At 36.5% G+C, this 72,089-nt stretch overlaps 1 protein-coding gene across 1 annotated transcript; it reads left to right on the top strand.

Moving 5' to 3' along the window:
* Nucleotides 1-48,871: 48,871 nt before the first annotated feature.
* LOC131055862 (uncharacterized) lies at nt 48,872-51,182 on the top strand. Its single transcript, XM_057990178.2, has 7 exons — nt 48,872-49,531; nt 49,619-49,702; nt 49,814-49,837; nt 50,338-50,448; nt 50,544-50,652; nt 50,754-50,905; nt 51,015-51,182. The coding sequence occupies exons 1-7, from the start codon at nt 48,872-48,874 to the stop codon at nt 51,180-51,182; spliced, it is 1,308 nt and encodes a 435-aa protein (XP_057846161.2).
* Nucleotides 51,183-72,089: the final 20,907 nt, after the last annotated feature.

Raw genomic sequence — 72,089 nt, 5'->3', positions numbered from 1 at the left:
AAGAATTTAAAATTGTTTTTATTTATTCTTGACCCTCAATTATGTTTGAGGGAAGCCATTCCATGATTCTTCCCAAAAAGAATGTTTTTTTCCCATGATGAACTAACCATGTTAAATAAGGGAGAAAAAGAACTCTGCATCTGAGTAAGAAGTTCCACATTTGAGATCCCTGGGGGGGATCTAGAATAGTAAATGATTGATGAAGTTATTTAATTGCAATATTTTATGAAACTGACAAACCAGTTAAGATGTGACTAACTCAATTTTCTTGTGTCCAAGTGTTTTCTGGAACTTGTTGTGATGTATTCACACATCGCCCCATTGGAAATGGGGACCCCTACTTTTTTTCTTCTAGGGTTTGTTTCTAGGTCTTTTAGGATTTTTTCTATTAGCCTTTGCATGTTGACTATTACCAGAGGGATCACTAAGATAGCAGACTCTGTTTTAGCTAAAGGTGAGTCAATGGATGGTCAAGGTTAAGGTCATCTTTGAAAGTCTTCCTTAAGGTGAAGTTTTGCTCTGGTTGCTAATTGTGTCTTGTTTTTGAAGAGGTCAATAAGGCTTGGCGAGTGAATATCATCTTTGAAGGTCTAAGTTAGGTCAAATTAGTGAGTGATGAAGTCTTGAACATTGATTGATGAGTAGTTGACCTATCTGTCCTTTGGAGATGCTTTAGATAAATCTAGACATGATGATTTGATGAAAAGGTCAAGGAATTTGAGCAAATCATGAATTTCGCTCCTAACCCTTCCAAAGGGTCCAGAGCGAAATTTCATAAGGGACCTAAAATTTGACCTAGGTTAGTGAGTGGTTGAGAGAATTAGCAAAGATAGGGAGGGAAATGCATCAACAGGTGAGTCTAAGGCGAAGTCAAGTTGAATCCAAGGTAAACTATGCCTAAAATGTGAATTTCACTCCTGACCCTTCCAAAGGGTCTAGAGCGAAATTCTCTATAAGACACTCCACCTTGACCATGACTATGAGCTAACACATTCCCAGGCTTGAGTGAAGGAAAAACACTTGTTTGAGTGAAGGAATGTGAAAAATGAACTCAGGATTAGAACCTAAGGGTGAATTTTGCTCCTGACCCTTCCAAAGGGTCCAGAGCAAAATTCTTGTAGACCCTATTTCTTCACAAAATCTTGAACTAGATGCCAATTTGAGGAGAAAATTCACTTTATCATGATGGAAGGAAGACTAACAAAGTATGTCCAAGCCATGAGAAGGAGAAAGGAAGTGAGAAATTAGCTCAAAATGAGAATTTCGCTCCTGACCCTTCCAAAGGGTCCAGAGCGAAATCCACTTTTTCTCTATTTTGCTCTTTAACATGACCATATTTGTAACTTCTAAGGCATGTTGGGAAGTCTTTGATGCATATTTTTCCCTTGAGAGGAGGTTTGAGGCAACGAAATGGTGAAAATTCTCTCAAAATGAGAATTTCACTCCTGACCCTTCCAAAGGGTCCAGAGCGAAATCCTCATTTGACCCTCTATCTTGCCTAGGACATTGGAAAGACCTTGTTTTGAACTAAGTAGGTGGAAAATACACTTGAATGTGGCAAGAGGAGGATGAGTTTGATCAATTTTTAAAATGGATTGGATGAAAGAGGTGAAGTCAACCAAGATTGTGAATTTTGCTCCTGACCCTTCCAAAGGGTCTAGAGCGAAATTCTTCATGAGCCTCATTTGCTTCCTTTCTTAGAATACAAACCTTGTATTTGGAAGTGTATTAACATGTCTTTTCCTTTTGAAGTGATGGAATGAGAAGAAGTGAAGGATTTTTAGCCTAAAACTAGAATTTCGCTCCTAACCCTTCCAAAGGGTCCAGAGCAAAATTCTTGAAGAACACATATTTTTCCTTGGAGAGGGTCAAATCCTTGGTTTTTATGGCATGGATGGGAGTGGAGTGATGTGTCCTTTCCTTTTGAGGTGGATTGAAGTATAAAAAATGAAGAAATGAGCTCAAGAACATGGATTTCGCTCTTGATCCTTCCAAAGGGTCCAGAGCGAAAATCCCAAAATCTCTTCTTCCTTCCAAATTCTATGTCAAGATAAACCTTGATCAAGGAGAAATGAGCTTGAAGATACCCCTAGGAATGCTCTTGAATGGATTTTTTCCACCAAAGATGAATATTTAGATCTAAGACATGGATTTCGCTCTCGACCCTTCCAAAGGGTCCAAAGTGAAATCCTAAATAGGTCCTGTCCTTAGCCATGGTTTTGAGAGAAATTATCCTTTAAAGTCATTTTGAGGTCAAGAAGGCGTTGTCTTCATGAGAGGGGAATCCAAAGGTGAGATTCAAGGTAGAACGAAGTGAGAATAATGAAGCTAAGAGAGAGAAAACAAGCAAAGAATGAATTTCGCTCTTGACCCTTCCAAAGGGTCCAAAGCGAAATTCCTCAAACCACCTATTTTCTCCTTGTGTGAAGCCAAAAAATTGATTCCTATGGTGTGGTTGAAGGTGGAGTGATGTATTTTTGCCTTGTAAGATGAATTGAAGTGAAGGAAATGAAGGATCAAGTCTTAAACTTGAATTTCGCTCCTGACCCTTCCAAAGGGTCCACAGCGAAATTCTCAAAATATCCTTTTTCTTCCAAATTTGTGTTAAGACAAGCATTGATGAAGGTGAATTGGACTTAAAGATGGCCATAGGCATGTATTTGAATAAGTTATGAGTCCAAAAAATAAGGATTTTGAGCTAAAGAATGAATTTCACTACTGACCCTTCCAAAGGGTCTAGAGCGAAATTCCCAAAATCACCTAGTTTGCCCATGATGAAGGTCAAGGTATGAATTCCTAAGCTTTTGTGGAGAGAAGGCTAGCATTTTCTTGTCTTGGGAGGCATTTTGGAGTGGAGAAATGATGGAATTTGAGCTTAGTCAAGAATTTCGCTCTTGACCCTTCCAAAGGGTCTAGAACGAAATCCTTAAAAACTCTATTTTGTTCTAATTTTGCATCAAACCTAGTGTTGATTGAGATTAGAAACATCTCTAGGAATGCATTTGAATAGGTTGTGGTCACAAAATGTGAAGATTTGGTCCTAGAATGCAAATTTTGCTCCTGACCCTTCCAAAGGGTCTAGAATGAAATTCCCTATAGGTCTTATCCTTAGCCTAGGTCCAGAGTGAAATTCTAATAGGGCCTATCCCTGGAGAGGATCTTGAGAAAACTTCACTCTAATGCCTTCTTGTTGATGATTTAAGATAGAGAATGCTATGTTGAATGAATTTATTATGTCCTTAATCACCTTTTGGTTTGTTTTGCAGATGGAAGAAGATCAGGACAAGGATGACCTATTCCAGTCCATCATCATCAAGGACATTCCAAAGGCATAAAGGTGGACTCGATGTGTTTTGAAGCCTTGGAAAACTACATGTGTTCAAGGAGTTGCTAGCTATCTCCAAAACCTTCACTTCACCACACAAAGGAACCACAAGATGACAAAGAAAGGCTTTGCAAGCACTTCAAAGAAATATGAATTATCAGAGAAGAAGGAAAGACTTGATAATAAGGAGGCCTCATCAAGCATATGGGAGTCAAGGAGGTATGTATTTCATCAAAGTAAATCAAGGATGAAGGAAGATCAACCAAGGCACAAACGTCAAACAAGGTAGCATCCTAGTCACTGCTCCTCCAGTCGGATTGGTCCACCTCAGCATGTCCAGATTAAATGTACCTGACTCATCGGAGGAGGCACAAACTTTGGTGTACCTACCCCTACTTCTTATTGGTCCTCACTCTTGGAATGTATTTTTTTCATTTCCTAAGGAAGTTTGTTATAACAAACCCTAATTAGGGTTTCTATCTTGTAATCCTAGCCATTGATTCTAAGTCAATCAGAGCCATCAATTTGTAAATGGCTCTCTATATAAAGCCCTGGCTCTTCATTTGTAAAGGTTAATAGTCAGAGAATAGTTAGGAGTTAGCAAAAGAGAGATAGTCAATAATTATTAACTCAATAGTAGATAGTCTTTTAGAGTAGAGTAGAAAGTAAAGGCAAAGATTGTTGTCAAGACATTGTTGCAAAAGACATGTAAACTTCATTGAAGGAATGGTGAATTCTATGTGTTGATTCTACAATTTGCATGGTCTCTATACTTCTCAAGTTTAATTTCATGTTATTAGATGAATGGAAGAAATTTGTATGATCAATGGTGAAATTTATATATCCATACTACTAGCGGTTTGTTGATTGCAAACTTGCCTTGCGTAGTCAACTGGAATCATTCAACTTAAGCTTAACTTCAATTATCGCTTCTTCATTGATATGCATCAACCTGATGGTGTCTATGCTTGTAGCAGTGATCTAAACATCATAAAGCTATCCTTAGAAGATCGCACTAACCTTGTGGAGATGATTATAGCATGTCAAAGCAAGACTCAGTTAGAGTTTCATCATAGGTCATCCATTGCTCCTACATTCTTAGTGTTAGAATTAGATTCCTCTCCAACCCTTATCCTTTTTCCCTTTTTTAAAAATCAAGGATTAGTAAAGACCCAAATTCCAGTGATATCCAAAGTAAAACAGATGCTCAAGCAATCAAACGTAAGTTCCCTTGTGATTCCAGCAAAATCACATCATACCACAAGAGCTTATCCACACGTAGAGAACCTACAATCAGAACCTTGGAGCTACTCTGATTGATCATTCTGCGAGATCATCAACATTCGGGAAGCTTTATTCAAGAGAGGATAAGGTACCTTTAGGTATTTTATTTTGTGTTCACATGTGCATAAAAAACACATCAACAAAACCACAACATCCTCAGGAGGGAGGGAGAGTATCATCAAGGAGAGGGTCGCAAATATTAGAAAATAACATTGCCAATGAGTCCTAGGTCCGATTAATCGTCGGATGTACACTTTGAGAATCTTGGTCTTGGTAGAGTGAGGTCCATATCACCCTACTGAAGTTGACCTAGAGTCAGTTTGTCACCCTTGTATTGTCAGGTAGTTGGGTATCCTTGGTCTAAGTTTATTCTCCTGATGTTGTGGTTATCTTCTTAATGTCTCTCTTTATATATATATATATATGTATATATATATATATATATATGTATATATATATATATACATATGTATATACATACACATATATATGTATATACATATGTATATGTGTGAGATTTTACCAAGATCAAAAGACAATGGAAAGCACAAATAAGAGAGACAAAATATATGATAGGAATAAACTGTATTCTATCAAGATGCAAAATATGATCAACTGGATCATTACAAGATATAGATTGATTGCCCATACAAACAATGTAGATGAGCCTGCTTATATAGGCAAGGGTAGGGATATGTGAGCACACAAACATGACATGTGGCTCAATAAGAAACAAGGGTAGGTAGGAGAAACAATAATATTCCACATGGGGTGGAATGTAACAACAAGATAAGATCAACACCATAAAAGGTGGAAATTCTCCTACACACACTATCCCAATGTGGCACAAACACCCAAGTGTCTCATAACCAAACTACTATTAAATGCATGTACCTAAGTAAACTTAAGTAAGGTGTAATAATATCCATGATGAATAATTATTTAGACCAACAATATGTACATATACATATGTATATATGTGCATATACATATGTATATATATATATATACATATACATATGTATGTATATACATATACATATACATATACATATACATATATATATATACATATATATATATGTATGTATATACATATGTATTTATACACATATATATAAATATACACACATACATATACACACATATATATACTCACACATATATACACATATATATACATACGCGTGTTTATTTATATTCAGTATGAATGGATTAATATATAAATATAAATAAATATGCATATACATATGTATATTGTAATATAAACCTATATATATATAGTTATATTTTTCTAGATTGTCATCGAAGGCATTTTTATGGATTTATGTATATAGAGATATATTCATACCCACACGCATACATAGATAATGCTCATGTATGGATATGAGTATATCTATTTTGTGATGGATGTGTGTATTATGAGATGTATTGCTTTATTATCTTGTACCATTTGTAAGACCACTGACCTTGGTTGAGGTGGCCACCACCTTGATGGAGGAGGCTTTTTTGTAACTGCTGGAGATTATGCTATGCAAAAACTTTTATGCTTTCTGTATCATGCTGCTAGGATATTGGAGATATTTGGTGGCATTATTGTTTCTTGATTGTGTAGAAGTATTGCTTGGTAGCTTGTTGCTTGTATTGTGTCGAGCCGATTGAGTCAAGCTTGATGGGAGTCCTCGAGCTCTCTCTTCTCTTCTCTGTCAATTCTCAGGTAAGAAATACATTACTCTGTCTCTGTTCTTGAATGTTTTGAGAACATTAATATTTGTATTCTGTGGTTGAAGCAAAAGGAATGAGATTGCATGTTTATTTATGCAAACCTATTGTTGGCTTAGATTTGTTTTATATTTCCAATATGCTTGATGTTGTGAGATATTGCCTTATGGTAATCTAATAGCAAGGTTTCCTATCAGTATACTAGTTAATAGTATCACTATTAGGAAGACCTGCATTCTTGATAGCCGAGTTGTGAAGTTTATGAATCTGCCTACCTTGTTAATATTGAGCTGGAAACAGACCATATAACTAGATTTCTTTTGTTTTGTATATCTTGGATGAATTCGATTAAGGTAATCATATTTTATTGTTTGTTCTTGAGCTATGAAATATTTGTTGATAAAAGAATGAGACAGTCCGTGTTCTTTATTGTGGTGTTATGTAATATCCCGGAATTTTTTTTTTTTTTTTTTAAGACCAATAAGAATCATCAACCAACATATAACCTGTTAAGGTTAGAAAGCATAAAATCAAAGCTTGCTGAAAAATGCAACCCTTCCACTTTCTGATCACCAAGTGCCCAATGTGGGAAGGTGAGAGCATACAGTGAATAGGGGATCGTTAGATCACAAATCTACTGAAATGATAAAGTGAATACAATATTGGGCGACAAGCCAACCCCTTCCGCTTATCCAACAGAAAAGAAAGAAACTTGGTGGTGAACTAGCCAAGAGATACATACAGTAGACACAAATCACTCAACTGTGATATTTTAGCAAGAGGACTAAATTACAAAAACTCAACTCGACCGCTTATGCAGCGAGAGGACCATTACAACCAATCATCACTCAACCACTTATGTAGCGGGAGGACTGAATTACAATTTAACTGATATAGGCGGCAAGCCAGCCTCTTCCACTTTTCAGCAGGATGAGAGTTTACAAGCTAGAATGAGTTAGTAGTAGTACTACTTAATCTTACAATAACAAAGAGAGTGAGAGTAGAAGAGTAATGTTGAACATCAAAGATGATAAACATCAAACTCTACTAACATCAAAACTGCAGGGTAGAAATGCATAACCAGCAGCCTATGAACCCACTAAATCACTCATATCTCTCTCAATACTCTCCCAATTCACCCAAAATCAGTCCTAAACCAACACTAGACCAGCAGTGATGAAAATAAACCAAAGGTAAGCTATCAAAACCCCCACATTATTTGGCATGCATCCCAATGCACCTTCAAAACCCCACGCCTAGCTAAGGAATTTTGATTTTCTCTAATAAATTCAATGCTCAATAAAACATGCCACAAACTTACAGAATGAATCGCTAGCAGTAGGAAGGATGAATGAGTCGGTACCCAGAATGAACAAAGACTACGACAGAGAGGTGTGATAAAAAATGTGCTTTAGCCACAGGTAAACCGGGAACACCAAAAATTGCTCCAAACACCAAAAAGACTAAGATACACAATGAAAGTATGGTAGATTACAACACACAACTAGGTACTATATTTCAAGTATGAAACCAGAAATCACTAGGGAGCCGCACTCCGAAGCCTCAAAGTTCTGACACCAATCCGACAGATTAACAATGCAAATTTTCAAGATGTCCAGAATGAGAGCCCAAGGCTCATATTTATAACTCCATGCCTTCCCAAATGCAAATGCGAATGGTGCCAAACTTCTCCCAATTCAATTTCATTTCACTTTATGTCTCCCCACTAACTTGGTGCCCACTTACCTTTGCTAGGTAAGTTCGAACTTCCCCATGGTGGTGTCATTTTTGCAAAATAAACATTATATTAAAGATGCCTTAATCCTCTAAATGTCCACCACAAATTTGCCCTTTGAATTAGAAGATAATCAAGTGAATATTACTTAATCAATTTTCCCTAAGTCATCTCCATAATTAATCAGTAACTGCAAATATTTAAATATTAAACCTTTGACAAGGATATAATATTTAATTAAATTACTTATGACTCCCATACTAATCATTAATAGAAACCAAGATGAAGCAGAGTGAGAAGACCAAAGAACTATTGCAAGACAAGGACCCTATCCACTGCCAAAAATAGAAAAAGTCCATACTGCCACTTACTAAAAATAGTAAGTCATGAACTACTGCTCCGAAAAGCATGATCTTCGCACCTAGTGTCAGAGCATGGAAAGCTTAGTAGGACAATATCATCAAAAAATCCAACCCCTAACTTACTAAAAATAGTAAGTTCTCACCTCATCAATGTTTGAAACCCTAACTTTTCATTCCACATAGCCTACGGGCCTCAGGAATAGGCCAATGGACCACTGCGAGTACATCATCGAGAAGGGGACATTACATGTTATGATATTCTATTGTAAGTGTGGGTTAAGTCAGATTGATTTCCATTGTTGGTTCTATCTTGCTATATCAGTGTTCGATATTTGATTAAAGAAAACCAACTCCATTGGTTAGTTTTGTTATGTTGTTTCAATGTTGTCAATTGTAAATGGAAGTTCAATCTATATTGGTTTAAGCTTTTCCTATAAGATAATGTAATTATTTACAGCTAGTTAAGCTTGTCTTAACCGTAATAAGGGAAGTAAGAGAGAGTTTGTATATTCATGTTGAATGGCTCTACTCTATAATTTTGAGTCTCGGCCTTTGTGTGAAGCTCGTTGTGATTATGTCTGAACCAAGTCTTAGTATGAATAAACCTTGCACCTTGACTTAAATAATCACTTATGTATGATTTCTATGGTCGGATTATACCTTTGTCCACCTTGTAATTTAGTTTCCATGTTTACTAGTGGTTAGTTGGACCCAAGGGTGGGTTTGTAATGTCCCCTTCTCAGTAATAATCAGCTCAGTTGATCGTTAGCCTATTCCGAAGACCCGTAGGCTAGTCAGAAGCAGAAATTAGGATTTCCTACCTCTGGGAGGATGTTTTAGAATATTTGGTGGCTTGCATATGGGAGTTTGTCAGTTTTGGTTATGTATTCCTTATGGGTTTTTAGAAAGCTTCGTAATGATGGTACATGCACTGCAAGCAGTGGAGATTGACAAACTTACTATTTTTAGTAAGTGGAAGTGAGGGCAGCTTATTTCTCTGGGTTTTTTTGAGTTTTCAAAGAGCTTCGTGATGGTGTAACATGCAAATGAATTTGAAGACTTTTTCCAGACTTACTATTTTTAGTAAGTTGCAACAGTTTCTCAAAATGTGGTAAAAATCACCATGGAAACACTTACTATTTTTAGTAGTATGCTATTTATACTAAGTACTATTTCTAGTAGTATTATTTTTGGCAAGTTCTTGTGTTCTAGCTCAAGTGACTATTTTTAGCAATGCAGTTTTGTACTTTGGCCTCAGCTCAATATCGACAGTTGCCAGTAATTGAAGAAGGTATATTTTAATGGTTAAGGTTTATATTTATTTTATTAAGATTTGGGCGACTTGGAGAAGAGAAATAATTTTTATATCCTGTCTATTTGGCAAAATATTTTACCTTCATAGTGGGGCGCCAAGATGCAGTTTAATTTTATGGCAAGATCAATGATATTTTATAAAGCCTAATGTTTATCAAAAGTGGCGACTAGGGGTGGAAAGGAGTTGGACGCCAAATGCCAAGGAGATGAAATGAAAGTCTTTGAATTTGGGCACTATTTGAGTTAGAGTTGAATTTGAATTTGGTATGATGTGAGGCTATAAATGAGGGCCTTAGGCTCTCATTTTCTCATCCATGTTTATTTGCAAGGAAGTGCTCCCAAAATTTAGAGTGATTGCTTCGATGAATGCATGCCTCCTAGCTGGTTCTTGGCTTCTTGTTTGAAAGATAGCAACTAGTTGAGATTGTGAGACAGTTCTTTACACTGAAGAACAAATGGAGCTCATTGATGTAGTAACATTTGATTTTTTCTGATGTGTTTTGGGTGTTTTTTGAGTTTTCAGGTTGTTGGTCGGTGGTAGAACTGAAGTGGTTTTCTTATCATAAGTCCATGGGTGAATCTTTGTGGCTTCTGAGTATTCTCCCTTTATTTTCCTAGTCCTTAGGCAATTCTATATGCCGCTTTTTTAGAGTTTTATTTGGAGATATGAATTTTATAATGCAAATCACCCTCATGCTCAGGTTGTACCATACTGGAGTTGCCTATAAATATGTGCATAAATGTTTTGAGTGAGTTTGATTCTATTTGTCGATCTTAGTTTGGTCGTTTTCTTTGTAGAAATCATTTGCAATCAATTTCAAGTCTTTCCATTGATTTTTGGAGGAGTTGTGTGCATTTTAGTGTGGTTTGAAGTTGCTAGTTTGTGTTATGCAGCTTGCTGGAAAAGTATATCAGATTTTGAAATTTGGAGTGTGAGGTTGTTTTTGGGGATAGTTGGTCTTTGTAGCTTGTGGAGGGCATTAAACAATCATTTTGCAACAGTGGACAGTGATATCTTTAATCTGAAAATTCATTCTATGTAATGTAAATCTGATTAGTAGTACTAATAGCTATCTTATTTTGAATTATATCACAAGACCCACTAAATAAGTGGAAAAGGATGGCTTTGTTTCCTATCTTATCCCATTGTATTTTAGTCCTTTCGTTGCATAAGTGGTTGAGTGATATATTCCCTAGTTGTAATAATTGCCCTCCTACTGAAAAGTGGTTGAGTGATTCTCTATTAGTTGTTCTTGCCCATTGGATAGGTGGAAGGAGCTGGCTTGCTGCCCGATATTGTAATTTTCAATTGATTATTGGAGCTAATGATCCCCTATTCACCATATGCTCTCACCTTCCCACATTGGGCTCTTGGTGATGAGAAAGTGGAAGGGTTCTCTTTCAGCAGTATTGAATTTATATTTCCTAACCTTAACAGGTGTTTATGATATTTGAAAACTGGAAAAATTGAAAACAAAAAGTGAGGGGATATTTCAGTGGTATCAGAGCTAGTTTTCCTGCCAGCCTATGCATTCAGTTGATCAGAGTTCTCCATGAGTGAGAGAAAAGTCCGCTACTACAAAAGAGAGCAGAAGAGACAACAGTATCAGATTCCAGTAGTGCCGGTTGAAGAGACTTTTTTAGAGGTACTTAGAAATAGAGAAACTATAGTTGACAGTATGGTAGAGAGAATGACAAAACAAAATGAGACCCTTGATGCTAGAGCAGAAAGAAAGTTTGAGGCTGGTGGGACTCCTAACCAACCCATTAATGACCATGAAGCTAGTACTTCTAACCCTCCTAGAGGAAATGGAAGCAACCAAGGGAGTAACAAAGGAGGTCCTAATGGCGGAATTCTTGGAGGGTCAGTCTCCAGGTCTTTGCAACCTATGTCCATACCCAAGGAAGCACCACAAGCTGAAATTGAGATACTTACAGCTAATGAAGTGAGGAATAGTTACATGGAGTATTCTTCTCTTCCTATTGAGATCTAAGATATCCTCACCTTGAATTAGTTCATGAACCAAAAGAAGAAGAGAGGTGGAAGATATGATAGTTGTCCTTATTCTCCAAGAGATTATCAGCAAGCCCTTGGAAAGGTGTCTCTAGCCCACTTTGATGGGAGTGATAAGTGTACTACTAGATCGTGGGTTCAGAAGTTGGACAATTATTTGTCCTTGAGACCAATGTTGAAGGAAGATGCAATCAAGTTTGCCACTTTGCATTTGGATGGAACTGCTCACAAGTGGTGGTATTATGGGTTAGTCACCCTTGGCCATAGTTCAATTAAAAACTACAATGAGTTCACCAACAAGCTCATTGAAAGATTTGACACTAAGGATCCTAAGGTGAAATTCCATGAGCTTGAATAGCTGAAACAAGAAGGTTCCTTGGACACCTTCATAATTGATTTTCAAAGACTTTTCATGATGGTTACCAGTATTTGTGAGAAGAGGCTAGTGGTCCTATTTACTGAAGGACTTGAAGAGCCCTTGAGAGGTTGGGTTAAAGCCTTTGACCCACCCACCTTGGCTGAAGCAATAAAAAAGGAAAGAAGTATGGAGTTGGCTGCCCCTAAGTCAAAATTCCTGTGTGAGCCTATCCCTTTTGAAAAGGACAAGAAGAAATTTTGAAATCAGTCCAAGAAGTTTCCCTCTAGGATAAATGATGAGCTGCAAAGAGAGCTTCGGAGGAAGAATATGTGCTAATCTTGCAATGAACCATGGGCCCCAGGTCACAAGTGTTATGGAAAAGGCAATGTGCAGTATATGGAAGCCTATTATGTTGATGGATCAAATTCTGAAAATTCAGTTTAGCAGACTGATATGAGAGAAAGTGAGTATGAGGAGTTCTCAGAAGAGATTGAAGACAACCTCGAAGATAGGGGTGTAGTTGCACAACTATCCAGTCTTCATAAAAATGAGTCATATAGAGTCCGGGGAGTGCTTGGAGAGAACCTAGTTATTGATCTTATTGACATTGGAGCAACTCATAATTTCATAGATGAAAGGATTGTTGCAAAGAGAGGACTTGTAACTAATGAGGTTGAAGGACTTGCAACCGAATAGTCTCTAATATGTCTTTGAAGTTGGGGAACTATGAAGTCAAGGATGACTTCTTTGTGGTTAGCATTGGAGGAACTGATGATGTAGTGCTTGATATACAATGGTTGCAATCTCTTGGTGAGATCACTCTCAATCTGCAAAGAATGGAGTTGAAGTTTATGTCCGAAGGGAAGAGAATGGTGTTAAGAGGGATGCCTAATGGAGGCCCTCAAATTGTGTCATTGAAGAGGATGGAGAGGTTGATCCGTCATGATCAAGTGGAGTGGGTAGCATAATGCATGGTCATGCCATCCAATCCAATTAAAAAAAAGAGACACTATCCTCCTAATATTCAAGAGTTGATCACTAAGAGGAGTAAGTTTTTTGAAAGTCCACCCCCTGGGAGACCCCCTAAGAGAGGGACTGAACACATAATTGAACTTGAAGAGGGAGCAAATCCGGTTATCACTACTCCATACCAGTATCCCAAGAAGTAGAAAGATGAGATAGAGAAATCTATCAAGGAGCTTTTGGACATGGGATACATCTGGCCTAGTAAGAGTCCCTTTGCTTCTATGGTTGTTCTAGTGAAGAAGGATGGGAACATGCACATGTGCATGGATTATCAAGCTCTTAACCAGAAGACTATCAAAAATCGGTACCCCATTCCTAGAATTGATGAGCTACATGGAGTTGTTTTCTTTTCCAAGATTGATCTCAGATCAGGTTACCATCAGATTAGAATGAGGGAATCAGATATGGCAAAGACAACTTTCAAATGCCATTTTGGGCATTTTGAGTTCCTAGTCATGCCCTTTGGGTTTACTAACGCTCCTGCTACCTTCCAATCCTGTATGAATAAGATCTTCCAGAAGCAGTTGAGGAAATTTGTGCTTATCTTCTTTGATGATATCCTCATCTTCAATAAATCTTGGAAAGAGCACTTCAAGTACTTGGATGAAGCGCTTAGCATTTTGGAGTCCGAATCACTATTTGCAAAAGAGTCCAAGTGTGAATTTGGAATGAAGGAGCTTCTCTACCTTGGTCATATCATTAGTGGAGATGGAGTTAAGATTGATCTTGAGAAACTCAAGGCAATAATCGATTGGCCTCCACCTGAGAACTTGACACATCTGAAGGGGTTCTTGGGGTTGTGTGGCTTCTATAGGAGATTTGTAAAGGGCTACTCTCATTTGGCCACTCCCCTCACGATCTCAATAAAAAGGTAGCTTTTGTTTGGTCAAAAAGGGCACAAAGTGTGTTTGACAAGTTCAAGGAGATTATGAGCTCGCGCCATGTTTTGGCTTTACCAGACTTCTCTAAGCCCTTTGAGCTACAATGTGATGCATATGGAGAAGGTATTGGTGTTTTCCTAATGCAAGAGAAACATCCAATTGTGTTTGAGAGTAGAAAACTAAGAGGAGTTGAGAAGACATATTCTATCTATGACAAGGAAATGCTCGTAATCATGCATGCTTTGGCCAAGTTCAGACAATATTTGGTGGGAAGAAAATTTGTTGTCAAGACAAATCACAATAGCCTCAAACACTTAATGCACCAAAAGTATTTGAATGAAAGGTAATAGAAGTGGGTAAGTAAGCTACAAGCTTAGGACTTTGACATTGAGGACATCAAAGGCAAGAACAACACTGTAGCAAATGCACTTTCAAGAAGGCCCCATTTAAGCTCTTTGTGTGAGCTTATTGCTCATTGGACGGACTCGTTGCTTGTTGATATGCCAAAAATCAATTTGCAACCAACATAATTAAGGGTACTTTTCATGATGAAAGGTACAAGGTGGTTGATGGGTTGATACTCTATAAAGGTAGAATCTTTTTGTTGCCCAAATCTAAGCTGAAGAAGAAGATCTTGCAGACTTTCCATGATATTCCTCTTGCTGGTCATTAGGGTTATTTCAAGACCTATAGGCAGATTTGTGAGAAGTTTTCTTGGAAGGGGTTGAAAAATGAGGTGTTGAGCTACATTAAGGAGTGTCACACTTGTCAGATGAACAAAAATGAGTACACTCTTCTAGTTGGCTTGCTGCAGCCTCTACCTATTCCCAACCAAAAGTGGGAAAGTGCTTCAATGGACTTCATCACAGGGTTGCCGAGAGCTAATGGCAAGGATTGTATCTATGTTGTGGTGGATAGATTGACCAATTTTGCTTATTTTTATGTCGTCACTAGCTCATTTACAACAACTCAAGTTGTTGATATGTTATTTTGTGAGGTGTTTAGAGTGCATGGGTTGCCAAAAAACATTGTTAGTGAAAGGGACAATAGGTTCCTAAGCACTTTTTGGCAAGAGGCTTTTAGATTGTGTGGTACAGTGCTCACTCCAAGCACAAGTTATAACCTAGACTAATGGGCAAACGAAGATTGTGAACAAGTGGTTGGAAGGCTATCTCTGAAATTATGTCTCAGAGAAGCAGAAAACATGGGTGAGATAGCTACATTTAGGGGAGTACTGCTACAATTCATCCTACCACATGTCCATCATGATGTCTCCTTTCATGGCACTCTATGGTTATGAGGCCCTTAGCTTTGTTGATTTTATATTTGGTGATAGCAAAGCTCCTCAAACAAAACATATGGTGCAGCAGTGTCAGGATATTTTGAGGGCTTTGAAGAATAACCTCCAGATTGCACAGAATCAATAGAAGTTGTGTGCTAATCAGTAGCGTGTAGAGCACTCATTTGAGGTTGGAGACATAGTCTACCTTAGACTTCAGCCCTTTAGACAGTCTACTCTCAACAAGAGTGGAGTGGAGAAACTCAAGCCACATTTCTATGGGCCATTCAAAGTCATTAGGAAAGTTGGTGCAATGGCTTATGAGTTGGAGCTACTAGCGAGCAACAAAGTTCATAATGTCTTCCATGTGTCTCGCCTCAAGAAATCACTTGGACACAATGTTGTGGTCTCTTCAGATTTACCACCCTTGGATAAGGAAGGATAATTGGTGTTGATTCCAGAGGAGATCATTGATTCCTGAGAATGCTCTTTGTGGAGAAGGACAATCAAAGAGTACTTGGTGAAGTGGAATATTTTGCCTATGGAGGATGCTACTTGGAAAAATGAGGAGATTTTGTAGCATCTAGACTTGCGGTTGCTTGAGGACAAGCAATCTTGGGGAGGGCAGACTGTAATGTCCCCTTCTTAGCAGTAATCAACTCAATTGACTGTTAGCCTATTTTGGAGACCTGTAGGCTAGTCGGAAGCATAAATTAGGGTTTCCTACCTTTGGGAGGATGTTTTAGAATTTTTAGTGGCTTGCATGTGGGATTTTCTCAGTTTTGGTTCTAGTTTCCTTCTGGGTTTTTAGAAAGCTTCGTAATGACAGTACATGCATTGCAAGCAGTGGAGACTAGCAAACTTACTATTTTTAGTAAGTGGAGGCAAGGGCAGCTTATTTCTCTGCATTTTTAGAGAGGTTCGCGATGGTGTAACATGCAAATGAATCTGAAGACTTTTTTCAGACTTACTATTTTTAGTAAGTTGCGATGGCTGCCCAAAATGTGGTAAAAATCACTTTGGAAACACTTACTATTTTTAGCAGTATGTTATTTATAGTAAATACTATTTTGGGGAGTATTATTTTTGGTAGGTTCTTATGCTCCAGCTTAGATGACTATTTTTAGCAATGCAATTTAGTACTTTGGCCTAAGCTCAATATTGGTAGTTGTCAGTAATTGAAGAAGGTATATTTTAATGGTTAAGACTTATATTTATTTTATTTAGATTTGGACGACTTGAAGAGGAGAAATAATATTTTTATCCTAAGTCCATTTGGCAAAATATTTTACCTTCATAGTGGGGAGCCAAAATGCAGTTTAATTTTATGGCAAGATCAATGATATTTTATAAAGCCTAATGTTTATCAAAAGTGGTGACTAGGGGTGGAAAGGCGTTGGATGCCAAATGCCAAGGAGATGAACTCAAAGTCATTTGAATTTGGGCACCATTTGAGTCGGAGTTGAATTTGAATTTGGTATGATGTGAGGCTATAAATAAGGGCCTTAGGCTCTCATTTTCTCATCCATGTTTATTTGCAACAAAGTGCTGCCGAAATTCAAAGTGATTGCTTCGAGGAATGCATACCTCCTAGTTGGTTCTTGGCTTCTTGTTTGAAAGATAGCAACTAGTTGAGAATATGAGACTGTTCTTTACACTAAAGAACAGATGGAGTTCATTGATGTAGTAACATTTGATGTTTTATGATGTGTTTTAGGTGTTTTGTGAGTTATCAAGTTGTTGGTTGGTCATAGAGCTAAAGTGGTTTTCTTATCATAAGTCCATGGGTGAATCTTTGTGGCTTCTAGGTACTCTCCCTTTATTTTTTCCTAGGCCTTAGGAGATTCTATATAGCAGTTTTTAGAGTTTAATTTGGAGATATGAATTTTATAATGCAAATTGCCCTCATGCCCAGGTCGTACCATGCTGGAGTTGACTAGAAATGCATGCATAAATGTTTTTAGTGAGTTTGATGTTGTTTGTTGGTCTTAGTCTAGTCATTTTCTTCCTAGAAATCATTTGCAATGAGTTTCAAGTCTTTTCGTTAAGTTTTGGAGGAGTTGTGTGCATTTTAGTGTGGTTTGAAGTTGCTAGTTTGTGTTATGCAGTTTGCTAGAAAAGTATATCAGATTTTGAAATTTGGAGTGTGAGGTTGTTTTGGGGGATAGTTGGTCTTTGTAGCTTGTGGAGTGCATTAAATAATTATTTTGCAGCAGTGGACAGTGATATCTTTAATCTGAAAATTCAAGCTATGTAATGTAAAGTTGATTAGTAGTACTAACAACTATCTTATCTTGAATTGTATCATAACTACAAGACCCATTGAATAAGTGGAAGAGGCTAGCTTTGCTACTTATCTTATCTCATTGTATTTCAGTCCTCACGCTAAAAAGTGGTTGAGTGATTCTCTATTAGTTTTCCTTGCCTACTGGACAAGCAGAAGGGGTTGGCTTGATGCCCGGCATTGTAATTTTCAGTTGATTATTGGAGCTAACAATCCCCTATTCACCGTATGTTCTCACCTTCCCACATTGGGCTCTTGGTGATCAAAAAGTGGAAGGGTTCTCTATCAGTAGTATTGAGTTTATATTTCCTAACCTTAACTAGTGTTTGTGATGTTTGAAAACTGGAAAAATTGAAAAAAAAAAAAAAGTAAGGGGATATTTCAAGATTGCAAGTACGCAACTCCTTTCCTTATGTCGAGTAAGGGTGGTGGACATTGACTGCACTCCTACATGCTTATTATGAAATCTTGATTAAAGTGGCGGTGCAGTTAGCATGCATCTGTCAGTTCACAAGAGTCAGATACACCACTAGCCAGAGTGTCATGCAAGTTAGGGGATACCTAGAGTGTTTGACTGATTAGATAGTGTGGATTCTAATCACCAGTTTCAGAGGCTTAATAGAAAATGTTTTATCCTCTATCTGCTACCCTCATGAAGGGTCGGGCCCTTCTAGTAGGAAGTGGCACGAGGGACTTATGTTTGGGGTTGGGCAGAAAATCCCTTAATGATGCTCTCTCTCTTCCAGTTGTAATGAGATAAGCATTTGTTCATCGGAAAGTTCTTTACTCTGTAAACTCTTCTCTCTCTTTACCTTAAGATATCAAGTTGTTGGAGGTTATTTAATGTTTCCTTTCTACTGAAATGGTTAGTTAGGTGAAGTTAAGTTACTTATTAATAGTTTCAATTTCAGCTGAACCTTAATGGAATCAATTTCTTTTCCTTGAATTAGTAAAAGTTAATATATTTTTCCATTTTAGAACTTTTGGTTGTTACATCTAGGAGGAAGTTGGATGAGTTGGAAGGCAGATTGAGAGGATGTACAGGCAATTGAAGAAATATAGGACAATTTGACCCTATTTAAGGCAACTGAGAGCATCTAGGAGTCTTCTAAGGGGCATCAACAATTAAAGGGATCAAAGTAACTTAAAAAATTTCATTCAAACAACATCTTCGAGAATTCTAAGGACTTGAAAAATGGAGACAACTCAGATGGACACCAAGGAAGGTTTGACTCGGTAAATGGATGTAAACCAAGCTTCCATGGGGACATGTGCCCACCCCTAGGGCCCACATCCCCATCGCTAATATTGTTTCAGAGACCATGAGAAAGGTAATATTGGACACATTTTGTCACATTTTCCAACTTATTAGCTGCAAATTTGAAACCACAGCCAAGGTATGTCATTTTTTTCAGTTTTCTAAATTTTTAGCTTATTAGTAAGTTTGTAAATTGAAAAATATTTTCATTGATTTGATTTCAAACTTTCAACCATAAAAAAACACCACAAAATGAGCAACAACAATAGTGCCAGTCATGAGGGTACTGAAAGTGAAAATGAAGTCAAGAGAATTTCAATAGATCCTTCTTCTAATTCTGAAAATCCCAACTCAGCTACTATTCCACAAGACCATTTTGCATGCCCTTCATCCTCTCTTCAAAAATTGCAAAATGTTCTTTCAACCCAAGAAACCATCGCTTCAGTTTGCCACAAATTTGATTGCCAACAGTGGTAAAAATTTAGGGGGCAACAGGCATTGGCTTTGTCATGTTCACAACATTGATTACCATGGGAGCTATACTAGAGTTAGAACCCATCTATTGGGTGAGAGTGGAATTCGTGTTAGAGTTTGTGAGGACATACATTGGAACAAGTTGAAATGATAAAGTTGGTTAGAGTGAGTGAGGACAAAATATTTTGTACCACTCACAATAAGAAACAACCATTACTGATTTGCATGCCTATTTCAATGTATCAGTTGGAGAGAGTTGTGATAGAGGGAAGAGGAAGACCACCAGCTACAAGTGAAAAAAATATAGCAGTAGGACTAATGAATATATAAAAACATGAGAAGGACAATGATTCAATGACCAATATTTTTATGCCCAATCTATTCCATTTCATTTGGCAAGGTCACCTTATTTCAAAACTATGTTGAGAGATGCATTGGCAGTTGGACCCTCTTATGCTCCCCCTGGAGAACATAGATTGCATACCTCCCTCCTAGACAAATAATATTAAAAAGTGAACATGTTGATGGAGGAGATGAGACAAACATGGATTTGGATTAGCCATTCCATTGTCATGGATGGGTGGACTGATATTTGACATAGGCCACTCATTACTATTATTGTTACATGCCTTGTTGGTGTTGAAGTTATAGCCGTGATAGAGATCTAAAATGGTATCTATTCTCCTCTCCAACGTCTCTTATTTAATTTGTGGCTTCAGTTACAGATTTTTATCTTGCTTCGCCTTGACTGTTGTTGGTGAGATATCTATGTGGATGTCAGTGGAATATTTATGTGGATGTCGGTGACTCTTCCCCTTCCATCATGGAGCCTCTTCACTTGTGTGGTTGTGGGTGACTCTTCCCTTTATATTGTGGAGCCTCTTCACTTGCTTTGCGATTCTTTATGTATATCGCTCTTCTATTTTCATGGCCTACTTCTTCTTTGGCATATTGATAGTCATATTGTTGGTTTCCAATTTTGTCTCGTAGCAAGTTGAGAATAATGTGTATGAAGTATGTCAGATCAGTAATATTTTATGTGTTCTGTGTTCAGAGTTTTTCAAACTTATGAAGGTTTATAGAATGTATATGTGATGTATCATTTGATTCCATTGTCATGATTGATTTGTAGAGAATAAATCTTATCTTGTCTTATTGTGATTGATAGTAATATGAAACTATCAATAGTTGTACTCATTTTCAGAGATACAATAAAGTTTTTTTTTAGTGGACTGGGTTTTTCACCCTCAAGTGGAGGGTTTTCCTAGGATAATTTTTGTGTATCTTGTTTCATATTTATGTGTTACTAAAACATTAACATGGTGTCAGAGCTAGGTTCCTCCTATAGAACCTAACCGCTTGAAGGTAGATCTTGTGCTTTTGTCCTAGGATGGGCATTGTAGCTTAGCATTCTGGCACACCCTGCTACAGGTGGATTTTTGTCGCATTTATGTGGTTGGTCCATCACTTTGTTGTGGATGGTATTAAAGACAGTTCTTCGGATGATGCTTAAACTATGCATGGGGCAGATATTATGGACAAATGATGAGTGATGGTGAGGGCCAAAGGCCACACAGCCATCAGATCATCACTAGGTTCTTCGATGTGATCAATCCATGTGAATGGAAATTTCATTGCTGAGAAAAATTATTAAAAGGATGAATCAAAGATTGCATTCAAGGAAGGAAGATTGCTTGCATTTCTTTGTAGAGGAAGAATCAACATTCAGAGGGAGTCTGACATATTGTCAAAAGTAACCTTGGACAAGGAGGTCAGAAGATTGATTTCAGCTTCAAAGGAAGAATGACATTTAGCTTCAGAGGGAGCTACATCGTCATGAAGATTTGGTTAAAGAATTTTTCTCTGTAAGGGAGAAGTTCGAGGTGCAATCCCTTGTTAATGAGTTCTTCTCTATGAGGGAGAAGTTCAAGGTGCAATCCCTTGTTAATGAGTTCTTCTCTGCGAGAGAAGTTCAAGGTGAAATCCCTTGATTAATGAGTTCTTCTCTACTAGAGAAGTTCGAGGTGAAATCCCTTGATTAATGAGTTCTTCTCTACGAGAGAAGTTCAATGTGAAATCCCTTGTTTCCACTCTCTAGGAGTAGCTATGGTGGATCCACCCTCTAGGAGTAGCCATGGTGGAAGCCATGCGTGTGACTTTATGACTTTATTTTTTGTTTTCTGATTCACCTACAAGTAGCTATGGTGAATATTGTTATGCTTAACAATTTTATTGAATAAAATTTGTGATGAGACTCTATTAACTTTCTCTAGTTGTAGCTGTATGTACCTATCATGAGATGACGAAATGAATATCTCTCTCTTGCTAAGAGGGAGTGTTGAAGTTATAGTTGCGATAGATATCTAAAATGATATCTATTCTCCTCTCCAACATCTCTTATTTAATTCGTGGTTTCAGTTACTATTTTCTATCTTGCTTCGCCTTGACTGTTGTCAGTGAGATGTCTATGTGGATGTCGGTGGAATATTTATGTGGTTGTCGGTGACTCTTCCCCTTCCATCATGGAGCCTCTTCACTTGTGTGGTTGTCAGTGACTCCTCCCCTTCTATCATGGAGCCTCTTCACTTGCTTTGCAATTCTTTATGTATATCACTCTTCTATTTCCGTGGCCTACTTCTTCTTTGGCATATTGATAGTCCTATTGTTGGCTTCCAGTTTTGTCTCATAGCAAGTTGAGAATAACGTGTATGAATTCTGTCAGATCAATACTATTTTATGTGTTCTGTGTTCAGAGTTTTTCAGACTTATGAAGGTTTATAGAATGTATATGTGATGTATCATTTAACTTCATTGTCATGATTGATTTGTAGAGAATCAAACTTATCTTATTTTATTGTGATTGATAGTAATATGAAACTATTAACAATTGTATTCATTTTCAGAGATATAATAAAGTTCATTTTTGAGTGGGTTGCATTTTTCACCCTCAAGTGGAGGGTTTTCCTAGGATAAATTATGTGTATCTTGTTTCACATTTCTGTGTTACTAAAACATTAACAGTTGGTTCATACTTTTTTAGAGCTATTGATTGTTCTAGGAAACTTAAAAGGATCTTGATTACCAATTTGCCATTTTGAAGAAGACCATAGAGGAGGTTGGGTCTTCTAATGTTGTGCAGGTTGAGACATTCAACTTGTGTTTGTAAGTTAGTTTTTTTGATGGTTGAGAGCACTTACAACATATTTTTTGGACTCAATGTTGTATGCATGCTTTGAATAATGCTTTGAAAGATGTGAAAAATAGATTGGGTGAAGGTAGTAGTGACAAAGGCTACAGACATACAAATGTTTGTAGGTAACCATCACACTTCACTTGCACTATTCCAGTATTGTTCAAAGAAAGAATTCCTCAAGCTAGTTGAGACTAGATATGCTAGCTATTCTATTTTGTTGGAGAGGATGTTGGAGGTGTAGGATTCTCTACAATCCATGGTTGTTTGGGAGACTAGAAAAAATGGGCTCAATCAAAGACAAAAGAAGGGAAAGTAATAAAAAAAAAACTGCTTAATGACACTTGGTCGTCCAATAACAGGTAAGAAATTATTTTTAAGTTTGTACTTTGTTTTACTTTTTATTTTAAAATCTAACTTTGAAACTTTCGTTATTTATAGTGTTAATGCAGTAATTTTTAATTTTAAAAGTTTTAAATGTTTCTCGTAGATATATTTGCTCTATTATATCACTTGTTGTGGGGATAATTAGGTATGCAGATATAGACTCTCCTACCCTTGGAGAGATCTATGAAAATTTTTATAGAATGCTTGATCAAATGAAGCAAGCAATTCGTAACAAGGATCTTGAACTACAATTCTATGAGGAGCATATTAGGCCTATTGTCACAAAGAGGTGGAGCACAGTGAACACCCCTTTTCATATGGCTTCCTATGTTCTTAATCTGAAGTGGTATGCACCTAGACCTAGCAGAATGCTTCCTTCTGAGGATGATGAGGTGATGAAGGGGCTTGCATGGCAGCACTTTGTAAAATGTATAGCACTAAGGAGGCAACCATTCTTCAAGAGAAGTGGCTTCGGTTTTCCAATCTTAAGGGTCCTACATTCGACAAACCAAAGGATAGGACGGATAGGGCCACTATTGCACAAAAAAAACCCATTGGATGATGGAAATTTCATGGCAAGGACACATCGGAGTTGAAACAACTTGCCATTTGTTTCCTCTCACAAATTGCTAGTTCCTCTATTGTAGAGAGGAATTGGTCCACTTGTGGCTTTGTCCACTCCATAAGAGAAATAGGCTTACCTCAAAATGAGCTAAAAATCTATTTTGAGACTTTAGGACTGATAGACTATTGAGTATTGATAGACTCCAATAGTGCGTTGGGATGTTGATCTTGAAGATGTTAGGCAAATTGACGAGGAGGTGCAACCAAGATTGGTCAAGCTACCATTTGATGATCCAATTCAGGTAGAGACTGGTCGTGACATAGATGGTTCTGAGTCTTTGGATATTGATAGCCAAAATGAAGCTTAGTCTCACAAATTGTTGTATTTTGTTGCCAGAGACTTTTATATTGATAGCCCATGGTATTTTGATGTTTGAGACTTATGTTATGTTAAGGATGTAGCCTCATTCGGATTGAAGCAAGCTATATATTATGATACATATGTATATATATGTTTGAATAGAAATACATATATATACATATCTATATATTTAATGGAAGAAACATTAACATATTATTATTGCATCTGATGACTTTCAAAATAACATTAACATTGCACCCGATGACTTTCAAATCGTATTCGGTATTACTATCGAACAGTTAGTAAGCATGATAGTATCTAATACAAATGCAAAAGCATATGGATTTCAAAGAATCAATGTTGTTCAATTAATCAAGGAGACAAAGCTCCTTTAAATAGAGTTACAAAGATGATGTTTCTAAAAGAAACAATCATTAACTAGAGGCAAAATTAGAAACAACTTAAATGACCATTAATAACACAAAGAAAAAGATATTATTCTAATACCCTCCCTTAATGGTCATTATTCTAACTATCAAGAGAAATAATAGAGAAGGTTGCCCCCTTCTTCTCAAAACACACTGCAACAGAAGACAAGAGCCTACCACTAACTCTGCCACTTGAGATGAGTCTGCCACCGACCCTCCTAGAAAATGCAAAACTTTTGGAGATACCCAAAACAATAGCAACCGTCCAACCTGATGTTGGAGAACTGTCCCTCCCTGTAACCAGAGACACACCAAGAACAACTGTCATAATTTTGAGGAAAAAATTGACAAACCCTCCAAACTATTGCAAATAGCAAGAGGCCCGAAAATAGACTACAAATAAGAGACTAGTGTAGATGTTCACACAACAACTCTAGGTGTGACTAAAAACAGACTACAACAAAGTACAATTTTTGAGGAAAAAATCATAAACCCTCCCATGATTTTTTTTCAAGGACAAAAAATATTTAAAAACCCAAAGACTTTTTTTTAAGGGAAAAAAATATTAAAACCCATCAGAATTTTTTTCAGGTAAAAAAATATTAAAAACCGAAACAAACATCGATGCCCATAAGCCATCTTCATGCTTTTCGAGGAACGAAAAATGAGGTACTGCGAAGATGCTAAGTGCACAAAACTTGACTTCCTTCCAACATCAAGTTGGTCAATGACGCCATCTTGCATGTTTCCCAATGCATAGAAAACAAAAAAACTGAGAAGAGGCGCTAGCACAGAATTCAAACAATTCGAATCCCAATGCAAAAACAGAGGCAGATGTAGGTACAAACTTCAAAAAATGAAGTACAATAGGCACAAATCTCAAGAAAAAAATGTCGACTGACCCAGAAAAATCTGAAGACAACCTAGAAATCCTTGTGAAAAACAAAAAAAAACTCTATTGTCAGAATCTGGATCTGCTAGCTCAAAAATTGAGGCATGAAAATCAAGGCACCCAGAAAATTCTAACTATGACCCAGTTGAGATCTCAAAAAACCCACCAAGAATCTGCAACCGGGAAAAAAAATTGAGTTGATCTGAAGGGAAAAACCCTAGTCAAAAATGCAGATTTCCGTCCAAAAAATGGCTGAAAAATTTTGCAAGAAGGAAAAAAATCGCGTTGCGTGGTTGCGCAAAATGCAAGAGACAGGTTGTAGGAGAGGGCAGAAAATAGCTGAAAACCCTAGTAGTGCAGCCAAAACGAACTGCCAAAGTAGCAATTTCGAATAAACAAAGAAATTTTCAAAAAAAAACTATTAAAAATAACCAAGGCTCTAATACCATAATACAAATGCAAAAGCATATGGATTTCAAAGAATCGATGTTGTTCAATTAATCAAGGAGACAAAGCTCCTTTAAATAGAGTTACAAAGACGATGTTTCTAAAAGAAACAATCGTTAACTAGAGGCGAAATTAGAAACAACTTAAATGACCATTAATAACACAAAGAGAAAGATATTATTCTAATAGTATCAAGGGCCATAAGTAAACTCGGTGCATAACTAACAATGGATAACAATGTATAAGTGAAGCACTATGGCTACATAGGGGCATGACCCTACATGGCATGATGCCACGTAAGGGTCATGCCTCTACGTAGACATAACCCTTCACCAATATGCATATGATATCGATGCTTGCAGAAAACAATATCAATAAAAGTGGCAATTACGTATACAACAAGCAGTCGATAATAAATCAGTTATTATTTGACAGAATCAAATATATATATCAGATATACATTTAAAGAAAAGACTATTGTTTTCTCTATCACTGATCTATATTCCTTAACATGGTATTAGAGCCAGGTCCAGGCTAGGAGCCCCAAGCACACAAGAGGTGTGGCTTAAGGGGGGTGTTGGTGTTGGAAATAAGCCACACCTGGACCAACAATGGACTGGTCCAAGAGGGGCCAGTAGCTCAGTGGTAGAGCACTCCAACAACATATGGAAGGTCCTAGATTCGAATCCTAGCTGGTCCGTGTCTCAATGATAGAGAAAACAATAGTCTTTTCTTTAAATATATATCTAATATATATATATATTTGATTATGTCAAATAATAACTGATAGGGGAACTCATTGTATTGCCATACCTTCCATATAGATCAGTGATAGAGAAAACAATAGTCTTTTCTTTAAATGTATATCTGATATATATATATTTGATTATGTCAAATAATAACTGATAGGGGAACTCATTGTATTGCCATACCTTCCATATAGATCAGTGATAGAGAAAACAATAGTCTTTTCTTTAAATGTATATCTGATATATATATATATATTTGATTATGTCAAATAATAACCAATTCATTATCGACTGCTTGCTGTAAACGTAATTGCCACTTTTATTGATATTGTTTTCTACAAGCATCGATATCATATGTATATTGGTGAAGGGTTATGTCTACGTAGAGGCATGACCCTTACGTGGCATCATGCCACATAGGGTCATGACCCTACGTAGCCATAGCGCTTCACTTATACGTTGTTATCCATTGTTAGTTATGCACTGAGTTTACTTATAGTGCTCGATACTATCGTGCTTACTAACCGTTTGATAGCAATACCGAATATGATTTGAAAGTCATCGGGTACAATGTTAATGTTATTTTGAAAGTCATCAAATGCAATAATAATATGTTAATGTATGTATATATATGTATATATACATATATATATATATGTATATACATATATATGTATATATATGTATATACAGATATATGTATATATATGTATATACATATATATATATATGTATATATATATGTGTGTGTGTGTGTGTGTGTGTATTTCTATTCAAACACATATATACATATGTATCATAATATATTACTCCCTCTTAGAAAAAGAGGATTGAATTTCATAATTATGTTTTAAAGAACAACATTCTAAATATATATTCATTTGGCATGAGCATATAAATTCACTCAATAATGCTTGCCAGTGAAATACTTCATATCTCAGGGAGATATGAATTATCTGATATCCAGCACTCTGGGACAACAATTACATGAAGTCTACCAGATAACAACCTTGATCTTAGTGACAACTGTAAAATTGCCATTATCACAGGTGCAATAATTTTGGTATCATGACATCTGGCACATTCCAGGATAGCAAATTAATGTAGTCAATCATGATATGATTGTTATCATAATTTCCGACACATTCGGAACAACACTTAATGATAACAAATCAATAACTCAACATAACAAATTTAGTATCAAGATTGTTGGCACATTCCAGGACAACAACTTAATGTAGTCAATCTTGATATCTAATCAAGCTATTGTTGAGGTCGTCACCTTACAATAGTGATCTTACACATACATAAAATATTGTCACCTTTCATGACATAACACATAATTGCAATGTTGCATCAAAAAATATTCATGAATATATCAAGTTACATATGACTAAGATTCAATATCAGAAATTTTAATTATAATTTAGTCATCCAATTTTACCTCTAAAGTACTCCACTTTCAACTTTGCAAGAGGTTTGGTGAATATGTCGACACTTTGCTCTTCAGTGCTGATGTAGGTCAATTTGATAACATCTCTGTCTATCCTATCTGTTATGTAATGGTAAGGGATTTCTATATGCTTGGATCGATTATGAAAAATGGGATTTACATAAATTTTGATGCAGGTTTGATTATCATAGTGAATCACAGTGGGGTTCCGGGGCTTCCCAAATAGTCCAACTAGCAATTTCCTTAACCACACTGCTTCACGAGCTCCCATGGAGGTAGCTATATATTCGGCTATAGTGGAACTCTGAGCGACTGATGACTGTTAATTGCTAAACCAGGATATCATAGCCGATCCAAGACTAAAACAACACCCCATTGTACTTTTACGATCAATGGAACTGCCTGCCCAATCGGAATCAGAATACCCTTGGAGTTGTATCTCAACATTTTCATACTTCAGGTCAAGTCCAATAGTACCATGCAAATATTTCAGAATATGCTTAGCAGCCATTAGGTGAATCTTCTTGGGTTCACACATGAAACGACTTAACACATTAGTAGCATAACAAAAATCAAGGCAAGTGTTTACCAGGTACATAAGAGATCCAATAATCTATCTATAGTATGTAGGATCTATAGGTTCTGAATCTACTGCTTCTCTTTTGAGCTTGTGAATATTTGTTTCCATTGGGGTGGATAGAGGTTTACAATCCATCATACCAAATTTGGTCCAGATATCAGTGGTGTATTTTCCTTGATTTAGGAAAAATTAATTCTATTTTTTCCATACTTCTAGACCCAGAAAATAGTGCAGAAGACCTATATCCTTCATATCAAATTCAGCCACAAGGTCTTGTTTGCATTTTGCAATAAGATGATTTTCTCCTGTTATCAATAATTCATCAACATAGAGAACAAGTATTAACATGTCACCATCTGATATTTTGAAGTATATGTTAGGATCTGCTTCATTTTTGGAATATCCTAGCTTGGAGAGATAACTATCTATCCTTTCATGCCATGCTCTAGAATCTTGCTTAAGGCCATAGAGAGCTTTTTTTAGTTTACACACATAGAGGTTTCTATCATGTGTAGCAAAGCCTTTAGGTTGTTCTATATATACTTCTTCCTCAATAACACCATTCAAAATTGTGGTCTTTACGTCTATTTGATGTATCTTCCACCCTGTAGACGCTGCAATGGCAATACTAGTTCTTACAGAAGTGTATTGGGAAGCTGGAGCAAATGTCTCTTCGTAGTCAATTCTAGCCTTTTGAGAAAACCCCCTGGCAAGGAATCTGGCTTTGTGTTTTTCAATACTACCATCTGGTGCATATTTGATTTTGAATAACCACTTTGAGGAGACAACTGATTTGTCTTTTGGTCTAGGTACAATGTCCCAAACATCATTTTTTAAGATAGATTGGTATTCCTCAATCATTGCATCTTTCCAAGCTTGACATGTTAAAGCCTCTTCGACATTTGATGGTTCAGATTTTGTAAGCTCGGTCAGGAGTGCAACATAACATGATTGACTTCTTGTTTTCTTATTCTCTTTGAAGATTTCATCAGGTTCCACATTATTTTCTTTAATCATCTTTCTTGCCCATAGTGGTCTTTTCTTCTTGTTAGGATTTTCAGCATTCTCAAAATTAGATGATTGAGGTTCATGATATTCTATGCTATTCTCCCTCTGATTCTTAATTGTAGGATTTTCATCTGATTCTGTGGTTTGCTCATCTTGTGCACTTAGAGAGAGTTTATAAGCAGAATCTTCTTCAAATTTGACATCTCTACTGATTTCAATAGATCTTCGTCCTGGAATATAGACTTTGTATCCTTTAGTAGTTTCACTATAGCCAACAAATATGCCTTTCTTCCCGGAGGGTTCTAGTTTGGTCCTCTTTTCTTTAGGAACATGAATATAACGTGACAACCAAAGATTCTTAGATGGCTTAAATCTGGTTTATTCCCTATAAAGGCTTCTTCAGGTGTTATATTATCTAAGATTGAATGAGGGCATCTGTTTTGAATGTACATAGTTGTATTTGAGGCTTTGGCCTAGAATGAGATATGTAGATTTTGATCATGCATCATGGTTTTAGCGGCTTCGATGATAGTTATGTTTTTCCTCTCTGCGATTCCATTCTATTGAGGATTATAAGGTAATGTATACTCCCTCTTAATCCCAACAGAAATGCAGAATTCTAAAAAAAATTCAGAGATATATTCACCCCCATTATCTGATCTTAGAGTCTTTATTTTCTTCCCAGTTTGATTTTCCACTAAGGCTTTAAATTCTTTGAATTTCAATAACACCTCATTCGATTCTTTGAGTTTTATGAAATAGATCCAAGTTTTCCTAGAGTAGTCATCAACAAATATCACATAATACAAAAATCCCCCTAGTGATGGTAATGGCATTGGTCCACACAAATCAGTGTGGACAAGTTCTAGTACAACTTTTGATTTGTGTTCACTTGAAGGAAAGGACCCTTTTGAGTTCTTCCCTAGAGCACATCCTTTACAAGTTCCAACATGATCAGTTTTTAGATTGGGTAAACCTGTGGCGATCTTTCCTATAGAAGGTAGGGCACTAAATCGAAGATGTCCTAATCTTCTATGCCAAATTTCATTAGAATTTGATACTTCAAGATTTAGTGCTTGTTTTTTAGCATTACATAGTTTATATAAACTACCATCTCTAGATCCTATAGAAATAGCATCCTTCATGTTGGAATTTTTTGGCCAGAGTAGAACTTCATGGAAGGTGATGCGATATCCTTGATCAGCTAGTCCTGAAATAGAGACCAAATCCTTTTGATACTCGGTACAAAAAGAACATCTTTCAATTGTAATGCAACTCTTGATCTTAATTGAATTGAGAAGGTCCCAATTCGTTTCACTGGATAGGTAGAATTGTCTCCTATTGTAACTTCTTTAGTTGAGTGCCCTTCAAAGGTTTCAAATTGATCTCTAAATTCGGTTGTGTGGTGATGCTCCACTATCGATTATCCACATATGTTTGTTTGAGTTTAGTTCACTTGATAAGGCTAAGAATAATAGAGGATTCTCTACTTCCTTGACTTCAGCTATGGTTGCTTGGGCTTTCTTTCTTTCCAGGCAAAACCTATGAGTGTGTCCAAATTTATCACACCTGTAGCATTGAATCTTGGAGAAGTCTCTGCTTTTGTGATTATTTCCTCTCTTCCGTTTGAGCTTCCTTTTCTTCCCTTTGTTGCTTGTGTTAGCATGTAGTGCTTGAATTTCTCCCTCTTTGTTTGGACCCATCCCTCTTGTAATTAGTCGAGATTCTTCTCGAGTGCAATTGTTCTTGAGTTAATTAAATTTCGATAGCATTGGTCGAGCACTAATGCCATGAATAAAGGATTCTCAACTGGATGGTGATCCCTTAAGTTCTATTAGAGATAGCTCCATATCATCTACATTATTTCCAATAGTTGACAATTGGTCTTTCAACTCTGAAATCCTCATGAAATAGGATGTGATTGTTTCTCCTTTGTTCATGTAGATATGCATTAATTATTGTTTTAAAGTGAGCAATTTGCTTGCATTATTTATTTCATATGAATTTTGAATGGTCTTGAACATTTCATAAGCTGTAGTTAGTTTTGATATGGTTGGAAGAATGCGATCTTTAACAACATGAATTATTATTTTCTTAGCCTTGTTGTTGTGTCTATTCTTCCTTTGATTCTGAATGCAAGTTTGAATTTTAATTAAAAAATGTCACTATCTTTTATTTATCTCTACCAACCTGGCTCTGATACCATGTTGAGACATGGACCAGCTAGGACTCGAACCTAGCACCTTCCATACGCTGTTGGAGTGCTCTACCACTAAGCTACTTGCCCCTCTTGGACCAATCCATTGTCGGTCCAGGTGTGGCTTATTTCCAACACCAACATGTTACACTACTATATTGAAATTTATTATGAAGTTATACTACGGTTGTCATGATTAGTTATTGGCATATCTCTCTCTCTCTCTCTCTGTGTATATATATATATATATATATATATATATATATATATATATATATATATATATATATATATATATATATATATATATATATATAGGACTATCATCCCCAAAATGTGTCCCCTGCCATCCCCCCATCCCCATCCCCAAAATGTCGTGGAACACAAATGTAAACACTTGTGTTTCTTTCTTCAACACATGTTCCTAATGTTTAGAAAGTTGTTAGACAACATATTAGGAGGCCTAATGGTAGTTTTCTAGAATTTCTTGTTGTTTAGACTAAGGATTGTAACCTAAAACAATAGTCTTTCTAGTTTAATTTTGTATGGTAACTCATTATAACTCAGTTTCAGACTGAGAAGCAAGAATTTTCAGTCTTGTACACAACTATATACCTTTTCAATCAGTAAAAGACAAGTTACTTTTCCTTTTTAGAAGTTGTTTATTGTGTGTTATCAGATGATTGATGTAGCCTTTTGTGATATGCAAAAAAATCCTTGATATGATGTCTCATTATCAACACACATTTAAGCAGAGAATATATATTTTTATAGGTATGTTGTGTAAATGATACTAACAATCAAAAGTTGTGAAGAAATGCTACATTTTCCTTCTGAGATGGTGAATATCATAACCTTCCTATCTCAGAGTATTGTAACCTTCCTACAAAGCATTGATGCATGGGCATGTAAAACCTTTGAGTTGTGCATAAACCATCCTTATCACTCATTAGTTGTGTGTCTAAAACAATGTATAGATCTTGAAATTGGTTTGGTGCATCATCTTTTAGGTCTTGGGTTTCATTTCAATATTTTCTCCACCCCTTTTCTTAGCAACAACAATAGGTAAGTTAAATTAGGTGAACTCCAAGGGAACCAGCCCGCTTTGGAGGTTGACTTCAATTTATGAAAAAGCCCACACTTTGAGAAGTCATCCCATGTTACAAGAGGTTGTTGAGTTGATAACTCAACAAGGGTGCAAACTTTTCTGACAACACCACCAATTTGCAAGAGGTTTGAAACAAAGAAATGGGACTCAGATTCGGCTCAGACTTGGCAAGGCCGACTCAGACTCGAACTCGAAACTCGGCATCAAACCCTGCTCCAGACTCGGCTGGACTCGAAAAAGTGAAAAACTTAAGAAATTTAGAGATTTTTTAAGATTTAAAACTTGTTTCAGACACCCTTTATTGAATACACCTTAAAGACACAAAAACATCATCAAACTCAACTCATTTGATTACATACACAAGTATACATCAATCACATAAGCATAAATGCAAATTGTAGCTGAAGAAAATAACAAACATAGATATATAAATATTGTCAAATGTATACAATATTACAAAACTCATGGAATAAAAAATCCATGTCATCATATGATCATCATCAAATGTTTCATACAAATACAAAAGGTAAATAGTAAATACTAAATACAAATACAAGTGTACAAGCCTATGGCTTAGAGGGTCGTGCACCCTCTCGCCCTGGCCCCCTGCGAAGGCATTTAAAGTAGGTCCTAGATGATTCAACAGCCATAGTCGCTCCCCGTGACACCATGCCATGCTCACCAACATCAGGAACAACTATGTCACTCTAAGTTTCAGTATTTCCTGTCTCTACTCGTGGTCTCTGCTCCTCCTCTACCATGGCTACAGCCTCAGCCTTTATATTTACTTGGTCGATCCAATCAATGTCATCATCACTAAAGACAACTGTAGGAGTCCTAGGAGCTGTCTAATTCTCATTGGCCCACTCTGCTTCAAGATCAACCTCATCTAGAATGATAGGAGAGATGTCAACTAATGCATTCTTTCTCATTCTCAGGCGAAAGTTGTAGTGAACAAAGGCGAGATCATTCATCTTCTCTACAGATAATCTATTGTGCCTCTTGGAGTGTATGTTCTCAAACATGCTCCAATTGCACTCACAACCTAATGCACTGCATGGTTGGCTAAAGATGTGAATGGCCAACTTCTGAATATTTGGTGTTGTTGGGCCAAAAAAGCTCCACCAATGATCTGAATTTGAAATGAGAAAAATAAATAAAATCAGTCTCACTCATGAACTCATTTAACAAGTTACAATATAGTATTGAATAAAACTAAAATTAAGCCTTACAATTTATTTTTCCCTGGAATCATAGTTGTCCTACCGTCTTTAGCGACAGGATGAGAGAAGGTCTCCCTTTGTGCATATGAGAACAACTATAGCTCTCGAAAAAGGTCTATCTGAGAAGTACCAGTGGGTCCCATCTTCTCCATGATTGTGTATAGCCCATTCAGGACCTCCACATCAGCCTTGAAAGAAGGGATAAAACGGAATGTCGGATTTAGATAATAGGCTGCCGCATGGATGGGCCTATGAAGCTGATGATGCCATCTCCTATTAATGATCTCCCAAATGGGACCATACTTGCTCTCATCTCCTCCATAGATGAATCTGATGGCCTCCTTCACCCTATCCATGCCCTCATATATATAGCCCATTGCAGACTTATCTCCATCCGCAACTCGCAACAAAACCACCAAGGGCTTAACAAACTACAAAATTGAAAATATTGTATAATTTAGAAAAATGAGCAAATAAGAGAATACCTATAATAAGTTATAAAACATGAAGTTAAATTGTAGAATTTATAAAAAAATTACCTACACTATCTCATCACAAGGGACCCAAAAATCTTGCCCATCAAAAATGCAGTCTGTCATATCTTTCCCTACAGGGGTGGTAGCATAGGATGAGGAAGACCACTCCTCACCAACAATCATACGTCTCAAGGCAGACTTAGACCTAAGCATGGATTTCAATGCGAGGAAGTTTGTGGCAAATCTTGTGATTCCTGGACGAGCTAACTCCTTCTGCTCTGTGTATTCTCTCATAAGAGCCAACACCCATGAATGATTATATACAAATTTGCAGACATTTCTTGCCCTTTCTACACATCTCTTGACCCATGGGATTTTTCCAATATCCTCCAACATGAGGTCAATGCAATGAGCAGCACATGGAGTCCAAACTATAGATGGGTGCCTCTCCATCAATAGTCTACCTGCAGAAACATAATTTGTTGCATTGTAAATTGTAATTAATGGAGGTACAAACTACAAGATAGTAATTAATTTGCAAACAAAATTAGTTTGTAATCAAAAGTTTACCTACAACAACATAATTTGCTGCATTGTCGGTCACCACCTGTACCACATTCTCCTCACCCACATCTTCAATCACCTCCTCTATCTGCTCACATAGGTAGGTGGTATTCTTGCAATGGGCGGAGGCATCAATGGACTTGATGAAAACGGTGCCCCTTGAAATAAAAAAATAAAGCTAGGTCAATGATCATTCAATAAACCATTAGATAAAAAATAAAAAATTAAAGACTATATGAAACTAAAATTAATCAATCACCTGCGGAAGAAACAAGAAAATTAAGGAGAATTCTATTTCTCCTATCCGTTCAACCATCAGTCATGATGGTGCAACCTTTAGTGCTCCATATCTGGCATTGTTCATCTAAATCCTTCTTCACATCATCCACCATTTGAGACAAAATGGGTCCCCTCAAATCACTCTCACTAGGGGCTTTGAACTCCGCCCCACATATGGTAAGGGCATCAACCATTTCTTGCCAATAAGGAGACCTGTCGCAAAGAAACTCAATGAGATAAGTTAAGTATAAAAATTCAATGAGATAAGTTAAGTATAAAAATTAAAACAATCAAAGTTATCAAACATAAAAGTTAGTAAAACATTCACCTGGCTACAAAGAATGGAATACAACTGTAGCTCCAAAACCTACCAACTGCCATTTTAGCAGCATCATGGACCTCCTTGTTCCAACCCATGCCCTCAAGTGACGGTTGGGACGCAGAAGTAGTACGAGGCACAAAGAAGGAATCCAACCTAGATTTACGAATCCTAGGTCCAATGCTAACACTCCCACTACAACTGCTAGTGCTAGGAGCATGAGAAATGGCGGTGGCACTGCCACTTATAGAAGCAGAAGTAGAAGCGGAAGCACCAGCAGTAGCAAACTGAGTGGGACGATATGGAGGTAAGGAAGAAGGGCCTCCAACACAACCTAATTGTGTCCCTCTTCCTAAAATTGTCTCTCTCCCAATGGCCGCTCGATCCTCCTTTTGTTTCTTTTTTCCTTTCAATTTCCTCAACCATTCCATAACATTCACATACGGCCTCAGAGACTACTTTTAGGCATGGTTCGACATCATGTCCACGCACACCAGCAATATGGTATTTCAGCCTATATATACCTCCATGGAATATTGTTTTGCAAAACATACATTTTGTTTGCCCATTTCTTTGCCCTGGAAAACCCTCATGATATTTCCAAGCAGGGTCCTTTCTAATGGGGGGTCTAGAAGCTGAAGTAGACATTTTAGGATAGTTTTGTGAAACTTGAAGTTGAGGCAAATAATAAAGTGAAGTTTGCTGCAATAAAACATTACAAATACAAAATAAAATTAATACATTCAAAAAAACTAAAGTAGGGTTTGTCAAACCTTACTTTAAAAAAAAAAGAAATTTACAAACCCTGCATAGTACAACACTACAACTACATACTACATGCTACATACAAACATACAAAAGATTTTGAAAGAAAATGTAAAACTTTCAAAATAAATGAATAGAAAATGGAATTTTTGCACACAAGAAACAAACTAATCTTCAAAAAACAATCTTATCTCTTACAACAAGCTTGAAATGAGCTGCAAAGTCTTCCTATCGAACTCTTGATGCACCAAATCCAAACACAATGCAGCTCCAATGTGACAAATTGAAGAAAACTTGAGCTTCCTCCTTGCTGGTTTTCCTTCTATGCACCCTTGTTTTTCTTCCCAACTCACTTTACTCCTCTTTTTTTTGCAAGTGAATGAAATGAAAGTAACTTTTAGGGATAGAAGATAATTAACAAAAAAAAACGGAATTAAAAAAATATTGCAAAGTAATTTTTTTTTTGTCTTTTACTTTTGGCCCACGCCGGCCGAGTCTGGGGCTCGGGACTCGCCGAGTTTGGCAAGTTTGAGCCAAACTTGCCAAGTCGGCGAGTCTGAGTCCGAGTCCCTAGGACTCGCCAAGCATGACTTGTACTCGGACTCGCTGAGTCCGGGCGAGTCCAAGCGAGTCCCGTTTCTATGGTTTGAAAGGAATAAATGGTCTTCTCTAACCACCCTACTAGGGATTGGTTTTTGATTGTATGTTTCCTTATCCTACACCTTGGACTCTTTTGAATATGGTGATTTCATTCATCAAAGCCTTCAAAAGATTCTTGATATCATCATCTTGTGAAGATTAATTTTACCAATTTCTTTCCTCATTTTCCCAGATTGATTCATACCATACTCGATGCTTATAGCTAGATCTTGAGCAATGTCAAGGCCACTGGGACATCCTAACTCATATTTCGATTCTGGATTGTGAGAATTCATGAAGAAGAGAGTTTGCAGTTGTAGGCCTTGCAAGTGTTGGAATTTTGTTAATCAATTTGTGGCCTAGTTATCTTTCTTCTTTATATTTGACAGTTTTGGAAATAATTCATGGTCATCCTCTCAAATTTGAACTGAGCAATGAACCTTGTCCTCGAGCCATCCCAACTGGTGATACATTTGACCAAAAGGTGCCAAAACCAATCAGAGGCTATGCCAATGAGACTTTCTGACATTCTGCAAATAACCTTACCACTACATCTTCATGTGCTACACCAAGAATCCTGCATGCAGCAGTAAGGGCTGTCAAATGCTATTCTCGAAGAAGGGAACCATCACCTATAAATGTTTGGAAGTTCTTCGATAAACCAGATGGCAAGTCATGAAGATGAGCCAAATATGACAGTCCACTTTTCTTTTCCCATGGCACAAGTGCTGTGGTTGGATGTGCAATCTGAATAAGAGTAATCTGAATTCCATAAAGTAGAAGAAATTGACTGAGATTAGAGATGCTATGTGAGATCTTTGCCAACTTCTCAAGGCTTGATGAAAGGTTCCTATACTGTTTTGTGCATCTTTTCCTCTCAAGGATTGCTTTGCTGAGTTTGAAATTGAAGCTTTGCTGGAAATCAAAGAATTGATTTGTGCTTCTGCGTGCTTGACTTCAAGATCTAATGAATCTTTTCTCTACCAGTTTGAAGAAAGATTGATTTATCGTTGAGGGACCAAATGAGGTATTACTCTTTGTCAAAGACAACAAATAACTCTTCCTGCAAGAGATGGTGGAGGAATGCATGGGTTTATGTGGCGCTGTCTTCTTCCTCATCAAGTACAACTGCTGCTTGTCTCCAATGTTGTGTAACTTGTTCTATTATCAAAGACAAGACTTCATGGATTGCTTGAGACGTGTTCATGATCAGCTTCAATCGAGTTGTTGTGTGGTTGTACTACAGGACCATCATCTCAAATTGTCATGGGCTCCTTCTAGTGTGGATGTGGGGTTTCTCGTAATCTTTGCTTCATGCCCCATAGCAGTGCCAAAAAATGTTATCCCTAACATTTGTCTAAGTCAAAATCGTAAGGAACAGTACACAGGACTGAATCATTCCTCTATTTTCAAGGGAGGTTCCCTTTATAACGTTCATCTATCAGGACCATAACATACACATAACAAAATTAAATTGACACAAAAATGCGGGAAACCAAGACAAAGGACATTAAACTCAAGCAATTTTTTCTTCCGAGCAATATATGGAATAATTGTTATTGACCAATCAATGGGAAACTTGACTGCATGTATGTTAACCTTTGAAGCATAAAATGCCATGTTTTAAAAACTGATTATCACACATGAATTGAGAAGTTGGGTTACACAAGTTTTGAAATTGATGATTAACAAAGCTCAATGTTTGTTTATAATTGTTCACCTTATTCACTTTCATTTCATACAGTGCTGTAGCAATTTGTCACAACAGTTTTTGGTGCCAGTGAAAAGGGATTGACATATGTTATTACAATCTATAGAACTCGGATATATGTCATTATGCTATAACATGCATATCACAACACTCAAAATATGGATAAATTTTACAGGTGAAGTTTAATTTTGGCTTTGACCAAGCATCCAGTCACTACTGTCCACAGGGTTAAAAAGTGCAGTTCTAACAACTCTGGAAAAATATTCTTCATTTACTGAATTCTTGGAGACACAATTTGTCACTCACGAAGAATCTGATAGAGTGGAATTTGATTGAAAAGAAATCAAAAAATTATTATCTGGTAGAGATTGTATATTCTGTTATGAATTCATACTGGTTAAAGTCAAACCCAGTTCTCAATCAGATTTGAGACAAATTTTAAGTTATCAAAAAAGATTTGAGACAAATTTGAAGCTCTTATGGTCATCTGCCTTTATGACTGTTATCAATATTAATCCAAGATTGTTCATAGTAATCTTCCTTTGAGCAAGAATTTCTAATTTGCAACCCAGATATTTTTAACTCAAGATGTACATTTTCTCACTAAGTTTGAAGTCGAAGCTAGTTGCAAGTATAGATTCCTTCAACTCCCATTTTAATTGTGAAATATGAGCACAGAGAATTCAAGAATGGTTCAACAAATTATGTCCTGTACAATTTTATTGTCAAATCGAAGCGGCTTTGATTTATTTACCATCTCAGGAGCATAAATGTTAAAGATAGATTCCGACTTGTGGTTGGGAATCTCAGAACAATTCATTCTTCGTCCCAAAGCTTTAGGCTTAAAGAGTAGAAGTCTGAAAGAGCCCTTAAAGACTTAAAACAATGGAAAAAGATGATGAGATGAAAAAGGCTAGAGCGAATACTATACCATTGAACTTCACACAGCTCATATAGCTGTTGAATTTATTAAAAGCTGGATAAATACTTTTTTTATATGCTACTTTTTTTAATTTGTTGGTATCAAAATTTAGAGATAATAGGAAGCATATTTTCACTATAAGAAGCTACAGTACTGAAGTGAACATCTATCAACTCTTATGCAATTGGACCCTTAACTTGCCTTAAGCATTAAGCAATTTCTTTTTAATTCTAGTCTAAAAGTTCAAGGATAAATTCCAAAAAATCAGTGGGTACTGTGTTTCCGAGCTTGGTCATAAACCACTTGCATGTTTGGTATATGGTTGAGCAGCTTCCCAATCATTCAAAGAATAATTTGAATTCTATTGCCATCACTATTTGTTCAAGTTTTCGACATATTTAGGCATTGAGGCTTAACACCTGCTCAGGGGCAGGGCAAGGCAAATTACTCATTGCCCTCAAAACAATGACAAAAAGAGTCATCAACCATGTGGCAAATATTCAGAACGAACATAACCCTGCTGGTCCATTTTCACTACGCTGTTACAGTACAACGAAGAGGGAGGATAAAACCATGGTATCCTGTAGAAATAGAGAGCCATTGCCCTTCTTGTTCGTAGAAAATTTGGGAAAAAAAATGGAGGATAAAACCATAATCAAGCCGTTCAAATTCTTTTTACAAATAAACTTGTATTTGCATGTTATGCTAATTTTGCTGGAAGAAATTTCATGTGAATAAATTAGAGGAAGACGAGAACCACCAGAAGAAGGAAAATATAAACTATTTAAGCGAAGGACTGGTGTAATTGTTACCTGCAATCTCCAAAAAAGAAACTAGTGAGGTGCAATTGTTTTCATATTGGTGAGCAACCCAAGTTCAAATTTGAAGAATATGGACGTTGCCCCTAATATTCAACAGAAACTCTGAAGCTATATTTAGTGATCAGGTGCGCGGATATCCGGGTATAGTTTTTTTTAATTGGAGTGAGTATTTGTGTTTTAGTTTTTTATTCTCACAAGGCACAACAATGTTCATTCAATTTTATTTTTCATTTTTAACTAGTTCAACCCATCAGTATTTAGAAATGAAAAAAATTTATAGTAAAAATTTATTTTATATTTTATAAAATTATAAAAATATATTCTATTAAAATGTTCTTGTTAATATTTGAAATGTCAATATTAAAATTAAAGTACGTAAATTATTAATAAAAAATTAAAAGTATTAAAATTAATTTTATTACATGGAGAGGCGTAACCCACAATGGCAGCACAGGATGGAGTGTAATGACATGGCCATGTTAAAGAAAAGAATGTTAACTTTCAATAAATAAAAATCCAACAACAAAAATATCTAATTAAAATAGAACCATCATGTTTCATTCAAAATAAATATATAAGTGTGTAGGGGAAAAAGCGAGACTAGGCTAACATGCCCTAATCCTACCTTTTGACAAACATTGTGGAATACGAAAGAGCCTAGAGGTATCACACAATTGGCTACTTCTTTTTGTGGAAGAGAGAGCCACGGGCTACCTATTAGGGTTTCTATTCCTTTGTTGTAATTGAAAGATAAAATGATGCAAGTTCAATTCCTAACCCTAAAGTGCAAGTGTGAACAAGATTGCAGAATTGAGATTAAACAATGGAAAGCTGTAAACACAAGGACAAGGCAAGAATGCAGATGTGTACCCGGAGTTAAAATCTGAGTGAAAATGTTCGGGATGGGGGCGCAGGCGCCACTGTCCTGATTCTGCTCCTGAGACTGTTGTTTTGCAACCTGAAAAGCTGTTAGAAATGCTGAAACTTGTTGTCTGACAAAAGGACCAGGGCGCCCAGCGCCCCTGTCCCAGGGACTAAGGCGCCCAGCACCCCTGTCCTGGCAGGACCAGGGTGCCCCACGCCCCTGTCCTGGTCTTTTGCCCTGAAATTTGGTGTGTAGCTCAGTTTCTGTCTGCTTCTGTTGGATTTGCAACTTGCGGCGTTGTCTGAATCCTGAAATCTGCACTTATATCTGAAAAGGTATGGTGGGCGGCTATATAGGGTTTTGCCTTAGTCAAACCCCCACTTTGGTGATTTCCACCTCCACGAATAGCCAAGTTGTATTGTAAAAGTAGTGTGTGTGCAGACCTTGTGTGTGTGCAAGATCCTAAAATGCAAATAAGCAAGCTAGAGCAACCTAGAAAGTAAACCCTAATTGCTTGTAAATGATAATGTAAATGCTCCAAATCAAGATGCAAAGTGATCTAAAGCATGAATACAAATGATATAATGAGGCTTATGCAAAGACATGAAAACAACATGAAATCATACCCAACCCCAAGGGAGGGGTACAAGCCAATCTTCAGTCGGTGATCCCCTATTGCTCTTCAATGTCTTCAAAGCCCTAAATGGATGAATGAAATTGATGAATGCTTGATGGGTGGATGTTGAATGTTGTTGAAGTCTTCAAAGATCTGCTCTTTCGCTGCGTAGAAGGCCCCTGAAACCAAAATTCTAATCCTTTCAAATGAAGAAAGAGAGCTCTTATATATGAAACCCTAGGTCTTAATTTCAACTTTTGGCTGACCTAGAGATTGAATCTCCCACCAATTTCTTGGGGTTAAGCTTTATTTTATGATTGGATTGCACTCCTAAAATTTCGAGAAAAATGTCCGGGACCGTGTGCACTCCGGGTGCCATGGTCCTGACAACTTTTCACCAAATTTTTAGGGCCGTCGGATATGATGATTTTAGAGAAAATCCCGAAGTTACAGATGATTTCAAGATGTTTTGACCCCCGAAATCAAGCCCCCAAGTTCAAAATAGGACCTAATTAGGGTTTTTGATTAAATGATGTATTGGAGGAATAAAATAAAAGGGGCACACTTTAATGAAAAGGGCCCAACTTTATGATATGGGAGATGATAAAAATAGAACCTTAGACCTAATTAAGTGCCAAAGGGGAAATGCAATGCAAAATGCAAAATGCGCTAAGGCAGGTGCTAAACCAAGTGTGAAATTGTACCACCCTAGCAAGTGCATACAATTTACGACGCTACAATAAGTAGCAACTGAAAAATAATGGTAAATGCATAAATTTCAAAAGAATTATTTTGAATAGCAAAATAAAGGTGCCAAGAGTAGAGATAAATTACCGAAGGCCACGTCAAATTAAATAAAAAGGAGAAATCTGTGAAAATGACAAATAAATTACCCAGCACAAGTAATTAAGTTATTGAAAGGAAAGAAAAGGAGCATAAACAGACTTCCTAATGTAAACCCCCAAGGAGACGGAATGCAAATTTCTTTGCAAACCCCTTAACAACATTACAGATAAAGAAAAACACACACAAGATAAATTTCAGATTTAGCATAAACACGTGACACAAAAGATTTCACATGGGAAAACCCTTTCAGGAAAAAACCCACCACACCAAAGCACAAATCAATTGTATTATAGTAAAAAGCTTTTACAAACAATATGCAGAGTTTATGCTCTTTCAAGTGTTTTCAACTGTGATATCAAAATCTAGAATAATTTCTGTAGCATAGCATCGTCTTTCAAAAATACTTCACTATACTTCTCTTCTACAACACATTGTATTTGTAGAGTTTACAATGCAAAAGGAAACAGCTTCTCAAAAGCTTCCACATTCAATGTATCTTTACAAAAATTAGAAACTTCCTTTGTGCACAACTCTTACATAAACTAGACAACAATCTCAATGCAGTCAACTTAGTGCAAACATCAGACACCAAGGACTTGCAGACATCCACAAGTTCCATCTACAATAGATATCCATTTGTTCCTCTCATCAACCTCTTCATAGTAGTTAAGTAAATCATGAAAACTACATATAAGCAATAGCCATGACAAATAATAACCAATGCAGTCTCACCATCACATCCTCAATGATCTACTCAACCATGATCTATTCAACCAATCACATAGTTACTCATGTCAATTACATCACTATTGGCAATGAACACTTCCTCAACAACTACAACAATCATTGCTTTCTAGTAGACTAATCAAGAATCATTCATCCGTATACCATTTCATATTTGATAGTATAAGAAAATATCTTCATCAACTCTCTCCATAGAGCAATAGCCAAATATTAGTACTATCAACCATGTCACCAAAGTAAGTTAGACATCAAGACCAAGATGGTAGGCATTGAACACAAAGTATATGCTCAACACATCCTTGAGATCCTTCAAAAACTATAACAATCCTCAATACAAGAACATTTTACACACACTATGTCCTATCCATTGTCTTCCTCCAACAATTCCTTATTTAGTTGCACTAAGTGACGACACTTAACCAAGAGTGTCAACAACAAGAAGGCAAACAACTGCCATAGAGCACAATAAAAAAATCTCAGTATAGACACCATACAACTTCACTGTTATAGTAGCAAGCAATCTAACAAGTAGGAAACCACAATTACCATATCCACAAAGACACCTTAACCTTTGTCATTAGTCAAGAGCCACATCATCATTGACACCTCAACATCTATCACCTACAAATCTTGCTAATGACATGTATGTTTCCTTCCTTGGATGTGGTTGTGTGAGTTAAGATCCTTAGCTCGCAGGCTTGTTCTCTCAAACTTAGTGTCATCTTCTATCTTATTAATCTTGCTCTTGATTTCTCAAATCTATCACCAACAAAGCTTTCTAATGACATATATGTTTCCTTCCTTGGATGTAGTTGTGTGAGTTAAGATCCTCAACTTGCAGACCTGCTCTCTCAAACTTAGTGTCATCTTACATCTTATTAATCTTTCTCCCGATTGCTAAAATCTATCCCCCTATCTTCCTTCTACTTTACCATGAGTATGAGCATAATTTCATGGTCCCGATAAAGTGAGAGCTAATGTAGTGTCATAAAATATAACCCCTTACAATTTTACATCCCCTTTTGGCCACTTTTCTTAGTGTGCTTCTCCATGGCTCTTTCCAAGCCTATTTGTGGTCAATTTACTATCAAACTATTGTTATATGTTAATATGGTACTTAGATTATGTTCTCTAAGTCTATGCATGCCACATTTTCCCTTGTTCCACCCCTTTTTAGGTGGACTATGGCACTAGGCACCATAGTTATGATGGACTAGGGCAGTAGGCACCATTGTCCCCCTAGATTGGGCCCAAATTTGAACTTGACAGTGTGTCAATTCCAACTAGTTGTTACTTGATCCCGATATTTGATTTGACCATTGGATGTCAACCTAATTTATGAAATATCTTGGGAACTCTATATAAGAAAATCTTTCCTAATTCATTTTCATACCTACACATTCTAATCAACTCCTTGAGCAAGTATTATGAGTGAATTTATAAAGATGTTAGCATTATGGAGCAACAAGTTACATGAAATCTTCATGCAAGTGGTGTTTCATAATTGATCTTGCCTTGTCATGTCATTTTTATTGCATCAAAACTTGAGGGTCTTATTTAAGGAGCATTGCATCATCAACATTACCAAGTTTGAGGTATAATTTTTTCAATTCAATTTTTTCACTTTCGATGCAACATTTTCCTCTACAAGGGTAAGCTTTCATTTCCTAATCATCATTGTTGTAGTGGAGGTTAATACCTACCCAGGGTTTGACTAAGGTAAGCCCCTATACAACCCAACATATTTTCTCTCTTTTATGTGAATAGGATTTGGATCTGATAGTGAAGGATTGCATATTCATAAAGTGCAGATTGGGACAAAGAGATTCAAAATTTGAAGCAAAAACTGCTGGAGTTATGGCTTAGGCCCCTAGTCAAACACTTTTATAGCAGAATTTTAGGGAGATAGTTTGTACAACATCTTGATCTAGAATGTGTGTATGATATTTGCATCATACAATTAGAAATGACACCTATCCCCATAGTTCGGTACTTTTAGGCCACTTTTAGGCTCAAATTATAGACACAAGTTCATTTCTAAATCATATTTCCAAATCTATTCTTAGAGTTTGCATGTTTATTTTGTAGCTTATTGTTCATGTTGATTATTTTTAATTTTACACCTTTATACCTAGTTCTTGCATTTTCTCATTTCATCTTACCCAATCATACCAAAACACAAGAGAAGAATAGTCAATCATTGCGCTTAACTCTCCCAAGGGTTTGAAGTTGGGCATGTTGATTATTATTTAGTGTTTATTGATGTGAATGGGTTTGGTTCCTACTTTGCTTCAACTAGACTAGTGAACCTCATTCCACTACACTATAATTGAAATTATTACTTGTATATGGTGAAAGTGGATAACAACAATATTGAAAGACTAAATGAATTCAACCACAAAACCCTAGCCTAACAACAACAAAGATCCACCATGACATATGAAGATTACCTAAGACAATGCAAATCAAATGAAATCACAAATATTATACCATCACATGTCCAATAGGGTTTGGATCTCCATTCTTCCTATCTCCATTGATCTTGCTTGATATATTTTCTCTCAGATTTTATTTGTGCACAAGAGCTCAACAAAGAATGGAAATGTGGTTGCAAGTAGGCTTGATTTCATATGCAAGTTCGAAAGCATAGTTGGGGGGTTAAAATGCATAGTGAGTGAGGGTTTGATAATGAAGGAAGCATCTCCTTATATAGAAGACACTATATGAAATGGAGGGATAAGATTGAGAAGTGTAAAAGAGGTCGGCTATGATTAAAGGGTAGGTAAAAGAAATAATAAAATAATGAAAGGGTAGGTAGTGTATGAATTAAGAGATGAATGACATGTGTCATGGGTAGAAAAGGCTAATGAATTAATTAAATAAATAAAGATATATTTAATTAATAGAAGAAGTGGGATCAATTAAATAAATAAGATATTTATTTAATTTAGGAAAAGGATAATTTAAATAAATAAATGTATTTATTTAAATGAGAAATAAGGCTAGAAGAGGATAAATGAATTAATTAAATAAATAAAGATTTATTTAATTAATAGAAGAATTAGGCTAAAGTAATTAAATAAATTAAGATATTTATTTAATTAGACATGACAATTTTAGGTGTCTACATTACTAAATTATCATACGTTATATTTTAATAACATAATTACATGTTATAAGTTATCTTGATTCTAGTATCTAACTCATTAAATCCATTGCTAGTATTTAAATAGCTTTGGGAGAAAAGTGACATTATAATCTATTTTTTATTTTTCTTACATGTATGTTCTTTAATTAAACGAATTGCTACATACCTTCTTATGTAGCTTCCCTATCTACACTACAAATGGGAAGGTTACTTGGGAAATAAGTTGAATGGTCAAAAACCCCTCTTCACTATGATGAGGTCTTTAATTTTACAAACAAAAGAGTGCTTCCTTAGTTTTCTTTCTTTCATTATTTATTATATTTATAAGAATGGGTTCTTTTAATCTTCCAACGAAAGTATTTTGTGTAGATAAAAAGTAAGTGTGGTGGTGAGGGGATGATGCTCAATAGAGATGTTTTCATTCTACGTATTAATCTTGACTTCAAGTAGGCCTTCTTGATGGATTTTCTTATCATGGTCCAAAACAAATCTCCTTAGTGATTAACCTTCCTTGAGTGAGAGTATCACACAAAGGACACAATAACCACACGACCCTTCTCTACTACCCAATGTCAAAAAGAACTAGTAACTTTTCTTTAAATTTTCTATATTTGTGCATGGCCTATTGATTGCTCACCGATAAAAATATTCACTAAATATTTTGATTGATGTTTTATTAATTTCATTCTCATCTTTAAAATTATTTGGTGTTGTTGTAATTTTATTCTCAAATTTATTATTTTAAAAAATATATTGAATATGATTATTTTATTTTATTTTTTGTCAATCTATGGCCTTGAGACTAAAATACTATTCTTTGAGATATTTATTTTATTTATCTAGTTCATCTTAGTGTACTAATGATGACAAAAAATAGGAGATTATGTAGAGAGGTTTTACACCCAACTTAAACTTCACACTCTTTGAGAGTCAAATAGTCAACAAGAATTGTATACTTCATCTCTACCAAAAAGTGTTAATTAATGTATTCCATATATTTTTTAGATACTGAATTAATTAACATTCGTTGAAGGAGCTCAAATTACTAAAGAATGTATAGGTGTAGATTCATTCCCAAGAATTTGGAGTGTATGTACATTATCACATACAATAGTTTTTTAAGCCATTTTGAGATTTTTTATACATATTTTAATTTTAATGATACTTTGCAATAAGGATTATCTATTTCTAGAAGGATTTATACGTACATTAAGGAGAATATTGGATAGACTAACATTCAAACTTATAGCCCACGTGTGACTAGTGACAATTCCCAACATTCAATCACTTTCCCTTTCATTATAAAAACTTTCAAATTCTATCAAGAAGTATATTTCAAATCCAACACACCCTCTAAGGTACGTTTATGTTGAGATTAGCTTGATACAAAATTTAAAATTTAAAACATGATATAATTTAACTTCAGTAAATTTGAGAGAGAAAAATTATTCCACTAATTTTTATATCATATGTGTTTTGTATCATTTTTTCATATAATTGAAGATTTGATTATAAAAAAATTCTCCTTGACAAAATTTTATTCTAATATTTTTTTTATTAGCATGCCCAATTTATATTTAATTAAATTGAGAAGGGGACCTCGCCAGCTCTAATAAAAAAGAATATCACAAAATGAGTAATGATAATAGGGGAGACTTGCCCTTTAAAGAGCTAAACTCCAAATCGCTAGACTAAACTTCATACTACTATACTAAATTTCATATTCCTCTCAATGAAAAAGAAAAGAAAATCAATGGACACTTGATTTGGTGGTAAAGTTGAGAGATTCTTAGTGAGCCCATCACAAATCAAATCTTGCTCAGTGCAAAATTTTGACATTATAAGAAATGAGGTGGACAAATTTGGCTCTTAATTGAAAAATATATAATCTAAAAAAAAAAGAGAGAGAAAGTAATGTTAACATTGCTCCATAGAAGATATTATCCTCCATATTAAAAAAATGAAAAGAAAATAATGATAATCCTCCATAAAACAAATCAATGAAACAAAGGGAGAGAGAAAGTAATTGTAATCGAACAATCTTTCTAAGTATGTTAGGACGAGACGCTTCTTTTCATTCTAAGCGGGTCGGCCTATGGGGTATCCTCTATGCCCTATATTTTTCATTATATATATCTACAGCTATGAACGCTCTCTCATCGCTTTTATCAGTTTTATCATCTCATAAAGGAAATCCCACACCATCAACTTCACAGTGACCAATACTATTTTGCCCTAGACTGTTGTATAGAAATGGGGAGACACGGCAGAAGGGTAGGAGACGCTTCTATCAACCGTTCATTATCTTCATCCTCCACCCAAAATGAGTATGAAGATGTTTACAGATGGAAAAGGCAGAGGAATCTCAATGGGAATCCTCACAACACTTATTCCACCCACCACCCACAACAATGGCAATTACAGGCACCCACTTATATGAACTATGGCGCTCCGCCTCCTGGTTTTCCTGGAAATTTCAGCTTCTCTCAACAACAAATGCCCTGTGAATTTCAAGGCCCTTTAATGGATTTTCATGGTCCCAAGAGTGCTTTTAGTAGAAAACTTCCTCCCACAAGGGCCTCCCAAAACGATTATGCTCAGCATTATGTGGACACTGGAATCCGACCCCAAAATTTTATCAGAGATCCTGACATGTCTGTTGTTCCTGACGAGTATCCGCATCTGAAGGAGCTCATGAAGCTGAAAGACCAACAGATTTTGAAACGGTCTTTCAATCCGGTATACTTGAAATGCGATCTGCGAGAGACAAGGCTTTCCAAGGAACTGTTTGGGACAACTTTTGATGCAATTTTAATCGACCCACCCATGGAAGAATATGTTCGCAGGGCTCCTGGTGTCTTGGATGCCACTGACTTCTGGACATGGGAAGACATTAGGAGCCTTGAAATAGAGGTAGTACCTGAAGTTTTAATTCATAGTAATACTCACTTTTTTTTTACTGCTGATGGGATTGTATTGAATTAGTTCCTTTTCTCGCAGGCAATTGCAGATAATCCGTGCTTCATTTTCCTTTGGGTTGGCTCTAACGAAGGCCTTGCAGAGGGACGTCTGTGTTTTAAAAAGGTAGGCTTTTTATGATTTATGTGTATGGTTTGGATTACAAATTAATGGTTGTTCAATTTCTGTGTGAGATATTATGTTTCTTGATTATATTATGTTTCTTGGTTATATCAGTTATCAAAATTTAAGTTTGTGAAAGTATGATATAAAAGATGTATGATTTCATTAAAAGTCTCTTAAGAGATATCAGAAAGTTTCTATCTATTCTCAATAACAATTTCAATATAAAAGTATCAGAAAGTATATCTGTTAGCATCTTTTAAATAGATTTATTTAATATATCTATGTTAGTTTATGTATATGACCTATGCTAGTTTATATATGATGTGAAGGAGAGATTATAATCAAAATAAAAGTAAGATCAAGAAATTGTTCAATTGATAATATGCTTTTTGATTGCACTATCCATCATAATTCAAATTCATAGATATAAAAGATGAGATCAAGATCATATCTGACACCATTTCAATAAAATGACTACTCTTCTATTTTTAATTCTCACCTGAAAACAATATATCATATAACAAAACAAACTCTCCAAACTGAACTCATTCTCATATGACCACATTCATGCAATCTTTTTCATTTTAATGGAAGAAAAACTAAAGTCAAGAACTGTGCTTTATTCAAAATTTCAGTGGGGTTTTAAGAGAATCGACGATATCTGCTGGCTGAAGACAAATCACGAAAGCAGAAGCATGTCAGACTTCGTCAATCGGGACTCAAATTCTATATTCAAACGTACCAAGGTGATTATAACCATTGATTTGCTAAAAAAATTATATCATTTTTAAACATTTTTCTGTGTGGGCATGACCATTGTTGCAAGTTTTTGATTTTGCAGGAACATTGTCTGGTGGGTTTGAAGGGTATGATATCTGCAGACATGCAGGATCATCTCATGCATCCCAATATTGACGCCGACATTGTAATAAGCGAAGAGCCTCCATATGGTTTCTACTCTTCCACAAAACAATAGTTTTTTTACACAGTATCAGATTCATCAAAATCTCACAGGACTGATTTTCTTTTGTTTTGGTGAATTTCTGTGCAGGCTCAACGCAAAAGCCAGATTATGTGTACAACATAATTGAACACCTTGTCCAAGGCCGGAGGCGGATTGAGATTTTTGGTGCTGATCATAACCTTCGGCATGGCTGGTTGACAATCGGGAATGCTCTATCATCTTCAAATTTTAACTTAGAGGTACCTGTTAATCTTATAGAACTGTTGTTTTGACCATTCAAAATGTATTTACAGTTGATATGGAATGCACAAAAATCCTAAAAAATTTGTGTTTGTGATTGATTTGCAGTCATATGTGAGGAATTTTGTGAATTTGGAAGGAAAAGTGTGGGAAAGAGTCGATGCTCCTCATCTTACAGGCACAACATCTGCCATTGAAGATCTTCGACCTAAAAGTCCTTCCTCAAGGAAAAGACAAAACAAAAATCGTTTGCCAAACCAAGAAGTTCATTCTTAAAATTACTTTTCTGTGTACATTTCAACAGTCTGTTATTTTTGGAATTAATTTTATTTTTTAATACCATACAATTTAACAATTAAAAGTCACAATGACTAACAAAAAAAATATAAATAATATTTATCAAATTATAATAAATATATTATAGACATTGATACATAATACATAATATATAATATATTCAAATATGTTAAACCTATTGTTGCTTGGGGGGCACAAAACTCAGAAAGCAATATTTCTAATTTTTTTAATGGGTATTTAATTTATTCGTTATCATTTTAAGGATTTTAAGTAATCTATAATATTAAATGTATAAGAAAAAAAAAAAACTAAAATTTTGTATAATTTTTTTAAAATTTGTAAAATTAGAATGCATAATTATAATGATGATTTTTTTTTTGTGTATATTTCTATTGTTTTAGATATATTATTATTTGGTTTGTTACTAATGAAAAGATTAATATGTACAATGGTGTATTCAAATGTGTTTTTGAAGTTCAAATTTGATCTTCAATTTATCCATCTATTATCTAAATTCAAATTCACGGTTGTAAATCGATTTGTAGTAATGATCCTACATTATTCAAAATTAAAATTAAAAATTTGCCTCATGTTCCCCCTTTTACATAGTCATTGTGAGTTGACTAAAATACAAAAATGTTTGAATCATGTGATCAAATTTTAGCAAACAAAACTTGGGTGTTTCAAACTGACTCAACAACCACCTGAAACACACTTCTAGAACTATGCAAATCTGATTTGAAACAACAAATATTAAGAAACAAACACCAAATTTGAGCAAACAAAAACTTGATATTTTCTATAAAAATTTTAATCAACTTTTCATTACATAAACTTGAGTCTATTGGCTTCACATTTCATTATCCCAATTTGATATGGGTATGCACATAGACCTGCAACAAAATGTATTAACAACAACAATGACTTCTTGAAAGCATTCCTAATAGTTTGTCTCCACAATCTCACATACCACAAACTAATAATTAATTTTCCACACCAAAACTATACCCAACTCTCTAACCTTCTTCCTAAAATTTGAAGTTTTCCTTGTTTAAGAAAACCTTGCCTAAAACCAACCAAAACAAAAACTCCCAATACTGTTGTCCTCCTCCCCCCAAATGCCTTGCACAACCTTTATTTAAAAACACCACAAAAACACCCAGAAAAAGAAAACTGACCCACTACACACCACCGAAGAATTAAATTAATTCATTCTTGCTAAATTTAGAGTCTGCAGGGACTCAACTACTATGAGCATGACAAGCAATAAACTCCCCTCTTCTGTGTACACAAAAATGTCGGACAAAGGTTGCCACACAAGGTGAGGTTGAATCAAATCTTATTGATTTCTTTCATGTGCATAAGAGTAAAAAGGTAGAGGACATAATTGTAACAGTTGATGACTTTGTTGAAGTCAAATTTGAGAAGCTTGATGGGGAGGTAAATTAGGAGTTGTATTTGCATCATGGATATCATTTTCACTCATTTCCTCATCAAGATTTATAGAAAGAGGAGCTCTCACATGAATAGAAGTAAAACCATCATATGTTTTGTGCAGCTTATGATTTGGAGATGTAGGTTGAACATCTTGCTTAGGAGAAAAGGGAATCATGTCAACTATTGGAGTTATAGGAGATTGAATAGTTTGAGGGATAACTTCACGAGCTCGAACACGACGTCTTCATCAGTGTTCTCTCGCACGACGATTTTGTCAAGTCCTAGTGGAAGGCTGGGAATAAGGAGGATCATTTGGTGAAGGAGGAATATTATCGTCTTTGATAGTTGAAGGTTTAGGTTGATGTCTTTTAGGTTGAATAAGCGGAGAAGCAGGCCTCTTCTCTCTATGAGAGGAAGGAGGTAGAACTATGCCATACAAAGGAGGAATATTAGGTGTAGGAAGGAGACCAGGTCCATCATGAGGAGGAGGTCCGAGTCTAAGCTTAGGAGGAATATTGTTTTGTTCCTTAGGAGAAGGCATAGACACATCCATAGGAACAGGTTGACAATCTTCCTTGGGAAGAAGATTAGTTCTATCTATTAGGGGGAGAACTTCATCTTCAATAATGATAGGAATGTGAAGTGTTGGGGATATAGATTGACTTAAGGATAATATCATGGGTATGTGCAGGATCATTATGTGCCAAAACAAGCCCTTAAGTGGCAATAAAATTTCAGAAAATCAGAGTTATGCAACTTGACATGAAAGTTTGAATAAGTTGTGAACATTATTTTTAAAATATGTAAGAAGAGAATCTATAGAAAATTGAATGTAGTTTCTAAGCTACTAGTTGTTTTTTGGAAAAAAAAATCCTATTTAATGAAAATTTTAAATTTCAATGCAGTGGTACTAAAATTTCAGGAAAAAGATAAGAAGTAGACGTATGTCTGACCACCTTAATCACAATAAAATCATAATATTTTTTTATAATATTTATAATATAAGTATTAGACTTGTTTGGATGTGACACATATTTTTTTATAATTTTTTATAAAGTAAATAATTATTTATGAATTTTTTACTATAGCTTTTCAGAATTTCAGAAACTCCTATGTCTGACCACCTTAACTTGGTCAAAACCTTATGAAATTTAATTTTTTTTAATTTTTCCCTATAGTAGACAAAGCATAGGATGTGATTCATGTTTCGGATTCAAAAAATGTTATACTGTTTGAAAGTTATGAGTGTTTTTCAATCAGTCTATCAATCAAGACTATTGTCAGAATTCAATTAGAAAATAAATAATTATTATTTATTAAAGTCAAAATAAGACAAGCCTTATATTGTTGGAAAGCTGAGAACGTCCTTAAAAAACCCTTTTCATTTTATCAATTTTGGCTACAAAAAAAGTTGCCAGCCACCAGTGTAAAGTCTAGAAAATTAAGTAATACTGAAAAACACATTTTTTCAGTTGACTTTCCAGGCTTGTCAATTCCAAGCCAAATCGCAAAGCATTCCCAAGCCGAAATTTGAAATTTGAAAATTTTACAACACAAATTGGATATCCAATTTTAATAAGTAAATTCACTAATTAAATTTGCACATAATTAATCTAATGTTTATTAATATATTAATATAATATTTTTATATATTAATTTGTAAATAAATTAGTATATGATATTAGGGAGAGGGAGAGGGAGAGGGAGAGGGAGAGGGGGGAGTGGGGACAGAGAGAGAGAGAGAGGGGGGGGGAGGTGAAGGGAGAGAGAGAGAAGGGGGAAGGGAGAGAGAGATAAAGAGATTAGTGGAGAGAGAGATTAGGAGAGAGAGAGAGAGGGGGAGGGAGAGAGAGAGGGGGGAAGGGAGAGAGAGATAAAGAGATTAGTGGAGAGAGAGAGAGAGAGAAGGAGAGGGAGAGAGATTAGGGGAGAGAAAGAGATTAGGGGAGAGGGGGAGAGAGAGAGAGAGATTAAGACACCAAATTGTGTCTTTATGGGTCATATGGTGTCCTAAGGGGTTGTAGGACACAATATGACCCCTTAGGACACCATAGGACCCATAGCGACCCAATATGGTGTCATAAGGGGTCATATTGTGTCCTAAGGGGTCATATGACACAATATGACCCATTAGGACACAATATGACTCATAACGACACAATTTGGTGTCTTAAGGGATCATATGGTGTCCTATGGGGTCGTAGGAAACAATATGACCCCTTAGGACACCATAGGACTTGTAACAACCCAATATGGTGTCTTAAGGGGTCATATGGTGTCCTAAAGGGTTGTAGGACACCATATGACCCCTATCGACACCATAGGACCCCTTCTGACACCATATAGTGTCGTTAGGGGTCATATGGTGTCATATGGTGTCCTAAGGGGTCGTAGGACACAATATGACCCCTTAGGACACCATAGGACCCATAACGACCCAATATGGTGCGTTAAGGGGTTATATGGTGTCCTAAGGGGTCGTAGGACACCATATGACCCCTATGGACACCATAGGACCCCTATGGACACCATAGGACCCCTTATGACACCATATGGTGTCGTTAGGGGTCATATGGTGTGTAAGGAAAGAAAGTGCAGAAATTCGCTTCCTAATGTCAATTTACAGGGGAAGACAGACTAGTGTTTACAAATTTTCAACTTTTACAGAATATGACACAAGCATGAGCATACACAATTAAACAACATAGAGATAGAACACACAGAGTTAATGTGGGAAAACACTTTCGCGAGAAAAACCAACCACCAACAGAAAATAACTTTATTATCAATATGTTAAAATACAATAAAGTTCAATCTGCAGACTTCCTTTCACTCTGTCAATCAATTGTTCCATATGTAACATACGACACTTGGATCATACTATAATTACAAATCGCTCAAAGGCTATCATAACTCATAACCATACATTTGGTTCACATTTGGCTTCTAATACCAAACTGGTCGACCGTTAGAACTGCGCGAGACGGTTGGGAAGTTGAACTGTCTCTGTTGGTCTACAATCATGGAAAGCCAATTATCCCACATGCATTAGGGAGTCGAGTTGGTTCATATTCATATACACCAGCAGTTTCATCCTTAGTGTCTGAGTGTTCACCTTTTTGGATCTCGATTCGATCTCACATCCACAGTCGGTCTCTACTCCATCAGCCATTGGTATAGCTTTCAACTGGTAGAGTCAATCGCCCGATGATACCTGATCACCGAAGGTGACTCCATCGGCTCATTGGAAAAACACATGAAATGTTACCCCGATCTCTAATAACCAAGAGCGGACCTTATCAGCTCATCGGAACCAACACTGTGATGTTACCCCGATCTGCATTGTTATCTTGATCTGCATTGTTATCCCGATAACCTAAGGTGGTCTCATCGGGTCATCGGCACAATGCCCAAAACTTCTATCCCGATAAGCGAAGCACTTCGAGATAAAACATAACTAACTCATCGGGACTTTGATGTAGCCTTCATCACTTCAACCCGATTGCCGATATCAACCCAGAGTGCTTAAGATAGCTCCATCGGGTCATCGGCTCAACTCTGATGTAGTCTTCCTGATAGCCAAAGTTATCCTGATGACCAAAGTCAACTTCATCAGGTCATCGGGATAACATCAAACCTGCTTCTCTAAGCTCCAATTAAAGAGGATACATCGGCAATAGTCATACCGATTGAGTTCACAGATTTCCTTCACACGGTTTCATCGACAAGAATTAACTCGATCAATATGAACAAAGGTCAAGTGAATTAGAAGCACATTTCCAATAAACTCCCACTTGACGAGGAATTCACTAGATCGATTACCATTTCAGACGTTACTGAGGAACATGGGTATCAAGATCCAGAATTTGAACACCGCATGAACTTGTGCGTGCTCACTGGTTTCGTCAAGGCATCTGCAACATTTTCCAGAGTGTCTACCTTGTTAAGATAAAAATTTTCATCTTCCACCATGTCACAAATGAAGTGATACTAAACATCAACATGCTTTGATCTAGCATGGAAAGTAGGATTCTTTGCCAAACATATGGCACTCTGACTGTCACTCCAGATTTCAACTTGCCCTGCATCAAAACCAATATATGAACTCAAACGCCTAATCCAGACTGCTTCTTTACAAGCATGTGTGGCCACCATGTATTCTGCCTCTGTAGTGGACAAAGTGAGTACAACTTGTCACTTGCTCATCCAACTAATTGCTCCACGATTCAGGACAAAAACATATCCACTAGTGGATCTCCTGTTGTCAATATCCCCTGCCCAATCAGAATCTGTATAACGACAAACGCTGAGAGTTCTCTTTGAATCCTTCAGATTACCATGATAACACAATGCAAAGTCTAAAGTACCCTTCAGATATCTAAACACTCTCTTTACAACATCCCAATGCAGTTTCCCTGGACTCGACATAAATATGCTAAGTACTCCCACTAGTTGGGCAATGTTTGGTCTTGTACAGACCATAGCACACATCAAACTACCTATAGCACTTGCATAAGGTACACTTTTCATGTATTCAATCTCTTTTGGAGATTTCGGACTATCAAGCACGAACAACTTAGTTTCCTACAAGATGGGAACAACCTGTGGTTTACAGTCAGACATATGAAACCTATCAAGAACATTGGTTATATACTTTCTTTGGCTGAGCCAAATTTTCCTCTTAGATCTATCCCTTTTGATCTCCATTCCCAGAATGTAATTTGCTGGTCCTAAGTCCTTCATTTCAAATTTCATAGAAAGCTGAGATTTTAAATCTGAGATCGTACCTTTTATGTTTCCTATGAACAACATATCATCTACATACAAAGCTATGATAAGAATCCTATCACCATCAGTTTTGTAGTAAACACAATGATCAAACTTTGATCTCACAAATCCCAAGGACAAAACAAATGTATCATACTTTTGATACCACTTTTAGGGAGACTGTTTCAAACCATACAGAGACTTCTTGAGTTTGCATACTAGATGTTCTTTACCTTTTTCCACAAAGCGCTCAGGCTTGGACATATAAATTTCTTCTTCAAGATCACCATGAAGAAATGTTGTCTTCGCATCCATCTTATTCTATAGATTCCAATGGCCAACATTCTGGGTCCTATGTTTTCTGTTGAGGATCACGGGGTTTCAAATAGCTAGAGACAAATTTGTGCTTTTGGGAGATTATTAAAGTGAAAACTTACATTGTCAATCATGAAGGAGCATATGTGTGGAGGGAAATGGGGAGTAGTAGTCATCGGAAGCCTAAATGCAAAAGAAAACTTTCAAATGACCAAGTTGAAGTGTATAGAGAAAGAGATAGAGAATGTCATAGGAGGAGAAGACAAGGTATGTTAAATATTGCCAATGTTACTTCAACTGGAGAGGAAATTGAAATTGAAAATGTGCCACAAGTTATTGAAAATAAAAATGTAAATTTTGAAAGTGAAAATGTTGAAAGTGATAATGAAAATGCTCAACATGTGGAAAATTTTGACATAGGAGGTGAAAATGTGGAAAACTTTAACATTGAAGGTGGAATTGCCTCACCAAGTGAACCATATGTAACACCTAATTACTTTAGAAATGAAGACCCTTTCATGGTTGAAAGACAAATTCCAAATCCAAGACCTTCAAGAACCCCAAAATGGTTATTTGAAATCGATGAGAACATTATTGCGAATCTTGAAGGCAAGAGGTCAACAAGAACCGTTTGGTTGTGGGCTACAGAACTTTTCAACCAAAATTTTAGCAATAAGACATTGACCGAGCAATGCCAATGCTTTATTCAATTGCTAAAGATGATAAAGATGAGACCATTGCTAAACAAATTGAAGATTCGTATGAACAAGAAGACGAAGAGAAATTCTATTATTGCAAAAAATCTATTTGACGCTCTCAATTCTAATGGAAAGAATACCAAAGAAAGAGATAAGAGAGCCGCTCGAAGAGTGATTACAACCTCCTTAGTAAGCCATCAATTGAGGAAGGCTCGTCAAATGAGACAAACTTGTGTTGATTTTAACATAAACCGTAAAACTTTGGATAGAGCACTTGCATGAAGACAAAGGCTTGATGATCCACTTCAACAACATACATGGGCATTTGGTGGGAGGCTTCCACATGTTGATAGAAAGTTGACTGACAATGTGAAGGAAGAGATTCAACAATTTTGGCACTCTAATTCTAGAGTGTCACCCAATGTAAAGGACGTTTTGAAATTAAGAATTGGCAACCGAGACCGCACACCGCATCCCAAACATTTCTTGGAATCAAGCCAAACAATGTTGTACAAATTTTTTTGTGAATTACATCCAACTTTGCAAATATCACAAAGGGCCTTTGAATCTTTGAAACCATTTTATTGTGTTTCCCTTAAGATTTGCAATACCTATTGTTGCAAGTACCATGTGGAGTTTTCAATGTACCATGAACTTTTATGTCATATTCGTTCTACGATGCATACTAATGAGATGTTGCAGAAGTGTGGTGCAATGCTATTTCCGAGATCATCAAGAGACTTGCAAGATCTATTTTTATGCCCTAGAGATGATGGCTGCTATTTCTATAGAAATGATTGTTTGAATGAGAAGTGCTCATAATGCGGTTGGTTGTCAAAGTTTGTTTCATGTTTTCATGAGGGAAGCGAACATGAGTTTGGAAATAATTATGTTGAGAAAAAAAGATACGAGACAGTGAAATATAATTTGAAGAGTGGAGGTGAAGGTTTTAGATGTGAATTAGTTTCAAGAGAAGTGAGTATTGCTGATTTTATTTTGGATTTTAAGGAAAATATTTTCTACAAGTATGCAAGGCACACCCATAGGTCTCAGTGGTTGGATCAATGATTCAAGATGTGTAAGAACTCTTTCCCAATTGGCACTATTGTATCGATGGTTGATTTTGCAGAGAACTATACATTGCAACCACAGAATGAAGTACAGTCTCAGTACTACAATTCAGTCCAGAATGCTATTTTTGTTCACATTACATATAGACATGCTCCTAATAGTACAGAAGAGGATAGGAAGATAATCAGGGAGTATCATTTTTATATGAGTGATGATGGATCACACTCCTCTGAGTATGTGCAACATTCTTTTGAGAATTTTTTTGAGTTCTTGCATGAGAAAGATATTGCAATTGACCAACATATAATATGGTTAGATAACTGTACGGGTCAATTCAGGAATGCCCGTATGTTTTATTGGTTGAGTAGAATGCATGTGGAGAGGCGTATACCTCATATTTGGTGTTTTTTTGAGGCAGGGCATGGGAAGGGAGAGTATGATGGAGCAGGTGCATGTTTGAAGAGAGCTCTAGTTAAGGAGCAATTGAGGATTTCAGGTGCAAATTTCTTTGATGCACATTCTATTATTGATTGGTGTAGTTCAACATTGTCACATGGAGGTACTCTTGATTCAGCAGTGAGCAGATTCTTTTGGTTGGTTGAGGAGGGAACAGTGGGAGATAGATTGGATTGTCAAACAATTAAAGATTCTTCAAAGATGCATTCATTTCTTAGCTCAAATGCAAGTACATGGACCATTTGGACACGAGCGTTGGCTTGTTTTTGTCAGAGTTGTCTTCGGTGTGATTGGGATTAGTGCAAGTCAAGTGAGTGGGTTGATACGTGGGTTCCCCACTATCTAACTCCTTTATCTCAAACAATATCCTTGTCAAACGATGACATGGAAAGTTCACTTGAGTATGATCGTCTATCAGATCTTGTACAGCCAAGACATGTTTTTGTAGTTGTTGCACCACAAGGGAATGAAGAGAGATCAGAATATTGGTTGGCATGATGTGTACAGGGAAAACAAAAGATAACACAACCAGTGAAAAATGATGATGGGTTCACATATCCTATAGGTTCAGTTGTTGTTGTGGGAACTTGGTTGCGAACATACATGATTAGAAAGAATGACATGCCTACATTTGAAGACTATGAGAGACACAAAACCATTATAATGTATTCACACCTTATTATAGCTACAAATGTCAAGTTGTTGAAGCATCAAGCAAAACTAAAGACCGAAGAGCTATGGACAGTGACTACTACTGATCATGAAGCAATACTGGATACTCTTAAACAAAGAGATGACCCTTCAGGCACACTTGAGTAGTAGGTCTTTAATGGTGCCTTATTTTTTTATCATGCATTTCATTTCAAACAATGATCATTAAACCTTAATGTTCAAGTTTGTTACGTGTATATTAAGGATGTGTTCAAAATGCAGGTCTATTGATGAATGTTTTTTTGGGCAACACGGTTTTTGCATGCACATAGCAAGTACACTCGATATAATTGGTGTAGACGTATAAAAATGACTATATTCCTAAATGAATATTTTATGTTCATTTCTCTATTTAATTAAATCCAATTTAATTAAATTATCCACATTCCTCTATTTAATTAAGTAAATTACTCAAGTTATTTAAATTAAATTCACTATACCCATTTAATGAATAAACCATTTTATTCAATTAAATTCCCCCTATCCACTTTTAATTAAATTCAAATTTAATTAAATAATTATCCTAAATTGAATAAATCTAATTTATTTAATTGCAACCAAATTAAATGAAATTCTTTATTTCAATTAAATCCTATTATCCCTCCATCCACTTGCATTTTCCTACATCTCCCACTTGCCTTTCTAAACCCCTTTCTAATCCCTTCTAGACTCTTCTAATTGCTTCTAATTAGCCTAACCCATCTTCCAAACTTTGTCACATCCCTAAGCAAGGGGAGGTCACTTCTCAAAATCCTCAAAGTCTTTGATAACCATTAAAGGCTTCCAACCTTCAACCACTTAATTCCTCAAAGTCTTTGATAACCATTAAAGGCTTCCAACCTTCAACCACTTAAATCCCCAAAGTCTTCATAACCATTAATGGTTAACTCAAACCCTATTACATGGTTAAAGAATTTGTTTTAACTCAACCTTCACCCAACCCAAAGGTCTCATCAGGCCTTTAATGCTTTGACCATGTTTATCTCTTAATCATTTGCACAAAGGTTTATCCTTGGATTAAGTCTTAATCCATTGGGTAAACCTAACTTAAGCTTGACCCTTACCCTCTAGATAACCATGAGGCCTTCTCAGGCATTTAATGTCTCCAACCCCTTCTCTCAACCCAACCCTATGTTGACACTTGTCACCATTTCATTGGTGCGAATTGCAAACATGGATCCCCAACTTTCAAACTCAACCCTTTATTAAATCTTTTAATCCTGACCATCCATTGCCCTATTTTTGCTATAAATAGAGCTCTCATTCCTCCATTTTTAACAATGAATCCTCCAAATTTGTAGTATCATACTTATGCTCAAATACATTCAAGCTTTCATTTCATATATGCTCATCATTTTAGCCTCTCTTTTAAATAGGAATTAGTCTAAATATGCATGTTTAGAATATTTTCTTTATCATTTAGCTCAATCGTAGACTAATATATCTTGTTAGGATAGTATTTATACTAACCTTGTCATCTTATAATCTAGTTTATTGCATTTCTAAAATCATGCATAGCTTAGAATGCATCTCATACTAAAATCTATCAAAGCATCCCTCGTTCTTGCATTTGCAATCCCTAAACCATTTTGCTCAATGATCTGAGAGCAAAAACATTGGTTTGAGGGGCATTGTAAGATAGAGAACCGTGGGACCCACCTTGGGAAGCTAAGTAATACTTTGTTACTCCATAGCTTGCACCAAGAAGTCCTGTGTGTGTGTGTGGACAAGTCTTTTACAATATTTTCACATATTGAGTTTTATCAACCCAATTTTTCCGCATACATTTCTAGCACCCACCGTGGGGCCTGACCCCAAATATCAAATCGGTTTTTGAAACTAACTACTTTTACAGGCACACAAGAAAAATGAATTAGCACATTCAAATCACTATTTAGCGCATCCAGTAAATAGCGTAGCGCATCCAATCAACTATTCAGCGCGTGGGGTCTCTACTTTAGCGTGTAAAGTCTTTTCTTTAGCGCATAACCTTCACTAAAATTTTCCTGTAGGTCTCAGTGCGGAAGAAAAATAGAGTAGCGCATCTGCAAAATAGATTGGCGCTTCGGGTCTGTTAGATAGCGCATCTAGTTTACCATCTAACGCTTTAAGTCCAACATCCAGCGCTTGAAAACCATCTTTTAGCGCATAAAATCATCACTTTCCTGTAGGTCTCAGCGTGGGAGAAAACAGAGCAATGCTTCTGACGCACAGAGTAGCACATGCAGAACATAGTGCAATGTATTCAAACATTGTTTTAGCACATAACGATATTGTTTTAGCACATACAATCCTTTCTGTAGTGCATCACAGACAGTGAGCAAGAAAATTACAAATTGTAACCAAAATAAAATCTAGACTTGTAGAAGTCCACCAAAATCTAGATTTTCTAACTATTCAATTGACTTTTGGCAGGACTCTAACAATTTTCTTGCAGGGGGAGCGGGCCATTTTCTTTTAAGCGATTTCTTTTGTTGACCAAAACATCGAATTTACTTTGTTGACCAAAATTCCTTTTCATAGATCAGAAAATCATTGCCTTGAGAGGATAAAAAGAACACCATGTTTTCGTGGAGCAATATCTCCATATAGATTTTAAACAAATCATTGTCTTGAAGGATAAAATGAATCTTGCTTGCCTTGTCTCGAAAGTGGAAGGAATATGCTCTCCCCTTAATTGGGTGACCAAAAATCCAGACCACTCTTAGAAAACTTTATTTATTTCAAGCAGTAAAACCTTTAGTAGGCCTGCCTTCCCGAGGAGTTGGAATCAACTCTTAAAGCCGTTTATGGCCAGTGTGAAGGGAACGACCTAAGTGGAGAATGACTTTGATGCCAAGAATTCCAACCCACTATAATCAAATGTGGAAAGTGACGAAAGTCCTTTTCAATGGTTGCGCGCAGCGATTAGCCTTCCCCCAGTATCCTTGAGATATGTAAAGCCTTTGTTCTAAAGGTTGGGAAGCCTCCTGAGGGAGTTTATCACTGACAGCCGAACGAGAAGCCTGATTACGAACCATAGAAATAGAAACTTTGAACTGAGTCAGTAACCAGACATTTATAACATCATAGTGCAAGGGTGGGGAAGAATCCACCCCCAAGATTACTCACCATATATCTCCCAAGATAACTATTCAACTATGAAGCAATTCACTTTGAGTTAATTTCTAGCAAAAGGCAGAAAAATGGGCGCCCTCTAGGGGGTGACACGGCTGTTTGAGCTGACAGAGTATCGAGACTAGTGGGCTATGATGTTATTTATGACCCTTGACTAAAGAGTCTTTCTGAAGTGTATTATTTGTATCCAAACCTGTTAAAACATTGAGGATTTGAACACATCCTTGCTGAACATACACTTTTTGTTAGATTAAGAAAAATGGTTGTACTTTTTGTGCTGTGTTTGCATTTATTACTTCAGAAAATCATCCATCAAACTTGAAAAATTCGCAACAAAAATTCAAAATTCACAAAACCCAAACCAAAGAAAAAAATCAGGGCAGTTTAGCGCATAAGAGCAACTTCTTAGCACGTAGAGTACTTTTGTTAGCGCATCCAAACCTCAAGTTAGCACGTCAGTTCCAAACAATAGTGTTTTATCCCAAGACAAAACAGTGTTGAAACGTTTTAGCGCATCAGAAAAACAGTCTAGCACGTGGAAGCAACAGCTTAGCGCGTGGAAACCAAACATTAGCGCATAAAGTCCAAAAGATAGCGCATGACAGACCCATAATAGCGCATAGGTTTTTCAACTGCTAGACAACAATTTTTTAAACAGTCAAAACTTTAGTGCATGTCTAGGGGCAGCCTAGCGCGTGTGGTTATTATTTTAGCGCATAGAGGAATTTGAGTAGCGCATGTAGACTCTGTTCTAGTGCATGATCCAAAATAGAAAAACAGAGAGCCAAACCGGGAAAAATTTTGAAATTTTCAAAAACATTTTTGTAAAGCCTTTTTCCATCAACATCATCTTTCATCAAAACGGAGTGATAAACAAACCATTAAAACCATTTCTCAAGCTAAATTTGAGTCAAAACAAAAGTTGTCAGAATCCTAAACGAATCGCGCGATAAAGGATGTATCTCCTATCATAATCCGGAAATTTCATCATCAGTATCAACAGAATCCTTTACCATCTTACGGAATTTTATCTCAAAACACTTGTTTAAAATTTTCAAATTGTCAAATCGAGTTTCCAGATCGGGAAGCTTTTATCCATATCATTTGACACGCTTTGTCATGAAGGGGCATCTAAACCTTCACTCTGATAGAGTAAGATTTGAAATTTTCAAAAACAAGAATCAACTGAATCCAAACCAATCAAAGGAAACCATTGATCACTCATGCATGACTAATCCCCTTATTCTGAGAAGAAATAACCTTTATCGTAACATCACGTTGAAGAAACAACAACCTAGTTTTTCCAAATTCATCAAGAGAAATAAGTTTTTATACATCAATCGTCAACTCTTCAAATCTCATCGGGTATTCCTTCATCACGTCAAATACTATATCCAAAACAAATCCAACGAATTTGACAAAGAACCTTTGAAGACAAGAGCATACTCTCAAAAGTCTGCTTTTAATCAAACCATAAACCGTAGCGGAAAAATCAATCCAGCATTCTTGCCCGATGAGTGTATCACCTATAACACATCTCGACCAGAACCACCCACCCCTGAACAACATATCAACGAGGCTTTTTTCCCTTTCATCACTGAGAGTTTCTACTAAAATTCCTTCTACTCGCTCTCAAAGAGACAAACAAAGCAAGGCACACACTGAGTCTAGTATGAATCGAAGATTATCAAATCCTTTTGAAGTTCCACCCATAGAAGAACCTGAAATTACTGAAGCACTTCTTCAGGAATGTCAAGAAAACCCTTCATTCCAAAAACTTGTAGAAAAGCTCATGGAAAATGACAGAAAAATATCTGCTCATGCTTACAAGTAAAGGCGTTAAACTTCCTGAAGATTTAGACCTAAACATCTTTCAAACTGGATCTCGACAATATACATATCAAGAACAACAAAGAGAAGAAGAAACCCATAACTTTGAACAACATATACCTGAGCAACACATTCCCGAACAATGCATACTAGAAATGCATATACCTAAGCTAGAAACACCTGAGCAAAATATCCCATTTACCACACCTTTTCAACTAAGAACCAATACAAGGCAAGAACTTTTCCCTCGACAAGACAATATACCTTTGGCAGCCCTTACTCAACAAATGCAAATGTTGTAAAGGCAAATACAGGATATGCAACAAGGGACAACAGTGCGGTACTCTTTAAACGAAATCTGTCCTTACCCATTTGACAGAAGATTGAACATGGTGCCTTTTCCTCCAAACTCAGACGTTCCCAAATTTGATAAATATGATGGGAAAAGTGATCCCCGAGATCATGTTCGGGAATTTTGCACACTAAGCCTTGAATTTGCTCATGATGACACCTATTTGATGAGGTTATTCCCTAGAAGCTTGGGAGGGCAAACCATGGAATGGTTATCCAAAATTACACCGCCTGTTAGATTATTTGATGAGTTGGTTAACAAATTCATAACCCACTATTCCTACAACATCCAACATGCCATAACCATGCTAGATGTTTGCAACACCAAACAAAAGAACAACGAAACATTCATGGTGTTCCTCCAATGCTGGTGACGCATGGTATCACGATATCCTCGAGATATTCCCAAAAAGGAGAAAATGGAAATCTTCATCGATAATTTGAATGGCGAAATGAGTTACAGACTAAAACTTCAATGCATACCATCTTTTGCTAAATTGATTGAAAATGGCATTCAAGTAGAAGAAGCATGTGTCAAAAAGGGCACACTCAAATTTTACAAAGAGGGAACAAACTCATCAAACTACAATAACCAGAACAACACCAACCTTGACAAATCTCGATTTTGGACTCGAAACAAAAACAAAGGCAACAATGAAACACATGATCCCAAATCTAAACAACCAGTACTCACATTGTCTGGAAATCCTCAAAACACAAAAAATCCTAAAAATGCTAATACAAATGCTAACACATATGCGCAAAACACCGATCACGAACAACTCAACACAAAAAACACCAACGATACTCAAAACAAAAACATGAATCCAGGACCTAACAACAATTCACGCAACAACACGAACAATTTCCAAAAGCGTATCTTCACACCACTGGGACAATCATAAGAATCCGCATTCAGAGAACTTTTGGCAAACAAGATTCTTTCTTTACCTCCAATCAGCAACTATGAACCCCCAATCAAACCACCTTGGTGGAATGATTCACACTATTGTGATTTCCATCGCAACAAGGGTCATAGAACAAACGAGTGCATGAGATTGAAACACATAGTACAGGACATGATTGATCGAGGTGACTTAACGGTGGATGGTCTCAAAACAAATGGTGATCACGGGGCCTTCAAAAATCCTCTCCCAAATTACAACAAAGATGGAGCATCAACTTTGGATGATACACGCGGAGCTCGTATTAATCACATCTACAACAACACCATCAACCACATATCAGCTGAAGATCATCAAGTCAATGTCATCACCATTCGAGATCGGCATGATCATGAATTTGTCAATGTAACAACCCGAACTCAGAAATATGTCTTGAAGGGACATACTGCACCTACAACTACCACACCAAAAATCCAATATGACTTGGTTAGCCAACTACGCAAGACTCCAGCTCAGATATCTATCCGGGAATTATTGAAACTATCACCAAAGCACAAAGACATATTGGAGCAAGCGCTATTGGAAACAAATGTACCTCAAAATCTAGATACAGACAGATTTCAAGCTATGGTCGCCCATATGACAGGACCTCATAACCTCACCTTCTCAGAGCATGACAATACTTCCTTGAGTCATCTGCATAATACTCCTCTCCATATTGAAGTCATTGTTTGCAAACACCGAGTAAAAAGAGTCCTAATAGATGGAGGAGCCGGACTTAATATATGTACTTTAAATCTTATCCGTGCATTAGGCTTCTCAAAAGAATCTATTGATCCTTGCAAAAAGATTACCATAAAAGCATATGATGATGAGGAAAGGTCCTCTAAAGGAACAGTGATATTACCTATTCAAGTAGGACTAGTACAAAAGGATACTATATGTCAGGTCTTAGATATTGATCTCACCTACAATATCTTGTTAGGATGACCCTGGATACATGAAATGCAAGCAGTACCTTCCACATACCACCAGTGTGTAAAATTTCCTTATGATGGACAAGAAATGTCCATATTAGCTGATCATAATCCATTTCAACATTGCAACGCAATGGGGGCAGCTCAAGATAGTTTGGTTCCTCATAATAGAGAAAAGCAGTGATCTTTAACATTAGATCCACAAATAGCAAAGCTCGACTCCTTATGGGGAGACTTCAAGCAGAAGATGCAAATCAAAGACCAAGGCATGGGAGAATACTCTTTGGAACCTTTATGTTTGGCCAAATTGCCAACATCACCTAGATCACATGGTTTGCCTACTACATCAACACATCTGACCACTCAGCCCATCACTAAATTTGATGGTACCTTCGTCCAATTGGGTACTCTAGCACATGAATCAGAAGACAAGGACATTCTTAGCTGGTTATACAAAGATGAGGAAGAAGATCATAGAGCAATCGCTCTGGACATTGTTCTACCAACACACCTGTATGGAAAAGGCTACTTAATCATGAAGCAAATGGGATATGGTGGTAAAGGACCTATTGGAAAACGCAAAGATGGAGTCACTGAACCTATAGATCTTCCTTCACAACCTAATAGAAACAAAGAAGGATTAGGTTCTAAACTCACATTCCTATTAAAACGGCCACCACACACGACTACAAAGCCTCAATGGAAGGTAAAGAAGAAGTATAAAGAAAAATCCTAGCAAGAAGCACTCTTTGAATCAGCCGAAACAATCTGCAAGGCACAGGAACGTCAAGATCAGAAGTTGCATTAGGGAAAGCTTCTAAGTCATAAGAAGGCCCTATCTGTAGCAGTAGCTCATATTCAAACACCAATGTCTCAAAAACAAATCATGTTATCTCCAGATACCGTTATTCCTCCACAAGGAAGCATACTCTATGAACAAATCCAGAAAGTAGAAGACAGATCTGATACAGAATCAACAAAAACCATCAAAATGGTATCCATCATCAAAGATTTGTTCTCACCATACAACATACCAGTTTGCAGCACAGATAGAATCTGGGATGATGCCTATGAGACAGATTCCAATGAATATGAATGGGGTACCTGCTCCAATGCTACTACAAATGTCCTAGATGATACTGATTCTATATCCCTTTCTCAAGAAGAACATAACGCAGAAGATAGACCTTTTGAATTTGGACCGCAGAATATCTATGACGCCACGGAAAGCGAACAGGAACATTATGAACAAGTCTATGAAGAAGATAATACCATCGAAGACCTCGACAAAATCCTAAACTTCTTTAAAAACAAAAACAATCACGATGAAAACTCTGTCCTAACACTTACAGTAGCAGATCTTGATCCACCCAACGATTCCTTACCGCTTGTCTTTCCTGACCTCATCGACTGGGATGAACCTGAAATCCATGATATACCAATTTTTCTAGATGATGAATCTATTATCTATTGCCTATGTACCGTAAATCTAGAAACAAGCTCTACCAGTGAACAAAATAACAATGTCTATCAATCAGGGAGTGCCAAGTCTTTCGGTCACAAAAATGAACTAAATAAAGGATTTGATGCTGAAAACCAGTCAATGGCAGCTCTAGATCACAAAAAAGTAAAAATAAAGGATGCATCTGAGGGTGAAAACCTTTTTAAGGCAACTAATGATGGGAGACTTGACACTCTTCCTGAGCACTTTCATGAGTGATCACCCATATTGATTGAACCCACTCAATCAATCAACATTGGCACCATAGAAGCAGTTAGGAACCTACACCTTACAGAATCTCTAACAGAGATAGAAAGATCAGCCTTCATCATCTTCTTTAAAGCACAACAAGTTAACTTTGCTTGGTCATATGCTGATATGCCTGGAGTGGATCCACACTTAATCATGCATCACTTGTCCATTTCTACAGGAATTAAGCTAGTCAAGCAAAAGCTACGAAAGATGAATCCACAGGTGGCACTCGTGGTCAAAGCTGAACTAAAGAAATTATTAGACGTCAGATTCATCTGACCCATTAACTATGCAGAATGGATTTCCAACATCGTTCCAGTATCAAAACTAGATGGTAGTATCAGAATCTGCACTGATTTCAGAGACGTCAACAAAGCTTTTCCAAAGGACAACTTTCCTCTGCCCAGTATCGACATAATTGTTGATCTCACAGCAGGCCATGCAATGCTCTCACTAATGGACGGTTTCTTGAGCTATAATCAAATCAAAATAGCCCCAGAAGATCAAGATAAAACCGTATTCACCTGTCCTTGGGGAACGTACTATTGGAATGTTATACCTTTTGGCTTAAAGAATGCAGGGGCCACTTATCAAAGAGCAATGACAACAATCTTCCATGACATGATGCACACATTTATGGAAGACTATGTGGATGATTTACTCGCTAATTCCTTCACCAGAGCCGAACATCTCAGCATCCTAACAAAGATCTTTGATCGATTGGAGAAATTCCAAGTCAGGCTCAACCTTAAGAAGTGTGTCTTCAGGGTTACATCAGGCAAGTTACTAGGCTACATAGTCTCAGCTAAAGGTATTGAAGCAGATCCAGCAAAGGTACAAGCCATTATGGACATGCCACCACCAAAGAATATCAGTGAACTCAGATCTCTACAGGGACGACTTCAATCAATCAGGCGATTCATCACTCAGCTAGCAGATAAAAGTCTACCATTTAACCATTTACTACACAAAAATGTACCATTCAAATGGGAGGCCAAGTGTGCAGAATCTTTTTACCAAATCAAGCAGTGCCTAATGAATCCACCAGTTTTGGTACCACCAGTCGCAGGAAAGCCTCTTATCTTATATATCTCAACAATAGATATATCACTGGGGGCACTATTAGCACAAGAAGATCAACAAGGGAAGGAACGCGCCATATATTATATCAGTAGGACATTGAATGGCTATGAACTCAACTATACATTCATTGAAAAGGCTTGCCTAACAGTGGTCTTCGCATCTTAGAAGTTCCGACATTATATGCAAGCATACACCATCAAGCTAGTCGCAAAAATTGATCCTCTCAAATATCTACTCAATAAGGTAGCTCTTACAAGCCGATTGGCTAAATGGGTCATGATTCTCAATGAATTTGACATCCAATACACAGAAAGACGAGCCATCAAGGGACAAGCAATTGCAGATCAGTTGGCTGAAGCACCACTACCAGGCAAACACACCATGGAGATTGAATTTCCAGATAGGGACGTTCTTTCTCTTTCTCCTAAACAATGGATCCTATACTTTGACGGATCCTATACACAACATGGTTCAGGTGCTGGCATTTTGTTCATCACTCATGAAGGACACACTATACCAAAATCATATAGGCTTATATTTTCATGCACAAATAATGTGGCTGAATATGAGGCACTGGTCATAGGCATCAAAATGGTCGTAGAATGGAAAATCATAGAGTTGAAAGTCTATGGAGACTCACAACTAGTCATCCATCAAATCAACAACAACTATCAGACAAAGGATGACAAGCTACTACCCTACAAGTGAATGGTGGATGACTTCAAACAGTATTTTGTGCACATCACCTTCGAACAAATACCAAGATTAAACAAAAAAGCAGCCAATGCAATGGCTACTATCGCTTCACTACTACAAATTCCAGAGCAACAGAGTCATTACGAGTTCCTGGTAGAGCAACTGTTCTCCCTTGCCTATGATCACTTTGAATCCCAGGTTATCTATGCCTTGACTAGTTCAGATTCTCCGTTATATGGACCAATATATGACTACCTCAAGCATAATATCTTACCAATTGACCAATCCCGTAACCAAAAACGTAACTTTATCCGACAAGCTGCCCGTTACACCCTTACCACTAATACTTTGTATCGTCGAGGTCTAGATGGTACTCTTCTTCGTTGCCTTGATCTTAATGATTCTGATTCTGCTTTACACGAGCTTCATGAAGGTATTTGTGGCACACATTCAAGTGGTACTACTCCTGCTAAAAAGCTTCTAAGGATGGGATACTACTGGCCTACAATGGAAAAAGACTCCTATCACTTTGCTAAGAAATGTCCTAAATGCCAGATCCATGGTAATCTGATACATGCACCAGCCCAGGAACTGCAGCCATTTACAACATCTTGGCCCTTTTGTCAGTGGGGACTAGACTTAGTAGGCAAATTTCATCCTTCATCTTCAAATGGACACAAGTTCATTATAATAGCAACAAAATACTTTACCAAATGGAT

The sequence above is a fragment of the Cryptomeria japonica genome, chromosome 11 (genome assembly GCF_030272615.1).
Source record: "Cryptomeria japonica chromosome 11, Sugi_1.0, whole genome shotgun sequence".
In the NCBI taxonomy this organism is placed as follows: domain Eukaryota; kingdom Viridiplantae; phylum Streptophyta; class Pinopsida; order Cupressales; family Cupressaceae; genus Cryptomeria; species Cryptomeria japonica.
Note: the sequence above shows the minus strand (reverse complement) of the source record. Positions and strands in the feature narration are given on the sequence as shown.

Coding starts and splice junctions, on each gene's coding strand:
- LOC131055862 (XM_057990178.2), top strand. CDS start 48,872: ATGGGGAGACACGGCAGAAGGGTAGGAGACGCTTCTATCAACCGTTCA. Junction 49,532..49,618: donor TTAGGAGCCTTGAAATAGAG/GTAGTACCTGAA, acceptor CTTTTCTCGCAG/GCAATTGCAGATAATCCGTG. Junction 50,653..50,753: donor AAGCGAAGAGCCTCCATATG/GTTTCTACTCTT, acceptor ATTTCTGTGCAG/GCTCAACGCAAAAGCCAGAT.